Source organism: Rhipicephalus sanguineus, chromosome 6 (genome assembly GCF_013339695.2).
Source record: "Rhipicephalus sanguineus isolate Rsan-2018 chromosome 6, BIME_Rsan_1.4, whole genome shotgun sequence".
In the NCBI taxonomy this organism is placed as follows: Eukaryota; Metazoa; Arthropoda; class Arachnida; order Ixodida; family Ixodidae; genus Rhipicephalus; species Rhipicephalus sanguineus.
In genome coordinates this window covers 68,405,006-68,477,094 of record NC_051181.1, presented here as the reverse complement: position 1 = coordinate 68,477,094, position 72,089 = coordinate 68,405,006, and the positions used below count along the sequence as shown (strand labels likewise).

Genomic DNA, 72,089 nt, shown 5'->3' with positions numbered 1-72,089 from the left:
ATATTTATTATGTGTTATTTCACCTTCCGAGCACCTCATATGCTCGTTCGGTGCAAGTTACAAACAAGTGAAATGCACATGGTTCCTCAAATTCAGGGGAAACAGCTCATTTGTATTCAGGAACATAAAGTAGCTGGTGTCTAACGAAAAATATAGACAACTCTTCTTTCTTTTATACACTACCTTATTACGCGACATTCATATTTAATTGTGGAATATATATTAGCTACCTACCGATTTGAATACTTATGAAATGTTTTCTGCAAGCTTGTTCCAACCTGCACAGTAAGTCGGTTTCATAATATAACTTCTGCATGTTGTTCAGCGCATTTGTTGCCTCTGCCATTCTTATTTTATAAAGTACTTTGCTACTTTACACCATGGACCATTAATAACTGGTCCATACTTAGTGCTATTCAACTGCCCTGTTGTTGCGTAACCGGCCGAATCCGCCATGCAAACGGCTTGGCGACATTAAGAAGGAAGAAGACGAGGCTTTTACTAGTCCGAGGTCAACCTATTGGCGCTGCCGCAATGGAATCAGGTAGATGTATCTTCTTTTTTGAAGTCAAGGAATCTAGTAGTTGTGCAAGCTTCCTTACTTTGCGTTTGTGTTCGTTTTTGTCCTACCTTTCTCTTCTATCAATCTAATCGCCGTGTCATTAACTCTCACTACTAGACGTTCTACGCCCACATTGATATATGGTCTTTTGACTCGAACGCAAACTTGTCGACAAACATGAGGCAAGGTAGCACGAATACAAGTAGCACGAATAAGTAGTCACTCGGTAGGCCTGTTACACGTCGCGCTCAACGTTGCACGATCCATTACAACTCGAATGTAGCTGTTAAAAAAGGGAAGCAGCATGGCCAATTATTCGACAACCGAATCGCCCCATCGCTGCAATTTCATAGACACGTGATTATCTCAGATGGTTCAGGGAGAGCAGCGGTAAGGCCGTGGTGCTGGGGTCGCAGCCCATACCAGCAATATCCTTTTTATTGACTAATACGCTTCTTTCTGATAAAACCGCGTTGCTTTCCTTGGTAATTTCTTTCAATAAATTGGCCCACGGTAATATTTTCTTTTCGTGCTAAGTGCCTGATTGAGATTTTGTTGGTTTGTCAATGTGGTAGGCAACCGTAACATAACAGTAAGGGGGCAAATAAATGTCGATGCTGCAAACACCGTTCAGGCTATTTATGCTCAAAATTTATTTATGCAGTGTGGTAAGCGGCGATGAAGTCGTACATAGAAAGCGGCACTTTGGGTGTTCGTAAAGAAGCACTTTCTAAGCTATTTTAATGCGTCTTATTGGGAGCATGGGGAAAGCCAGGCGAAGGCATGCCTTTGAAGATTATGAATTTAAGTTTTGTGCAGATATTTTGCTTGAACAATACAGAAATGAAAACATTTTCTATTCGTGTAATGTATGCATCAACTACGTAGACTTCTCACAATAAAAATGGCGGATACTTCCGAAGATTTATTGCTTTCAAACAATTTTTAAGACTACGGGAACAGCGCCTGCTAATAGGTTGGTGGAAATCATTTCTAAATTCGGCAGATTCCATACGTTGTGGGAATCGGTTTGATGCGAAGCAGTCAGCGAGTATTTCTATGCCATATTTTACGGCTTTGAGCCAAGTGTTACGAGGTGCATCGACGTGTTTTTATAAGTGTAGTAGCTGTGTGGACATCGTGGGCTTACCAGGCAGGTCGACAACACTGGCGTTTAAAGGGTAACTTATGGTGCGACGTACCGTCAGCCCTTACGTTAGAGTACATACGTCAGTATTATCGAAACTAAGTGCACTTTATGGTGCAAGCATGAGAATATTATACGTAGCTTTCGTTCATATATTCCTCCTGGGTCGAGCAATGCTTCAATATAGCTTGCTGAATCACAGGAATACAAACGTAATGCGAATTAGACTGCTATAAAAGCGGAGCTAACACTGGAACCACAGAGGTTAATCTGATATGACTCCTGTATCTGAGGAGTACATATGTTGTGTATTGCTTTCTTGTAAAGTTAGATAGCCAGCACCACAACCATCTTTGACGTTGCACCGGCATAACGCCTGCATAGGCTGTTTTTCCAAACCAGTTCATAAGACCTGGCGTGGCTCTGTGGTAGAATACGTGATTGCAACTCAAAATCTTGAGTTCGATCCCTCGTGGGATTCTAATTTCATTATTTCCATTAGTCAGGTCAACACTGCCGGTGTCGGTTTTTCTTAACGCTCTCGCATTTAAATTATCAATGTCTCTTCTCGCAGTTCCTGGGTAGATATAAACTGTCAATCACCTGTGGCTCATACCCATACACCGCGGCCCGCGTTAAACGGGTATGTGTCACATGTGTCTGGAGGAAATGGTTTGATGACGTACGCAGCAAGATTTTCACGTTATTCATGTCATGACACTACAATCATATTCGTCAAATCCTGTTACCCTTCTATGCCAATTTTTGTCTACACCAAGTTAAGGAGGAGACTCAGGCGTAGGCGGCTAGATAGATAGATAGATAGATAGATAGATAGATAGATAGATAGATAGATAGATAGATAGATAGATAGATAGATAGATAGATAGATAGATAGATAGATAGATAGATAGATAGATAGATAGATAGATAGATAGATAGATAGATAGATAGATAGATAGATAGATAGATAGATAGATAGATAGATAGATAGATAGATAGATAGATAGATAGATAGATAGATAGATAGATAGATAGATAGATAGATAGATAGATAGATAGATAGATAGATAGATAGATAGATAGATAGATAGAAACGCTCAAATTGCCAAAGGTTTCCTGAGAAATGCTTTGCGTTTAATATAGTGCTTCTGCAGTAGTAGATTTGCCTGCTGTAAACTGCAAAGGCTGCAGAAAAGCTTAAGCCTCTTTGTTCAGAGGTAATACTAAAAGTTGTTCGCATATTACCCTTTCTTCTCTATATCTCTATGTATCGCTGCGAATTTCAAGCGACCACATGTATTTCAAGCTTCCTGCATCTCGGCTTGGCTATGTGCCATTCTAGCGTTTCATTGAATCAAAGAGACTATTTTTGAACCTTTTTTTCATTGTTACACCTAATACGCTGTCTTATACTGATTTCAAAAAACTTAAACTTGACGGCATGGACACGGGCGCTGAATGGGCATAATGTAGCGTTTTGTGCAACATGAAAGATTGAGTAGCTTCTGAAGCAGCCTACATCTATGTCATACTAATGGCAGGGGCAATGAGCCGTGTAACAATGAGCTTGGGGGGGGGGGGGACAATAAGCCGTATTTTCACTGTCGGCACGCTAACCGGAATAAAACCAGAGATCAATGAATCTGACTGACCACCGTGTGCCATACTGGACGTATAAGTATCCATGACCACGTGATTAAGCTGTGTATGCGAGGGCGAACCAAGACGAATATTGGCGTGAAATGTACTATGTACTGCCGCTCCGAATCCTTGTCTTCATGTGTTAGTAGTGGTGACGTTCTGTATAGCTCCACCATTGATGGCTGCATTCTGCGTGGCCAAGCGCATCGCTACCCGCCTGCCTTACGCTAGACGCGATCTGCAAATGAATTTCATGCAAAAAGGGAGTGCGAATGCGCGAGGCAAGCGCGAGCTTCCGTCCCTGCGGAAAACCCCGCCACGGTGGTTCCATTCTTGGCCGCGCTGCCTTCATTTCGATGGAAGCGAAGTGCGAGAAAATCCGCGTACTTAGATTGAGGTGCACGTTAACGAACTCCAGCTGGTCGAAATTAATTCGGAGTCCACTACGGCTTGCCTCATAATCATGTCATGATTTTTGCATGTAACACCCCAGCAAATGTTCTCTTCAGGGTTTCGTGCGCTCAGTAGAATTTCTGCACATCTATTCTCGTGGTACTAATTCTCAAAAGCACACTTTATTGCTTCCTCACACAGAGACGTCCGAGGAGTCATCGTTCTACGAATACAGCACAACGGCCAAGGGTTCAGACTCAGCGGGCTCATACTTGTCAACATCCGGCTTCAATGACACGTGTAAGTCGCTTGCGCAGCCTGGATACTTTGAATATTTTCAACTCGTAACCCTTCGCGGGCAGACTACGAAGTCACCAGTTAAATCCCTGAACATCCTGGTCGCTTCCTGAGATGCATATACGTATAAGTTGTGCTGTAAACGAGTGAAAAAGCGAATCCCAACCAACTGGCCCAACTTGCCGTTTTGCTGCAGCGTCTGGTGGTCTGTAGCACGCCTATAGCACAAATAATTGATCTCATCAAGTTGTTTTGACACAAACACTCGAGACCAATGCAACCCGCTCAAGAAATCGCTTGTATTCAAGGCTTGACAAGGATAGCAACACCATCACCCTTATTTGTCCGGTCCTCACGAAAGTCACTGTAACTCGGGGGAAAAATTAAATATTCACCTATTTCATTTCGTAACCACGTTTCAGTAGTTACAGTAATGTGCGGGTCTTATTCGAATAGTGCAGCCTCAGTATAACCTTCTTATTTACAATAAATCGTGCCTCTAAGTTAAGATTCGCAAGTTCTTGCACTTGCGTTCAGTAGGATTGCTGGTATAGGGAACCGAAGCTCAAGTTTTGGCAAAGATCCTCGCTTGGCTGAGCTCTGTGTTACTATAGGGGCAGAAGCTGCCCGCGATGGCGGTTTGTCGCCGGATTTGCTAGCGGCGGCGGCGAGGACACGTGCGTGCATGCGCTCCTCATTTGGCCCAGAGCACTGCTAGCCAGCAATACTTACATTCTGACGCACCATAGATGCAATCCGACAGCTCGTTTTTCGCAACAGAACCTTTTCATTCAAATCATGATCCCAGACATACGGCACGTTATTCATGTATAGTTAATCTAATGCTAATGAAACCTTATATTTTTTGTCGCGGTTCAGTTTCGCACTAGCGCGCAATTTTTTTTGGACGTCGCGAATTCTCTGAGAAAAATTTTCACCTACAGAAGGATCAGTGGCCTTCAGTTTGAAACTATTTTTCAGTATTGCATATATACTTCTTGAATATAACAGTTTAATAATGACAGGTCTCATCGAGTCATGTCGTCGCTTGCCTAGTCTATGTACACGCTCGATTTGAACGTTGTCAAGTTGAAGGATATCCTGAAAAATGTCTTTATTTACCGCAGTTTCAAGTGCGGGGATTGCTTCATCTTCATGTTTTGGAATTCCGTAAAGAATCAAGTTAGAGCGTCTGCTATAGTTTTTCATTTGGGCTATTTTAGATTCAAGTGCTTTGATTGCGTTTTGCATACAGTTGATCAATACATGCGAATTTTTCCATTATGGCACACCCCTTCTCCCCCATATCCTGTGTTTTCTTGTGCTGTACACTTTTGAGAAGACTTAACTTTTTCAGTACATGAACTAAACACTGGCATGCCTAAATATAAAGCTATCAAAAAATCTCATATGACACGTATGACACATATTCAACAATCTCATATGACTATACCAGAACACATATGATTCATATGTGTTCATACGAAATTATTGGATACGAAGGGGCATATATGCATTATGCGAATTTTTGATAAGCAGGCAGCGGCGAGTAATGGCGGTGATCACTGCGGGTGTGAATTTTAATAACGACAGACATTCAGGGGAAGATGGAGGCTCAGATTTTACACCGGCCACAAAAAAGAAATACGAAACGTACATGCGCTAACTTCAAATTAACGTTCAATGTCAGATGCTCAGAATATATGCAGTAAAGTAAAAGAACAACGAGCGCGCACGAGCTGTCCATCTGCTTATTCTGCTTCGTCAGCTTCGTCTTGGTGACGTTCGCGTGAGTAAAGAATGGAAATTCCAGGAGTGATTAGAACTTTCCATGAATATCAAGGCGAAAGCCTACTTGCACCCTCTGTTCAGGTGCTGTTGAATTTTTTGCTGATATGCCGAACTTCATGATGAATGGCAGCTTCTAATAAAAGTACGTGTATTTGGCATTTCACAACCGGGGAATGCATAAAAGCAATGCACTGTGCTTCATGCAACTTGACACATCATAAGGCATTGTTTGTGACTGTGGATACCGAGCACTCGCCCGCTTAGAGTTGCTGGGGATGGTGTTTGCGCTTGTGCTTTGAATCAAGTGGACAATACTATGTCGTTGGAAGAGTACGCGGAAGAAAAGAGTTGTGGTGATTGATGTGTGTATTGGGATATTTGGATCTCATGGAGTGTGAAGAAAAGATGGAATTAAACGTTTCAGTCGGCGTGCTTCCGAGTTCATTGCAACTTAAATAAGAGAAGGTGGTTTAAGAGCTTACATACACGCAATAATGTACGTGATCGCAGTACAACATCGATACCGCACGTCCCTGCCAGATGGTAAATAAACGATGAAACATTACAAACGTCAATATACCATACCATACATTCCAGCAGAATGTAAATAATCGTCAATGGGAAGTTCTTCGGTAGCCTAGCAGAAAGTTTAGCAAATTTTCAATGCACATTCTCACAGAAATACCGCCACAAAGCTTGACAGGACACCAGCGCTAATTGGGACACAAACTTCTTCAGCCCATCAGCAGATCATTCATCATAATGTTAAGCGCATCAGAAGAAACTTCAAAAGCAGGTACACAGAAGACACCACAGGGCTTCGCTTGCACATGATTAGCGGTTGCTATGCATCCCCCGAATTCGCTCGTCCCCTCAGGAATACGCCAAGGAACGCTGCTTACGCTTCAGTGCTTTTTTCTGGTTCTCAGTAAAGCCATGCCTAACATACTACCGCAAACCTCATGGTTGATCTTGCGATGAGCAGAGCGTTAAAAGACACAGCAATTGTTTATTATAATGACAATGTTACACCCGCCCGAAGGTGTTCGTCATAAAACTAAATACTCAAGAAGTAACCTCCTTAGAGCTAAAATCAGAGTTTGTGTGTTTGTCCTTATGCGCTGGCATGATAGCCCAACTGTGTCACTGACGTCAGAATAATTTTCATGTGCATTCGAATGCACTCTTTACGTTTAACTTTTTTCCCATACAGCGATAAAGTAAGTATTTCCTACTGGTAAGAGGTCGTACAAGTCTTTTTTTTCGCAGACTTCCTGCGTTAGCGTAATATCGGGTTACCGTAGTCGTAAACGTGAGGGGACGGATAGGTGGTGCCATCTGGCGTTGCTGAGATGAACCAGGCGAGCGCAGAAACTGTTATTGCAGACACCTAGTTGATTCTTACTTACCTGTTGGTGCAGATTCTCGGCAGTGCCGTAAATCCGAATGGGTTGCCTTTTCAAGGACACTCGCTGGAAACAAAGAAACGTCTCTATTATCGTGGTTTTAGGAAGAGTCACAAGATGTCCGTGCCATCGTCCGGTAACTCTGCATTCCTTAAACAAATCTGCGTATACCGGAACTGCATACACGCTAAAATTCGCTAATATCTGATACATCGCATTTCATGATGGAGACATGTCCCGTCAGTAGCCAAGCAGAAAGATGATTTTCTAGACTAACATTTGACACGATATATTGCATGGCTTGCTCGCGCTGCCAGGAACTGGACGATTTTGAAACGGAAAAAGACACACACGGGGTGAAGAATAAACAGTTGTTAATATGCGCTTCACCCTGTGTGTGTCTTTTTCCGTTTCAAAATCGTCCAGTTCCTGGCAGCGCGAACGAGCCATGTATTCGCACAAACTAGCCCCCATAGCGGCTTTACGATATATTGATTGGTATGTCTTCAATTGTTGAGATGATGCTAATTAAATTCAAGGTGTCTGACTTTCAGTAAGCTAGCTTGCTGACTGTTGTCGCAAATATTGGTGCACAACACGCTTATGTAAGAAGTGGTTAAACGCGAAGTTGTCTTTCATATATTTAATCAAACTGGGTGAGCTCACTAACCCTTCTTCAATTCAATGTAATGTGGTTCTTCTCTCTCATTCAAGCTTATGGTCAGCTTCCGTAATTAAAGCTTCATGTCCTAGCACAACCTTTTCATTTAGAGAAATTCCTACTTGTTTTTTTTTTTTCAGCTCGTGAATTTGTGCATTTCGTCATTAAATCATAGCCGTATTTCTGATTACGGAACACTAATATGCACGTGTTTAGTGCATCACACCGATATGTGGAAATAAATGCAATCATTTGCAGAGAACTAAAAGCACGAAATAATAACATTGTTCAAATGTAACCTTGCTTATTCTAGAGCGTGAAAAAAAAACAAATAGAAGAAGAATAAAAAACACAGTACACATAAAACATAAATGAAAAGGATCAGAAAACATTTTTCAAAGAACATCTGTTTTTTTATCAAAATAACTGCGTAAAGCTTTAAAGGACATGTGATCTAATTGTATCCCTTCACTAATTAATCTGTTTATAAATCTTGGTAGAATATTTTCGAGTGCTTGTGTTCCATATGTTGTTCGCATTGTTGGTATTTTCCAGGATTCCTTTTTACGTGTTGCATATATAGTGGTGTTATCTTGTAATCTCGAAAAGGTGCTTAAGAAAACCGGATCTAGTTTTTAACTCTTGTTTATACGCTATATACAGACAGTAACCATATGAAGTTGTGACTGGCAGCACCCAATGTTTTAAGAAATGTTCACGTGTGTGAAAGTGACTTTGGACATTTTCAGTTATGCTTAGGAAGTTTATTTGTACGACATTTATAATGTGTAGATTTCCTTGAATCGTGCACCAAACTAAGTGACAGTAAATAAGCCTGGATTGAAACAAACTGTTACAAATTAGCTTCATAACGCTTTGTGGCAGTATACGGTGATTGCGGTAAACAATGCCGATTACTTGAGACAGCTTTGTTGCTAAGCAATGGACATGTGTGTCCCAGCATAATGTTTCCTGAAAGACGACACCCAATGTTTTAAAGCTAGGTACGATGGCGATTGGCGACGAGCTTAGTACTATATCTTTATTAACGAAATGTTTTAAATTTTACTGCCAAATATTATAGCTTTTGTTTTGCTTTTATTTAACTTAGAATTGTTTTGGCGTGCCCATTCGTCTAACTTCTGTAAGGTTAGGTTGCCTTAAATCATCAAGAGAAATCCCGATTAAAAAGATGCTAGTATCATCAGCCTAAAAACATATTTTGTCGCAAGGTTTATACTGATAAAGTCATTAATATAGAGATTTCAAAGGAACGGGCCCAAGATACTACCTTGTGGCACACCGAAAGACACGGCAAGGCGACTAGTAAGATCCTGATTTATGTCGACCCTCTGGATACCATGCTGTAGGTAGGATTTATTGAGGTATGCGAGTTTGCCGTGGTAGCCATAACGTAACAGTTTCAGAATTAAGAGGGCGTGGATTTATAAGGTCAGAAGCTTTAGTGAAGTCTACGACAATTCCTAAGACTAATTTACTTTCGTCAAGTGGCGTGATATTCATTCTTTCTGAGCTAATAATGCAAATTCAGTGCTAAGAACCTTGCGGAAATCCAAACTGGAACGGAGTTATAAAGTTATGTCTTTGGTTCAACTGCAGTAAATCGATTTAAAATTATTTTTTCAAGAATTTTGGAAAATACCGGAGGATACATATAGGGCGATAGTTACCCACTGTCATTTTTATTACCTTTTGTCAATAACACCATTGCACGAGCGGCTTGCATTTCACGAGGGGAGAAACTCTGGTTAAGACAAAGGCTGAAAATGTAAGAAATAGGCGGGGCTAATATATCAAATATGTGCTTAATAGGTTTAAGTGGGAAGCCAATATGCAACAGCAAAATACTCTCTTAAAAAAGTTACGCTACCTTATTCACATGTCTAGTACCTCATAATTTCTATACGTGATCCATTTCCTGCAGGTCAAAAGCGAAGATGTACATGGTAACGGCAGTATTGCTTGTGCTCATGACGTCACTCGCTGCTGTGCTGCTCATGGAAGGCAGAGTGATGGTATTACGCCTCCCATCTTTTAGATTCGTGTGTGCACGTCACCATTCAAGCGCATCTCGTGTTACCCAGTTGCTAGCGCAGAAAACTATTTTCTTGTGTCTTGCTGCGCAGGCGAAATGCTAGAGGCCCATGTACTCAGATTTAGGTGCATGTTAAAGAACACCAAACGACCAAAATTTCCGGAACCGTCCACTACGGCATCCCTCATCATATCATGATGCGTAAAACGCCAAAACTTATAATTATTGTAGCTTGCTGCGTACGATATAGCGTCACGTTGCCGTGACGGTGAATAACCGATATCGGCTAATGGGCGAGTCGTGAAAAACTTTATAGAATAACTTTTTATCGCGCCAAGCTTGAGGCGACGAAAAGAAGCAAAGCTGAAATCAGTAGACGCGTATGTGCACGCGCTTTGGCGCCGAGTATGATTGTCAGTCATCCAAGTCTGAACTCCATGGTCCATGCCGTATAGTATACGCATGTTTGTACACAATTCACCTTAGATAAGGGAGCAATAGGGAATGCTCGTACAGCATATAGAAACTATAAAACTTACCAGGCGGGAGTTTGCATAGGATCGGTGTAAACATATTTTCTCTACAATGTGCCCATTTGCACAGAGCGATAGTTCTTTAACAATCGTAAACCGAAGTAACACTAACTGGAACACAGCAAACAAAAAATATGGTTGATACATCCGTAAAAAATTACACCATCTCCAGCTAAAGGGGACCATGAGGCGATGCGAAGCCGGAGCACTTGCACGATCGCGTTCCGTTGGCGTTCGCTGGGCATGCTACCGACCACGGTGTTAGAAGTACAGGTGGAACGACGCAGCACCGGCGCCATGCGCTCGCTGCGTCGAACTTCGGTTCCTCCGCGCCGTCACGCCGCGAGATGGCAGGAGCAGTCAAGAGGCTCACAGCGGCGCGCGCCGGCCTCTCTTCCGACAAAGCCACGGTGACGAAGCAGTTGCCGCCACATTGCTTCCTCGTTTAATTCTTTTTGTTCGATGGCAGGTCATGCTATCCGAGTGAGAAAGCCGTGAAATGGGCAAAAAGTGTTTTGTGCCGCGGTGCAACTCTGTGTACAAGACCTGCACTGAAAAGTCGATTTTTCTGCACCCCGAGATGCGGAACGCCTCAATGTTTGGCGCCATGCGATTCCACGCAAGGACCGCGTGCTGCAGTCGACTGATTATGTGTGCGAGAAGCACTTCGAGCCGAGGTACATAACGAAGACGTGGGAAGCAGTGTACAAAGGGCGCGTTCTTGTGAGCACATCACGAGAGGCGGCTCGGGCTAATGACGCCGTGCCGACGAAGTATTGAGTTCGTTTTGAGCTCATCGTCTTGAGTTCATCCACGTCGTGAGTTGGCCCGTTTTTTTTTTAACACCTACGTGCGTGTGCAGTCTTTCTCTCTCCGTGTGAAAGCTATACGCTTGTTAACAATCAGAATATCTGGGGTTTTACGTGCTGAAACCACGTTATGATTATGAGGCACGCCGTAGCAGAGCTCCACAAATTTCGGCAATGTGGTGTTATTTAACATGCACTGACATCGTAGAGTACACAGGTCTCTAGCATGCCGCCTCCATCAAAATGCGACCGCCGCGGCTGGGATCGAACTAGGGAACTTCGGTCAGCAGCCGAGTACCGTAACCGGTGTACCATCGCGGTTGACTGGCTACGCTCGTAAAGACTCCGCACACCGCGATCGACGTGTTCCTTGAAGGACGAAGTAGTAATGCTGTCTTCGGGTGACTATGCGAGACATAAACAGTGAAATATATTCCTCAGTTGGCAACAGAGAAGAATCGGAAACATATATCCGCCATTCATAATGTCTCCCCTTCTCGCAGTGCCAAACCAGGATGCTTTTTCATATCCTTCGTCGGTGCCTCAAACTTAGCTGCTGGCATTCGCTAAAATTCAGTATTTTATGCACGACCAGCTAAAAAGTTGTATTCGTGAAACATTTTTTAATCCGCGATCAACGACCGCAAATTACTTCGAATGCTCGCGACAGCAAAGACAGTATGCCTTTTCTGTTGTAATACTACGGCTAATGCGGTATTTTTTCTAACTATATAAACTATACTTCTACAAATAGAACTAATTTTTGTCATATTTCAGCGTGACGTCACTGTCATATCTTTAATTGCCCGAATGAGGAAAGCATATGTTGAATTTGCCACCGCCAACCTTCGCGGTGGCAAATTCAACATATTCACCAGGTAGCGGCTGTATCGTCCAAATTTCGATTTATTCAAAGCTAGTATTTATTTATTTATTTATTTTTGCGCTCGTTATAGCGCGAACGCACCGTTTTTTATTCATTTCGAGGGGCGTTCGCGGCTCCGAAGCGACCACGCCTGATACCGCTCTTGAGCCACCAGTAGTGTAGCGCCATCTAGGGCCCTGTGAACAAGACGCCACAAACCGCGGACAGAAGTTCGCCGCTTCCGGAGGCGCCGTCGGTCCACCTATAATACTTCTAACACCGTGCTACCGACCTCGCGTCGTGGAACGCGAAGAGCAACACTACGCGCGTCGTGTCTTCCCACTAGCCTGGCCGTTAATTCTCACAGGGCGTGCGGGGAACGCGGTCGACAGGCACGCGAGAGAGAGGCAGCGTAGGAAAGGGGAGAGAGGGGGAGGGGACGCGCATGCGCTGGCCCTCATCGCGGCGCTGCGCAGGAGAGAACTTCGGCATGTCGAGCCCGCATTTCAGAGGAGCCAACCGAGGCAAGCGCTGGACTGAATGCGCGCAACGCTCTACCACTTGAAGAAGAGGAGACTAGAGGAGGAGAGTAGCATATGCGCCGTGAGAGCAGAAGCGAGAACGCAGGAGAAGCGCAAGCAGGTGCTGGTAGAGAAGTGGAGAGAGTAACGCGCAGCTGTTGGAGAGAGGGAAGGAGAGTTGCGCATGTGTAGTGTGAGTGCGGACTACTACGCCGCGTGCGGATTACCACGCCATGTGACATACCCCCCAGCTAGAGATACTTCGCATCTGAAAGGAATCGGTTATCTTACGAAAGTGAAACGTGGGTTCATAGAAGTAGACCTTGCCACAACTTTGATGGCAGAAGAACCAAGAGTGCAACGGGCGAAGCTTCTGCGCATACATTACCACGCCGGTTAATCATGCAGCAGATTTCTCTTTTCGTTTCTCACGCGCATCCAGTACGCCCCTTTTGATATAAAAGGCGGGCGTTTTCGTATGAGGCTCATGATCTTCAGATCGAAGGAAGGAGTAACTGCAAATATTATCGCAGCTGACTCGCCTGCAAAGCAAATTATGTCATCTCAAAATCGCCAGCTGATCAAGCCCTACGTGCAACGCACAACCTACACTTTTGCAATGTATGCACTATGGAATAGTGCATACATTGCAACTACGGAATATCTTGTACAGAGAAGGAATGCAGGAAGCAGTTGTATTTAATCAGGCAGATATATTTCGTAAAGTCCCGGGCGCCCGTGCAGGAACAGCGAATTTAGAAAACCTACATAGAGACAACAAGCCATTTGCTTAATTTCGCTGGGAGGGGGGGGGGGTGTCAATGCCCTTGCCCCCCGAGCTTTTTCAACTTTGCATGTCTACATATACCCGCATACATACAAACTCATGCGCAAACACACACGAACGGCGGTTGAACCCTCTTTCCCCCCAAAAATAAACTGGCGACGTACCAGCGTCATACGCGATGTTTCTGCTCTACACTCACTGAAAAGATCGAGTAAAAAATGGCGTCTTTTCGTCCCGCAACAATAACCGCCATTTATTTTGCCTTCCTTTCCTTGCATTATCGTCGCGCGCCCGGCACTTTCTGGTCACGAACGGCACTTTCTGGTCACGAACGGCATGTGCGCTATCAGCGTGACATAGCATTCTTGGTAGGAAAGTGGCCAGCGACGAGTTTTCAAGAAAGGAAACGCAAGCAAGTCAGATGACGATTATTGTTGTGGGACAAAAAGACGCCCTTTTTTACACGATCTTTTCTGTGAGTGTAGTCACACGATTCGCGCACGTGTGACGACCGACCTGCTGCGCTCTTTTGGGTACGGAAACGCGCCGTAACATGTGCGGAGATGTCTAATAATAGGGAGTTTTAGTATAGCGCAAAATAGTAAACGCAAGGATTTAGCGTTAGCATTAGCGTTGCATGCTCCAAACTGCGCATGTGCAGAACTTAAACGTAGCTCCAGCACTTAAGTACGTACCCCTATTTTCGGAATACAGCGTTCAAGGCTAACACACGCAAGGGTGCCCGTACGTAGGGCAAGATGGCGGCGCCTCTTGAAGTGAGAGCCGTCCACTGCGAATCTTTCGAGTCGTCGTCTGGCATTATTAAACTCATTCATTCACAAAAAATGCTCGTATTTGATTTAGATTTGTGTAATGATGCTTGGCCAGCCATACACTGCCATTAAGGTAGCTGGCCGTTTTCGAGATCACTGTCGACTAGCAGTGCAGAAGGCTTAACAAAGTTTGTTTACAAGGTTCGCTCATGTTTGCTGTATAGGCAGCCATTTTTTGTCAGAGGCGACCGCGGAGTGCAGTGGCGCAGTCGTGTTTGCGAGGGTTGGCGGAGCTTGCAGGTGTGATCAAGCGCGAGCGCGACGCAAATTTAACTCCAAGGAGCGTCTTGCACGATGTCAGCTACAGTTGAAGGCTACACCGTAACGCTGTGCCAAAAAGACCGCGAGCGGTGCGAAGAAAAGACGAGACTCTGCGTGCTGGATCCATTCACGCTTCATGCGAACGACTGTGTAAGCGATGTGGACTTTTGGCCGCGCACCGACATCTCCTATATTCACGAATTTCTCGTTTTGAGGACGACATTTATTACTGGGGAACAGCTGAAGTCGAGAAAGGCCCTCGAGGGCCACAACACTGTTACGAGTGGCTGGGTGCCGTGGGTGAAGAGAAAGTACATTACCCGTTACAGTTCCTAAATAGTAACGAGTACGTTACTAAGTTACCGAAAAAAGTAACGCGTTACCGGTAACGCCGTTACTTGTAACGCGTTACCGCCAACACTGCACTGCAGTCATGCGTAGCCGCACTTCGACGGGAGTGGTAACCATCTTGTAAATGTATGGGGCCCTCGAGGCACGAACGTAGAACCGCAGAAATGGCTCTGAATATTAATCACGCAAAATAGCATCGTGCGAGAAACCAGAAAAACATAAAAATGTTATTTCATGGATATTTGTAATCTTTGAAGAATTAAAAACTGTTGAGGTTCAATTTTGAGTCGTTTGTTTTGCTGAAGGTCACGAATAACAGGAAATTTCGGTTTCTCTTTTTGACAGATTTCCTTCGTGGCACATTTACAGAAAGTTTCTTTCGCGGTACAGAATTTTCATGTATTTTGTCTGTAAATTCACAACTATTTTTTTACAGTGAGCCACGCAGAGATGGCGACGCTGTCTTCATTAGCCTGTTTTCGAGATACGGCCAATACGGTCCACTAGATGGCGCCGTATTTGCTTGCATTAGCGTTAGCGGGAATGCCTTCCACTGTACTAAAAGACAACCACGTGACACTTTAGCGTTATCCTTGAGACGCACGCTAACGCTAACGTAAGCGTTTATCGCTATACTAAAGATCTCTAATAAGAGCCTCGCTTCTATGTGCCAAAGCCACGATGCGATTATGATGCACGCCGTAGTGGAGCGTTCCGAAATTTTCTACCGTGTTGTGTTCTTTACCGAGCCCTGACACCCCACAGTACGTGGGCCTCTGGCCTTTCTCCTCGATATATATGCAGAAGAGATTGGGTGGGTGCTAGTTGGAACATACTGGAGAAAAATTTTTTAGCGTTGGAAAGTTGAGGACAAGAAAAAACATGGACAACATAGACGAAGCGCATCTAACAACTGAATTTATTGAAACAAGAAGATCAAAAAAGGAAAGGCCGCCGCGGCCGGTATCGAACCCCCCCCATTTGGGAACGCAGCACCGTAACTGCTGTACCAATGCCGTAAACAGCGGCAGAAAGGTTAAGGGAGGTTCGAACCTACCAGCCTCTCCCCCACCTCCGACATTTTCTAGTTGGATTATTACTTACCCACGAATAATAATAATAATAATAATAATAATAATAATAATAATAATAATAATAATAATAATAATAATAATAATAATAATAATAATAATAATAATAATAATAATAATAACTGGCGTTTTACGTCCCAAAACCACGATATGATTATGAGGGACGCCGTAATGGATGGCTCCTAAAATTTTGACCATTTCCTGTTCTTAAAGGCATCCTGAAACGGTTTTTTGAAGTTTTGTCAGCGAGAACGATCACCGATAAGCGCAAACTCTGGCAATGTGGTTGCGTCTTCGGGGGTGAAGATACAGCCGCAGACACGTGGATCGGGGCGTTGAACACCCCGATTCCGCTCGCCAGATGCCTCACAAACATTGTACGATGTTGCAGATTTACAAGTCACCAATTGCTAGATATGTGGTACACAACATGGCTACTGCAATTCATTGCGTCCAAGAAAAGGCCACCTCGAGATGAACACTGTCGCTCAGGTCACGTAAACACAGAGCACATTGTAACATAGGCAGACGACGCTCGTTGCCCACAGGAGGTTCAGTGACCTGGACTGGACACATCCAATCAGATACAGCCGCCTGCGTGACGTCGCGCTTCCAGTACGACATGCACTGGAAATGGGCGGTTTGAAAACGCGTTTGGCTGAGCTGCTGTGATAGGTGTCGATTCGCAGCTTTAAAGCCTTGTAATAAATTACACAGTTTACGCACAGAGCTTAAATCCGTCTTTAAATTATCCTTAGGACTTCCTCTACCGGCGCAATGTGTTCGTACAAAATCGTCAAAACCGTTTCAAGGTCCCTTCAACGTGCACCCAAATCTACGCACACGGACCTCTAGCACTGCGCCTTCATCGAACTGATACCGACGTGGCCGGAATTCGATCCCGCGATTTTCGAATCGGCATTCGAGTACCATAACCACTAGACAACCGCGGCGGCTTCATGCAGACGAATACATATAGACATCACACACATGCACATTCATATGAAACGGTCGGACATCACGCCCTGCACCTCCTGGAAGAATACGTATAATTGATGCCCTCCTGCATGCACTATTGTTCGCATTGCATAGTGATTTACGATGGTGAAAATTATATTCTCGCTCACGCTTGCTTCACTCAGCAATATGTGATCTAGTATAATCTAGTTGTTAAAATTATCGCACATATTATTTCGTTACCTACCAGAGGAGCGAGTCAAGGAACACGCTGTCGCCACCACAGAGACCGAGGAAGAAATCTGGGCTCATACGTTACCTACTGCGAAGAAGGCACGTAACATTATTCTTCTTTGACAAATAACATTCTCCTATATACAGTACGATTGAAAAATTGTGCAGGCACCGCACTGACTAAAATTACGCATAAAATGTCTCTTGTGATGGTGATAGAATTCAGATTGCTGGGTGTCAAATAACGATTTGGCTCGTTAATGTGCGAACGCTTGCCCTGCAGAAGAAGTAGCACTCAACGGTACACTTGAGAGCGGCCACAGTGATGAGGAATGCCGCAGTTGCTGCCTTCACGAATATAAGTCCACTTGTCGAAACGTCGTCTCCATTTTCAAGGATGTTTGATCTCTTCCTTGCTTCCATCTTCCCTGAACTTCGTTCTTGTTCTGATGCCTACAAATGCGACTAGCGCTGAGCGACAGCACATTTGACAGGTTTAATCGGTGCAACCCGGTAACACTGTAAAAGAGAGGCAGCCACGCGGGTCAGTATTCAAGGCAGGCTTTCTGCAAAATTAGGCGCACTTGAATGATTTCTAAGCCCTTGAATATGTAACTTGTATTCAAGTGCATTAATGTGGTTACGCAGTTAACTTAATAAGTGCCGCCTTCATCGTGCTTGTAGAATATCATAGCTTTCTCTGATCATCTCTGTGTATGTTCAAGATAAACGTAATATATAACGTTACTAACTGCGCGCCAGAGTATTTTTTTTTATATTGTAAAGCTTTCTTTAAGTGCAACAGGGCGTTTTACAGGATCAAATCAACGCAAACCGCTTCGACCACCTTGCAGTCGGAAATCCTGAATAATTTTTGTAGAGGCGAAAAATTCAACGTTAAGAATAAAATTCCGCATCGTTCCTGTAATTAGCGCTTACCACTGCAGATCAAAACAGAAACGCTGCGTACCAATTGCTGATGTCTCCAATATTTACAAAGATTCCTTGCACAAACGGTCCCGCCAATTCATACGAGAGACTGCACTTACATTTTCGCATCAGTGAATTGAAGGAGCCTTCAATATGAGTAGCTGGCACTTGGGATATATTAAGGCATCGGCAACTTGCCTGCACAGCCGAATGCAAGGTGCTATGTGTGGAAGAATTCAACTCTGAGAAATTTTTTTAATCTAGGCAAAGTTTGAGAAACGCAATCCCTGCTTAGTCCTTCATTTCATTGCCAATGTATCACCATTTCTTACTGCTTTTAAAAAGCTCCATATTGCCCAGCAGCCGAGAGGTTGAGTTTTTATTCGATATTATGATTGCTCACCTTTTTTTCACCCCCAAAAAAAGCGCCCTAAGGCATTCTCACCATGCATGCAGGCAGCTGCGGGCCGAGCGATCACTTTTGGTGCCAAAAATAAGTCCACTCCACGCATCAAAGCTAAAAAGACGAGCCCACTGACGAAATCGCCAGCCTCCACGTCAGTGCAACAAACCGCATCATCCGAAGTGGCGGCGACAGGTGCGGGTCGAGCAGTCACTTTTGCTCCCGAAAAAAAGGTTACCTCGCGCATCAAAACAAGGAAGACCAGCCAACAGACGAAATCGCCAACCTCAATATCAGTGAGGCAAACGACATCCTCCGAAGAGATGGAGACAGAAGAAAGCACTGATCCGACGTCGTCGCGCACGCCCTCAACATCCCGCAAGCGACGAGCTAAGATGACGCACACTTCGCCGGAGCCTACTACGACGCGAACGTCCCATCCGAAAAGAACGACACCAGGAAAGGCTCAAGTTCCGTCCACTTTGGCACCCGCGACATGTGAGTAAATGACGAATCTATTATAATTTACGGCGCTTCGTCGAGTGAGAAACGTTGCCCAATTCTTTCCATCGAATGCGAGCTTTCAGAATAAATAATTGGTAGTTGGAGCAGGGGATGAAACAACGCGATTACAACAAGGGCAACAAAGGAACTAAGACCGCAGGACAAGCGTTCATTCATTGTCGTTGTTCTAATGGCGCTGTTTCATCCTCTGCTCTAATTAGGAACCTACTAGGTCTCGTCAAGTTGTTACTAAATAATTCCTAGATTATCTCCATGAATATGAGCATTCACCCGAAACAAACCGCGAATATTAAATCGCGCTTTCAATTGGGTGAATCAATCACAGGCATAAAATGAGCAACACTGATTACCAAGAGGATACTCCATCTTCTAGTCGTGTGCATAAAACTTCAGATCTGACTCGTGATATACTTGAAGATGCGTGTTGTATCGGCAGATTTGAACCTGCTACATTCAGCTGCAGATTTGAACCTGCTACGTTTGGCAGATTTGAACATGCTACGCTTGGGGGCTATTCTTGACTAAGAAACATATCTCATACGAAATTAGCCCCGGAGGGTGAGTAATTCAACGGTACACGAAATCGCGGTGATCTTGTTTCACTAAAAAATCACTTTCACTGGGCGAGATTGCTGCTGAGAGAAACTGGTGGTAGGCTCCTCTTTGATGAATAAAACTGTCCTTTATCAGCCTAAATAAATACACAATTCTTTTAAAAAACGTGTTGTCACACCTCTGAATTACTCCTAACGTTGGGCACTTTCGGGCTGCGCTTTCCCTGATGCATATCTGCCATATAAACGACAGCATATCAGTAGTGTTCAATTTGTGGAGAAATCGGTCTCCGCTCACCTCAAGCCTGCCCTCAATAAGGACTGGAAAAGCGTTTTCAAGGCACTGTGAACAGCGCGAAACTGAAGTTTGAATTTATGTGAGACTAACTCGAATAATCCTTAAAGAACATTAACTGCAGTGACGTCAATTTTGCGGTTAACAATGTCACTCGGTAAAGTTTATTGTCGAGTATTGTAATCAAGCTAGCTTGGCAATACCGAAAAGCTAATGGGTAAGGTATACGAAAAGTAAACGCAGATTGTTGTGACTGTACAGGTTTTAAGGCGCTCTCAATAATGACAGCACGCATGAGCATATTCAACCGGAGACTGCATGTACTAGCACGACTCACTTAATCGCAAATTCATTGCATATATCTTCAACAAATCAAATGCTAATTCCCACCGCTGACTCGGCGTCCATTTTAGTGCACAGAAATGAATGTAATAGCAGAATACGTTTCACTGTCAAAGGCGACAGGCAAGATATAAGCAATTCTGATATAAGAAATTATAACGTAAAAAAAGGAAGCAGTATCAAATGAATTAAAGCTGGGAAAAACGAAAATTTATGAGGTGAAAAACAGGCAGAATAATGTTATTAGCGAATGCTATGGCTTAGTGAAGGCAGCAAAAGGCTTCTGCTCTGAACTGCGCAGTTCACCGATAAGCGCTGCAACCATGAGTGAAATCAAAGTCCGGCAGGATGCTGAAGTTCCGTATGTAACTACTGATGAGGCAATAGAAGCGCATTGAAAGTGATGTCGCACAAGGAATCAGGCCCGGACAGGATGGTATAACAGTTCAGCTTGATGAATGATGGAGGACATTTTGAGTAGCAACTTTCTCTACTCTATGCACAATCTCTGAGAGCTCCAACTATACCAGAGAGCTGGTAAAATGCCGGCATTTAAATATTATGCAATAAGGCCCACTTTAAAGGACTGAACTGTTATAGGCTCACTAATAAGCTTACTTTCAGCACTGGACTAATAACCATGAAGCTAATTTTGAATATGGTGACAGAAATACTTCACTTCAGTCAAGCATTTCTCTCAGTGGAAGTGGTGTCCTACGGTGAATCACAGTGACTATGGATCACATTGTCATTAATAATTATTTAATTGATAAACGTTGAAAATGTAAGCAACCCCTTGTAGTTCCTCTATGCACTAAAATATCATTTGACTTAGTGGAGATATCAGCAGTCACAGGGAAGCACTTTATCGTAAACAAGTATTGGAAACATTTGCGGATACAGTAGGCAACATCTATACGAACACCTTTTCAGTACTGTCATGCTTCTCCACACAAGAAAAAACGAAAAATGGCGATCAAGAAACATGCCAGAAAAGGCGACAATCACTCCAATGATGTTCACTGCATGCTTAGATTTTTCAAACGACTAGCCTGGTAAGAACTATGAGTAAAGATTTACAGAGAATACGGCAGCAAGTTACAGTTTCCAGGTGACATTTTGACCGTTATGTGTTAACTCAGTTTAACAACCTATCGGCGTGCTAAGCGCTCCAACCAACTTTATTGCGAAGGCGACGCAGAGGTTTCTCAACACTAAAAAATAACGTTATTCCAAAAACAGCAACTATAGGCGACAGGCACTAAAGTATCGTAGCTTCCAATAGGGTAACACTTGAAATATCGCGCCTTGCGCACAATTAAGCATATCTTGTTTCTACGAATTGTTTTACTGCGGGTACCTTTGATCACGATTGACATACCTTGATATTCTACGCATGTGTTGTTCACTTCTTGCAGTGAAGCCTTCACCGCGAGCAAAACCTCCACTGATCGTCTGCGTAATGGGAGGCCAGCTTCGCAGCACTGTGCCTCCACCAGATGGCCTGTGCACCTTCGTAATTTTCGAACACGTTCGAGTTGCGAAGAAATCGGATGACTTCGTCGCGTCTTCCAACCGTAAGTTATGTCTTGAATTGGCGAGAATCGGTAAGGTTTGCCACATATCTTTAGCGTTCAGAAGGCGGTGTGAAAATATCATTTACAAACACACACACACACACACACACACACACACCACACACACACACACACCACAACCACACAACACAACACACCACCACACACACACACCACCCCATACTTTGGTTATAATACCCGACACATCCGGCGACTAGAGAATGGGATGGGGTAGGCAGGGAAAAAAAGAATAAATATCTAAAAACAGGGCTTGAATTGCAGGGTACCGTATTTACTAGAAAATAGGGCGAGGATATATATTGTGTTCGACGGAGATATAAAAATATTGTTCGAATATAGGTCGACCCATATCTTTAGAGAAACAGGAAAACTCTACCACGACATACATTTATTTCCAATAAGCAGGCACAAAACCCATTACTTGTCAATTTTCTGCGAGCGAAAGCGTCTGTATTTCTTCAACATTTGTATTTTCTCAGAGGTCTGTATTTGCTCAACATTTGGTGGCGACGGAATCACATACAGTGATCATGGTTCTGTGGGCGACGCCATTCTCATTTCTACGGTTTGATCAGTCGACGAAAGATCTTGACAGACTGTGCAGTCACGGTGACTGAGTCGTAACTGCAGTTGGCAGCATTCACAGTGGTCTCCAAGAACTTCTACTAGAGGTCTTAGTGTCATTATACATTTTTATCTTTGCAGTGTGCCTACTGCAAACGTACATATGTAAAGTACAAGTGTAGCTGGTGCTGTTTGAAGAACGGCAGGCGTGACAGTGGAAGTCCAATAGCTCAGTATTTTCGCTCGCTTTGCTCCCGAATATAGATCGAATTTCCTTGGTCACGAATACAGGTCGCTAGCTAATAATACGGGACATTTCTGAAACAAAGGTCGACCTATATTCGAATAAATACGTTACTCAACTGCTGCAAGGAATTCGGCTCTTTAGTGTTCATTGTAGAACTTTGTGCAAAGGGGCTGAGCTTGCCTTGTAGAGAGCATGTCCACTATCCGTAATAATGCAGGCTATACCTGTAGCCCAATATGCTACGCTACTCAAAAATGGGAAAACTAGGAAAATGGATTTCGCCTTTGAGTCGTCTTAGGCTGTCACGGATCTCCGGACAACAGTCGGCTAGAATGAACGGACGAGGCGAGAGCGTTACACAAACCTATTTTAATTACACACAAGAAAAACACATTGTTAACTCAAACCACTGCAAACATTAAAAAGGAACACACAAAGAATAAACTAGCGCTAAACACAGTTATCGCTCAAAGAACAATTGAGTGAGAGAGTCAAACAACTAAAATTACGAGGCGTTCATCGCTTACGCCACTCACGGCGTTCTGTCCCGTTGGAAGAGTCGAGGCGTTGCGGGGGGGCGCAAGCGTTGAAGTAGGCGTCCCAGTCGATGTCCCAGGCTTTAACCGTGGCCGAATGCGGACTGGCGTTGTAGACGAGGGTGGGCAGCACCGGGTTCAGTGACCTGGGCGTCGCAGGTCCTGGAGATGGCCAGCGTCTCCCGGGAGGAGAATCTGGCTCGGTCGGAGCCTACGGAGCGGTGCCGTAGGCCGGTGCGCTCGGTGCACAAGCCGATGGCGCGTCCTGGGCGTTGCTGGTAGCCCCAGGTCCGTGGACGTGTCCTCGAACAGGCAGTGGCTACGGTGCGATGCCGTGGCACGAGGAAGAGCCGGAGCGCCCGGAACACAGGCCGGCGACGCTCGTCCCCCGCTTTCCAAGCTCACGCGCTGCCGTTCGAACACTCCAGGCCCCCTCTGGCCACGTCACCTTCTTTTTTATACGTCCCGCTTCGTTTTCCTTTTCTTCTAGTCGTGCGGTTATACGTCACGATACCCTTGGCATCTTCCTCTTCCTTTCCCGCGTCTTTGCTGTCACCTCTTACATGTGACATAGGCATATGCATAAGGGACCGCGTGACATGTATGTCATGATGGCTTCGGGATGATATCTATCGGAGGGAAGAGATGTCCATGTTCGCCGCCATTCTTGCTTTGAATTTCGTCTGTCCTGCCCGCAAACTTTCATGAGAGGAACGTAGCGAAATACTTGCAAGCTTATTCCAATCACTCGCTACGCTGACACAGTAAACTTTTTGTAAAAATGCCAACTATTGACGACTTAAGAGGTGAGCACAGGCGTCATTATGTTCTGTAAAGCGCGAGTCAGAGAAAATGGCAGGAGTCATTTATGCTTCGGCATGTGCATACAGGCTAACCTAAATAACACTGGTCTAAAGACAACCCCACTTTTCGAGGTTCATACACGCCTAGTGCGTCCATACTGGGTATCTATAGAAAACTTACACGAGTGCTTCCACCTTCAGCCTTTCTACTGGTAGTCTTGAAAGCCGTGTTTGCATGTTGTCCTCAAAGTAGATTTGTTTTCTTTGTGTGTTGCCATTTGTTAGTGTTTTTAAAATACTTAACGTTCATCGGCTTACTCAAAGTTTTTTCCTTGCCCAAACATACGCTCTGAGGCTGTTCTACAGAAAAATACTGAGCAGTAATATGCATGCGTGTCCTAGCACAGTCTAAAGCCCTGCCATTACAACCTAGAAGGCCTTAATATATTGATTAATCTACTATTGGCGTTGTGCACCTTCCGTCGTTTTCGGACCAGTTTTTTTAATATATCTTCCATATCAATGTTGTCACGTTGTTGTGTCAGAGAACACCTAAGCAGCGAAGCCGTCATAAAAAGATTGATCTCTTTGTTGGCTGAACTTTTGAGCAGAGCAATAAGTAACATTCACGCTATATTTACAGCGGGGAGAACAGTGGCCAGTCGCTGAAAACAAAACCCGCGGGTGAAAAACTCGTCGCCCCTCCCTTGTGCTCAAGCTTATGCTGCGCATAAATCTGGATATTATACTGAGAATCTTGGATAACCTCTCACACTACAGAGATGCCAGCGAGAGAACGACAAGGTGTACCAAAAAACGTGTACGGTCTAATACGCAAACGCAGGCAAACTTCCTATTCGGCGATGTATAGGGTAGGGCGGAGCAAAATGACAACCTGCCCTGACGACCATAACCTATTACAGCAAACTCTTCGCAACATTGAATGCTGGTGCGCAGCATGGGACATGGAATTAAACGTTGATAAAACCGTGCTCATGAATATAACGCGAAAAACAAATCCTAGTGTGTTTACCTACAATATTCATGGCTCCCCCATTCAATCAGTAACGCAGTGTAAGTATTTAGGGATCACCCTTTCAAGTGATATGACGTGGCGAGCACACATTTCGTCAGTGTGCACATCAGCTTTTCGGAAACTGTGCTTTTTGAAAAGGAAGCTTGCAAAGGCAACTGTGAATGTTAAACTTCAAGCGTATAATGCTATTATCAGACCTAAGCTGATGTATGCGTCCGTTGTATGGGATCCGTACACGAAAAAAGATATACAAGCTTAGAAGCGCTGCAAAAGAAAGCCATCAGATTTACATTCAATAAATACAAAAGACTAGATTCACCAACGCAACTCATGAAAGCTCATAACATCCACACCTTGGCTGTCCGCAGAAAGATCAGTCGACTAAAATTCCTGCGCAATATTTTTAACGGAAAACTTGGTATGTCTGCACCTTCACATTTAAAGACCACTACAGCGAGAACTACGCGCAACACTCACAAATACACCCTACAACACATTTTTGCCAAAACGGAGGCATTCAAACAGAGTTTTTTTCCCCGCACAGTTTCGGATTGGAACAGTCTACCTAAGTTCGTTTGCGAGGCAGACAATTTTGACGAAGTCCGTGAGCAACATTTTTCGTAATGAATATTGAATCAGTGAAACTTATATTGCTGTTATGCTGCGTTATAAACTGTTACATTGCTGTTATATTGCTCTTATACTTGCTGTTAAACCATTATGCTGCGAGTGTTATAAATTGTTCGTGATTTTTTTTTCCTTTTCATTCCTTTTCTTATAAATCGTCCAAGCGACAGCGACATATTGCTTGTGCTGCCAGTGTTGTTATCAATTATTTTGTATTGTTCTTCTTTCTCTGTAATTCCACTCCTGCCTGGGCCATGTGGCCTGCAGTATTGTGAAATAATAAATTAATAAATAAATGCGACAAAAATTTGAAAATAGCGAATATTTTATCTTATTTCACTCGTTACCACAAAGCATTAATGCAGGAAGTTTCTTTTGGGCATAAGGTATGTGCTACATAAGTGTGGCGATGTTGCGACAACAAAGTTTTTTTAAAGAGAAATAAAAAATGCACCAGATGTCTCATTTCGCCCCAACCTACGAGGCAAAACGAGACGCTGCGTGAGGCAAAACGAGACAGTGTGAAAAAATTTTATCCTTTGAGTTCTTGCAGTAGAAGCACTTCAATTTCACTCCATGGGCACCCACGCAGTCTTTATGAGCCCAGTCTTTGCACTCCACGCGTTGAATCCAAACAAAACCCGACGTTGTGTTGCTCCGAAACTCCTGAAAAGCATTCAGTGCATTTTTCATATCGTTTCCCTCCCAGGAAACTCTAGATGATATTATCTTGTACGTCCGTACCATCCTAAACGAAAAATATTATATATAATGAGCGTAAATAAATGGTTCACTTAATAAGACACTCTCTAACGCAAATCAATGCCTTTTTGTCGCGTTTTGCCCCTCTCACATGCCCGAATTCAAAAACATTTGCCCTTTGGCCCACGGCACCAAATGAACTAAACTTTTGGTGGAATGTAGCTAGTAGTGTAAATAACAATATAAGCACTACGTTGCTGTAGTGACGCCGGAGTAGCTTCATGCACGGATCCGAAAATTTGGCCGAGCAGAATTTCTCCACTTTTTGGCGGGTCACGAACACACTGACATCAGCCGCACAATTTTTCCTGCGCGAATGCTGTGAGCAATCATGAACATTTACACAAAAACGTCGAAAACTCACAGCACCTATCACTGAAATAAAAAAACAAAGAAAAATTATATTTTTTATTACTGTAGAGGGCGGCAAAGTCAAAATGTCGCGTTTTGCCCCGTGTCTCATTTTGCCCCGCCTATCCTACTTCTTTGCAATTTTCATATCGCAGAGGAGGCCTTCGACAACTTTTTGAAGATGGCGGCAGGCAACAAAGTGGAACAGTTCCTGCTTTCCCTGACATCTGACTTGGAGTACGACGAGAGCCTCGAGGTAGGCGACCGTGCCGAAGCCATCATGCGGAGGTACCACGACCAGAACGTGCGGGGCTACGGGTTCGCGCACCACCGAGTGGTCAGCACGGGCATCGACAGCGGCAAGCTGTGGAAGCATCACAGCATGCTCTCCGTAAGCTGTCGACCATTTTGCCATGGTTATTTTGCTAGTGCAACTGCCAGTAAAACTGTCAAAGGTGCGACCAACCCACTCTGGTATCGTCCTTTGGAACGTGGACTTTCGCGCCTGCCTTTAAAGTGCGCCAGTATGCTCACGAGCGCACTCAAGCGAATAGCATTAATTGTTCCGTGCAAGTGGCGCTTTGTTCATTATGAGCATTAAACTTATTTTGCGCGTATTACGCACTGGTGTCAAGGAGGGAAACAAGCTGTCAGTCTATCATAATGCATTACTGCATGCACTGAACAAGCGCAATCTTACTTTGAAATGAATTCATTTATTTTTGTAAGCACCCTCTTTTACCAATTCTCCTTATTGGAACATTTCGTGTACACTTTGGCGCCTAACATGCATTTTTTAAATGTGTTCGGTAAAGCTGCGAACAAGCATTCATTGGCAATGCGTGACAGGGAGTTTCGTTACCCTGTATATTGTTGCATTTAGCTGTAGATCTGCCTTCACCCAAGTACATCCTCTTGCTCATGGATATAGTGAACTTGGTCGCTGAAGGCGAAATTGGTAACTCATGTATGTAATAATATAGAAACATGTAAGAACTACAAACTTCTCATCACGGGAAGCGTGATGTTCGAAATTAGTTGACCGAAGTGATATATGTTCTTCGGCTACATTTTGCACGAGGCTCTGTCTGGATTTATAAATCCCTTCTGGTGCGTTCAACAAAACGAGTTATGTCACGTTCTCCGTCAGGGTCTTTTTTTTAACTTTTGGCGCATTTTTAATGTAATTTGAACACGCAACACACTTTTACAACAGCCCGGAGGCAGCAAGCGGCCCACAAAAGCAAGGTCACGACACTTCAAGGAGAAAAACCCCACCGCCGACATGACAACGATACGTTCGTCGTCAACCTGTCCTCCATACAACTCTCCCCTACCGAGCATAGCGTGCTGGCCAAGGGACACAACTTCAACGTGAACACGGCGCATCCGTGACTACCAAAGATCATTGCGGCTACGGAGGAAGGCATAAGTCGACTTGACAACGGCATTCGAGAAAATGTCCGTCTCAAGGCCATCGGTGTACTATCAAAAATAAGAAAGCGCCGGGAGCACAACATGTCGAGGGAGGAGAATGATGCGATCCGTTCACTCCGGAATGATAAGAACATTGTCATCCTCCCAGCCGACAAGGGCAACGCAATGGTCATGCTCGATAGGGAGGCGTACAACGACAAAGTGCGTGATCTCCTTCACAGCCTGGCCTATGAAACGCTGGCGATAGACCCCACACCAAGAGTCCAAAGGGAACTGAACAAGCTCCTGGCGGATATCTTTAAGAGGCACCCGGAGGTAAGGACCACCTACCTCCAGCTTATCTGCCGGAACGGCTCTGCACCAGGATTTTACGGGCTTCCCAAGATCCACAAGCCCACTGTCCCGCTCCGTCCTATCGTGGATTTTACATCTTCTCCACTCCGTGCGCTGTCCAAGTATCTCCACCGGACTCTGGCGCCGCTCGTGGGAAAAACACCAACCCACATACGCAACGCCAGCCACTTCGTGGAGCGCATGAAAGATGTGACAGTGAGCAGTGATGAGTGCATCGTTTCGTTCGTCTCTGTTCACCAGTGTGCCCATAGCGCTAGCAGTGTCCTGCGCACGAGCAGCTTTGGAGGAAGATAAACTCTTGAGCGAAAGAAGCTGCCTAAGCATCGACGAACTGTGTCGTCTACTGGAGTATTGCCTCAAGGGGACATACTTCAGCGTCGACGGGATCTTCTACAGACAAGCCAGCGGGACCGCGATGGGGGCGGCGATCTCCGTAACAGCTGCGAACCTCGCAATGGAGCACATTGTAGAAACCGCACTAGGCTCCTTTATTGACAAGCCGAAAGTGTTTGTGAGGTACGTGGATGACTGCTTCTGCGTCATAAAGAAGTCAGCCGTAGACAGCTTCCTCCAACATCTGAATTCCGTCGACCAGGCGATACAGTTCACGGTGGAGCGAGAGCGAGACGGGACGCTTCCGTTTCTCGATGTGGCAGTCGGGCGGCAGGGCGAGCGCATGACCTTCTCGGTATACAGAAAGCCAACGCACACCGGCAGGTATTTGCATTTCACGTCCTGTCATCCGACTGCCCACAAAGCTTCGGTAGTTTCGGCGCTCCTTTCACGTGCGAGAACAATCTGCACGTCGGAAGCGGAGAGAAAAAGAGAAGAGGAGAGGGTCGTCGCCGAGCTGCTAAAGAACGGATACAGCAAAGCTTTCATTCGCCGAGTGTCGCGCCGTGTGCCGAAAGGCACGCTACGCGACCCCCCTCCCCCCTCCCCGGCCACCCCACCGGCCATAACGGAATCCAAGAAGCAAGTCCAGCGCATTGTCATACCATATGTGCCGGGCATCAGTGAAGAGCTCGCCAGGATTCTTAGAAAAGAGGGGGTCACGCCAGCGTCGACGCTCACCCGCCTGCTACCGCAGCCGAAGTATCGACCCCCGAGGGAACAACATCAGGGCGTAGTTTACAGGGTGCCGTGTTCGCAATGGCCAGCTAGCTACATAGGCGAGAGCAAGTGCTTCCGAGAAAGAATGCGCCAACATAAGAACGACGTCAGGAAGATGGAAATGCAACGCAGTGCTCTTGCAGAGCACTGTGAAAAGCACGACCATAAGATCGACTTCGACGGCGCTTCTGTTCTGGAAACAGAAAGGAATCTGGGAAGGAGGCTCTTGCACGAGTCGTGGCACATACAAAACACGCCGGCAAATGTGAACCGGTCCCTGGGAACAATGCCCTCGGTTTACGTTCACGGCCTTCGAAACGTGAGGGAAAGGGAAATCCGGAGCCGCGGTGGAACAAGTCGGGGAGAAGCTTCCATGACCAAACTAGTCAACCCCTGAGGAAGGGACCGAATCGGTCCCGAAACGTCGGGCTTAGAGCACTGCACGGGCCCGGCCCGACCCGCGGGCCGGGCCGGGCCGGGTAAGGGTTTCTTGGATCGGGCTCGAGCCCTTGGTCTTCGGGCTCGGGTCGGGCTCGGGCCCGAGCCAGGCCCGTATTAGGCCCGGGTCTCATACGTATAGGTATAATTGCGTGTGTGGCTTTGTTTTTGTTTTGTGGGGTTTAACTTCCCGAAGCGACCCAGGCTACATGAGACGCCGTCGTTGAGGGCTCCGGGTAATTTAAACCACCTGGAGTGCATTGGCGTGCATAGAAATTGCACAGTACAAGACGTCTACAATTTTGCTCCATCGGTATGCTACATGGGATTTCAAGAAACGCCTAATTAAATTTTCGCCATTATAGTGAGTGAAAGACGTTCTTGGGTACCGTGTAAGGAAAACAACGGTAAACTGCCTAGATTACTGTGTATAAGATGTGCGCGTTTGTATCTAGGGAAACATTTCGAGTATGCAGCTACGCTCGCATGCCCGTAGACTGGCCGACGCGACTTGTGAGTCATTAATATCTCAGGAGCTGTTTTTCGTGCATTTTAAGTGCAAGATGCGGAGCGACTCTTATCCCAGGGCAAACGCCGTTGTTGATTCTCCCATTACTAGTGGTGATGCGCCAGACCATAGAGACACTCGTTTCCCCGAGTGGCGGTGACGGTGGCGGTGACTCGGGAAGAAGGGCGGGACAAAGAACCTTGTTGTTTTGAACACGAAAACGTAGTGTAGGTTGAGTGCAGTTGCCTGCCGAGGAGTCAACACGACAGCTTTTTTTATGTAACGCTGCCCAGCCTGACGTATTCCTCCCAGAAGCAGATAGAGCACATTTTTTTCCCCATTGCATTGTGCAATAGATGAGGTTTGCAGGAGACTTGCTACTTTTACTCAACAGCCCTAGCTCGTATGCAGTTGATGTAGACTCAATTTAAAAATGTCTGCCATGCTTCTTTCTCCACTTTATGCAGGTATTATATTTTGTAGTTGTTCTTTAAAATGCAAAAATGAGATTGCGTGGTTAGCACTGAGTGCGTACATGAAAGAGCCAGCTATGACTCTAATTATATTTTATATTGCCCTGCAATCATTTTGCAAGAGTGTTACGCGCGTAATTCACCGAAAGTATACACAGTACCGGTGAAAGTTGTGACACTGAAAGAAGTTCCTAAAACAATCTAGAAAATATCTTGTGTGCGGCAGGTATCTTCACAATAACCGAAGGCTGGACAGTGCCTCCTTTATGCTCAAGGCATAACTAGCTGAAACGGGCCGGGCCGGGCCGGGCCCAAACCTTCCGGGCCCGGGCCGGGTACGGGCCACATTTAGGAACACCGGGCCGGGCTCGGGAAAGCCGGAGCATGGCGTTTTCGGGCCGGGCCGGGCCCGGGCCGGGAAATTCGGCCCGTGCAGTGCTCTAGTCGGGCTCTCTTAAACTTGGCTGGAGCCATATCAACCTCCTAAATATTCCACCTAGCCAGACAGATTTCTGTCGAAATGTTTACATTTAAGTCGTCAAGAAGCCTGGCATGCTTCACAAAATATGTTCTGCGGGTCTATGTGCACATCACACACTTGACATTCAGTGATATCCCCCTTACCGATTTGCTGTTCATGTTAATGTCCTGCATGAATGGGAAGTTTTCATGTTAAATTGCGAGATAATTGGAGCGATTGTGAAGTAAACTACACTCGCATTTCTTTCCTATGTGCAATCAAAAATACAATTATACTGTGCTTAAAACTCCATGTCACCAGGGTCTGTGGTGTTATGGAGGACACGGTCAACTTTGCAGACTGGAAGCACCCGTCAAAGTTTGCAGGGCGTAGGATAATTCATGGCTTTTGCGAGGAGATGGTGCATGATGTGGTACTCCTATGCTATTGCATCTAATGCCTTTGACAAGGAATATCGTTAAACGAATCTGTTAAAATGTCGTTAGTTTATCGTATAACTACCCACATTCGGTGAATTTTTTTTTCAAGAGAATCACTTAACAGAACTCATGGGCATTCACCTTGAGACCGTATGCGTAGTCTCGGCACGCGGTGTGGGCTAAACAGATTGTTAACGACGCGTGTTTTTCTTTTCTATACAATAAAAAAAAGAATACGGTCACACATATTTTAGAGCAGCTGTTCATTACCTATACAAGAATGCGCTCCTGTTCAGAGCAACTTTTCATTACCTTGCACCCTCCCCGTGTGGTCATACAAAGAAATGTATAGGCGTACTCGTCATTTTCAAATAGCACTTATTTTCTGTGCGTGGCAGAACGCCTAAAACGCGACATTAACATCACTTAATAAATTTATTGGCAATTATAGTACATTTGCCTTTTGACGGGCGTATCAGAAGCGCTGCCACAAATATTTCCATTGTTTATCCTTTTCGCAGAACCTGAGGCAGTGGTCGAAATATCCGCTTGTCCTGTTCATAGGGCTCGAAATCTACCACCACCGAAGCTACTCCGACGTCTACGTCACAGGACTCGTCGCTGAAGCAGCCGTGTAAACATATTCTTCTAATCGAGTGAAGTTCATTTCTCGCAGTGGATGTCCCCGACGCATCATTTCATGCAACGTGGTATACAGCGTAATGCGCACATCTTTTTATTCCGAAATGAGTTAACTTTCTCATATTTCATTTTACCGCGAACCTGTTATACGCTAGTTTCCAGCGGATCACTGCGTGCGCAGACTGAGCGCGTCGACCAAGAACGACGGAGGTTGCCGTCGCGCCACTGGCCGATGCGTCGACGCACTTGTCGCGGCTGCTGCCTGTTGGTAAACGGTGGTCTACTGGTAGTGGAATAAAAAACTTCTGCCGCACAACATGAAAATCCGACATGGAGAATCTCACACATCCGCGAAATTTTAGCTTTGCGAAAAAATTATGCGAAGTATGCATTTTGCCAAGCGCCACTTAAAGAGTCGTTCCATTTTTCCACGAACAACATTTGCTGTAGTAGCCTTTATGTAGTTTTTTTTCTAGTGACTTTGGAAGGACGACAAAGTGGCTCTAATATCTTTGGGCGCACATTGTAATCTTTCTTTAAAAAACACTGAAGAGACACCAAGATTTTTTTCTTGATTTCCACGGTGATTTTACACGCATAGCTATTGTATATGTGGGTCATATATTAGAGCTTTCCGCTTGTCAATAATATATAAGAGCGATGTACCGCTGTTTAAAAAATATTTAAAGAGAAGGCTGTTGCTGACACGAATGTCTACTACAGAAAGAAGAGAATAATGTTTATGTACAACAGTAACCTGTTACAAATCAAAGTGGAACACTGTTTCTCGGTCATCGATGAATTCCGTCGCGCTACGTATTATCAGGGCGAGCATTTTATTACAGACAGCTTCCTTACAGCAAAGCTACAATAGAAATTTCTGCAAGAATATCCGTAAGGTAGATGGCGGCTTGCCGCGGTGCTGTGGGAATGGAATGCCAATAGTAGAACAGCCAGCAACGCATGTCGAGTTTTTGTCCCAAGGAGGCCGTATGAAACGAGCACTTCAATGAGGACGAGTAGCTACAACCACACGTCACTAATTAGCTGTTAACTGAAAGCAATATAGCACAGCCAGGCTGTCCAAATGAACCATCAGACGGCGGCTTCCACGCAGTACGCAGCAGCATGTGTCGCTTAATTATATCGCGGGCAAAGATACCAAACACTGCTGTAGAGATGCTTGTCAAAAACGCGAGAAATTTCTTCCAGATAAAACGTTTCGAAAATATTTAGTAAGCTTGAAGCGATCTTAATGGAACGCTATTTTTCTCGTGTCAATAAATAAAATAAAAGCGATTTTTCTCGTGTCAATAAATCAGTCTTGCACGACACCAAAATAACCACGCTTGCCGCTGAAAAACGCAGAAAACGCCCAGGAAGAAAATGTAGGTGGCGACGCCACCTTGAAGTTCCCGCACCAATTGCCGTGACGTCATAGATTTTGACGGCGTCTACGAGGGCTTATGTAGTTCCTAATCGGTGAAAATTTAGGAAATTTTCCACTGAGGGAGTCGCAGACTTAACGTACCGAGTTTCCGGAAATGTCGTTGAGCCAGTGTGGCCAAAACGCGAAAATTTTACGTTGAAATCCGTGACGCCACGCGTGGAGATTTAGGCGCGAAATTTAAAAACGAAACTTCGACCTTCATTTCCTCCTGCATTAAATGGCTGTGATGGTGAAATTAAAGACATTAGGGTTTTCACAGTATGATTTATCAATATGAACAGATTCATTGTTTCACTTTAGTGTCCCTTTAAAGCAGGCATATATATCTAACGCTTCTGAATTGTCGTTGGGCTCCTTTAGTTACCTTCGTTTTTTTGGTGTAGGAGTTGCTTAGGTTCAAATTCATTGATTTAGTCTGTAACTTATTTATTATTGTATCATCCATAGGCAGAGGGCCTTACAGAGGCGGCGTAGGCAATAAAAATATGAAATTAAATGGTAGCAACCAGCAACAAAGAACCCGCATAGGAGAAATGCTAGCGCTTGTACTGTATGGTTCCGTGTCGTCTTTAGTGTCTATTCACTAGAATAATGAATGCATCAACTGTTTTCCTTCTACTGAGCTCTGATGGTAGAGCGCCCGCCCCGCAAAAGCCTCGGTGCCGCCTTCAAGTTCTGGAGTAGGACGAACTTTTCTACAACTAGCACAGATGGCTTTCTTTCTGTGATAACCGTAGAGGTTCGCTTTACGGGTTCCTACCAAAAACGGGTTAATTAGATTTTTTTTCCCTCTCATGTAACCTCTTGTATTGCACAAGTTGGAACGCAAGTTTAAGAGACTAGCTACTCTGGAAATCTTTGACGGCGTAGGATCGTCAGGTGACTTATTCGGCCTTCATGTTTATTGGGTAACAACGAGCGATATGTTGTACAGATCCATGGATTTCCTGATCCTCCGAACACACGTAACCACGCCACCCGGCTTGGCATCGCAGCGTTGTCAAGTGGAACTCATCAGCACCTGGACGAAGGACACCCTCAATGACAAGGTGCTCTTGACTGTGGTACGTGAATACTTCTACACATAGTTATTAGATGCGTAGCAGCTCTTTGACTAGCCTGTGTAACGCTGTCCGTCCGTCCGCACAAACGCGAGGCAACGCGCTTCCCTCGGCGCAGGTATTGGAGCGGTGCCAAGTATAGGTCACGCCGCAGCTGGGCGTTGACGTCACGCACCCCTCGCACGCTTCCCTCGCAGGTGTGCGCGTACGTAACTCTCTCCCTCACCCGCCGGAGCACCGCAGCTGCCGGCTCTAACGCCCGCTCGCCTCCCGTGTCCGCGTTTCAAACAAACATTTACACCAGTAAACGCTACACCGAGTTTCGCTTCAAACGAATCTTCCAGCGCTCACCGCAGCACTCGCGTTAGCGCCGTTCAACCCGTGACGCCACCCGTGCGCCACTCTGCCGCTTCGCATCCCATCAGCGTTCCCTTCGGGGAAATGGTCCAATTTTTATCGCTTACAATTTAGAAAACGCTCTTTTGCAAGAAGTGTGACCGGCAGCTGCACTTTCTCGGATATTGTGAAATTGTTGTTTCACTCAAAGGTGCTCCAGTTTTGCAACGTTTTTATTCCTGGCAATTAACTATGAATGATTCATAGCCAGCATGTTTGTAATGAAACATGACAAGACTAAATACATATATTGAAGCTGCGCATTCCTACAAGCCAGCAGTCAAGTTGCGGTAAGCGTGAGTTGTGTTTTTCGATCGATGATATCATATCGTCCGTTTCCTTTTGCCTCACCTCGGTGGCATGTAACTGTTTTGTATACGTGCCAGAATAAAGTATTATTATTATTTTCTTGTCAGAAGCATGTCTGTGGCAATAACGTTGTATGCAATGAGTCAAGTGAATATTCCATTGCGACCCGGTCAGTTGAACTTACTTAATGCAACAAACGCAGCTTGTACGACATAAAATATTAAAAAACTGGAAATAATTTTTTATCGTTACGTTTCGAGTTCTTCCTACCTTAAATTTTTTCGTGAATTATTCTATATGGGCTAGTTGAATTTCTTGAACTACAGAAAAGGCTGAAAACAGCAGTGGTTTCATTAATTATTATTAGTGAACTTTATTTCGCAAAGCCAGAGCAATGGTGGTCGCGTTAAGAGAACACCAGAACGTTTTCTTTGCATACGTCGGAGGACCGTTGTATGCACGCGTGAGCTCCACATACTAATCTTTGCACTGGATATCCAATCGTGCTATATTACAGCGACTTGCGCGTCTACTAACTGGTGTTTTAACCAAGAACGGAAATACAGAACTTCAGATTTGACTCTCAGTTCGCTCTTTATTTGACGGAACGCATATGTATGACGGCAAAATGACCTTAATAGTCAAAACAAAAGCCAACACTGTGTGTTTACCTGGCCCGAAAAGTGGCAAGAGCAGTACCACCGGCAGGTAATTCTCAGCATTCGTTTATTACGCTGTTTCCAATACAAGATGCAGTACCAGCTATCCCAGTGTAGAAATCGGCTATCCTTCGTACCACTTTCAACATATCTCGTTCGAACATTCTTATTCCAATTCTAGATGAATATTTAAATAAAGATGTGTCCGAATATTCAATACAGTACCAGTTATTCCTAGAGATCCTAAACCTAAAACAACGTTACATCCATGCACTCTCGCAATAAAGGATGACGCATTTTCTTGATATATATATATATATATATATATATATATATATATATATATATATATATATATATATATATATATATATATATATATATATATATATACACCGGGTGTTACACATTAAGCTATATGGTTTTCTTGGTATTCAGCACTGGGAGGTACGTAAAAACAACCTTTGCAGATAGGTGTTTTATCCAGCGGGACACAAAGTGAGCCAGTAATTATTGCTATCAGCCGTCCAATTTACTAACATTGAATAATGACCTTCTTAATGAGTTCAGCAAGCGGGCATGTTTGCATTGAAAAATTAGAGGCAGTCGCGTTTCTACACAGCTCCACTCTGAAGAATTCTTCTAGCATGTCCGTGCCCCAAGATATCCCGCTACAAAGTTTAATTGCGGGTTCCATGATTACGCATGCGAGACAGTGAGCACTGGCGCAAAGCTCCTCCCCAATGTGCCGTGGCAGTTGCGTGCGGCGTTTAATCAGACAACGGGTAGAAGCCATGCGCAAAGGTGATAACGGTTACCCTTTGCTACCGGCTGGTGATAGCAAGCACTGACTGCTCGTCACATCAAGGAGGAACATTGCGGCGATCCTCACCGTATTGCATGCGTAATCATTCAAACTGCAAATAAACTTTGCAGCTGCATATCTCGCGGTACAGACATGCTAGAAGAATCCTGGCAAGGGAAGCTGTGTAGAAACGCGACTGCCTACAACTTTTCAATAAAAACATGCAACTTTTCCTGCACTCAATAAAGTTCATTATTCAATCTTAGTTAACTGGGCGTCTGACAACGGTAATAATTGTCTCACTGTGTGTCCCCCTAGATATATAACTTATGTGCAGTGGTGGTTTTCATGTCCTTCCCAGTGGTGTATATATATATATATATATATATATATATATATATATATATATATATATATATATATATATATATATATATATATATATATATATATATATATATATATATATATGTATATATATATCAGGGCTGGGCAAAGATACTTTGAAATTGTATCGCGATACGATACAAGATACTCAGGCAAGAAGTATTGGAGATACAGATACAAGATACTGCCGCAATAATTGTATCCGATACGATACTTGGCAATTGTATCTTAAGATACTTCGATAAATTCTCTAATTTGTTATTATAGATCCATATAATGTAGCAGCGAACGCCTATGCACGAAAATGTCTTCTTGAAAATTTGCTAACTGTGACCTATTTTGTTTCACTTTAATGAAATGTCTGTCAATATCTAAAAGTTTTGCCCTTCTTGCTCAAAGTACATTAGTTTCCTTCCAAAACAATTTATTGCGATTTGCTTTAGCTTCTTCACAGGACAACTCTTTATACAGTTCGCTGACAGCGATTCTTGCTTGTCACTTTTGCAATTAATGGGAGTCGCTGCTCAGCTTGCCGACCAGCTAGCGGGTTGCCATATAATCACAATAACTTCTGTAAGAAGCCTTCGCACAATGGCGCAAATACCGGTGTGGACTTTTACCTTGTCCGTAAAAGACAGTTTGCACAATACCGTATATCCGGACAGGTGTACAGCAGCAACAGCGCTGGTATCGACTTTTTTTTGGGGGGGGAGGGGGGGGGGACGCATAGTGTATGATAGGGGTTTGAGACCTTTCGCTAGCGGCCCCACCCGTACACATGACCATCTTCGTCCCATTTGTTTTTATTTTCTAGATAAGTATGTTCGTGAGCTACACAGACATGACTGGTCTCAAGCTTTTCTTTCGTGAGGAACATGTGGTCACCATGTGCTGAAACATAACCGTGGAACAAAAACTCTATATTTCAGAATCCGCGTCCAGATATCAGTCATTCTGTACATCGGTATCGATGTTTCTCGAATTCTGACTCCAAGTCCCCTTCAGAAATGACCTATATATGAGACATGAGAAAGGCTTCCTTTCGAATGGCAACGTCATTTTGTTCAAACTGTCTCCCACCATCTTCACTGTCCCGGCGCTTCGAACTAAATTTCGTGACTGTGGCCCGCTGGATATAAGCTGAGTTTGAGACCCCTGGGGTATACGTAGATGACGTAAAAGAGCAATGAATTTTCATATTCTACTTATCTGCTGGCGTAAATGATTCTTTGTTGATATCTCACTAACGTGTAATCTTTTAGCAATTTTTCTTCAACGAGAAAACATGTGCAACACAGAGACGTCTCAGACGTATTGTATAGGTTGCACAAAGCGTCGGAGGACACCGCCGTTATTCGCGCTATTGCCGCTTATAGATCCCATTAGGTGGCGATTAGTAATACGAAAAATATTTAAGAAGGCCAAAACAGGAAAACTAATATAAGTATAATAGAGAGGTGGTTCTGTATCAAACATTCACATTGAATGAGTACAGAAACACAATACAGACGGCGCCCTTAATAGCAATGAGCATGAAGTATCGTCAACTTACCTATTAAGACAATAGAAAATTCAGTGCCTATGAAAAATTGCCTGAAACGGCTCGTTGGGACGCTCATGAGTAAAACGGAGCATTCAGTAAAACAACGTTTCTCGAATCCCCTTCCTAACATCTTTAAGATAGCTCCTAATGATTTCTATTATTATAATGCAAATTCAGTTTCGCTATTTTCCTAAGCGATAAGTAGAATGCTTTGTACTGTAACTCAAGGGACTCCTACATAATTATATATTTGTTTTCAAAATCGCCTTGGCAACGTATAAATGGGTAAACAGTAGTAGAAATATAAAGCAGACAGTTAGAAGAATAAAGCAGAGATCATATTTTGGGAATGCGTTACAAAAGACATACTGCACTTACCAGACCAGAAAAACAGTACAGAGACGTGGGTAATGTATTGGATGCAAAATGACAGCAATAAAGCACGTGTGCTAATCATCAAGTTATGATTTCATAAATTCTTTGAATAATTGTAGCAGGAAGTGAAAAATACGGTACGCCAAGATATTTTCTGTTAGGTAAACGCTTGATCTATTAGACCTAGCATCAGTACTAGTGGTGCTATGGTTGTTTGCATATCTTATTTACATATAAGTTAATTCATTGCATGTACGTCAAGCTTTACATCCATGAGATCCTTCAAATCGCTGATATGTAAATCACGAGACACAAAGCGACCCCATTCTTGCACGCATCACATTTCGTTACGGAGGAAGACGCAAGAGAATCTTCAATAACGACACTGTAGCAACATCAGAATTTGCGCGACAGACGCTGCACGCAGTGGAGTACGCGGCGCAGGACAGTGGCTAAGAGCAAGTGTCACGGCACTGGCGCAACTAAAAAGAAAAGAAGTCGAAAAACAAAAGAAGTCTACAAAACAAAAGATACGTGGGCTGGGCGTAGACGTCCGCGTGCTTGTCTTCCTCATCTTCTGCCCTCACTGGAGGACTCTGACGGAAAAATAAAATTGCCTCACAGCCCTTAGACTTGTAAGATGGCTTAGTGGCACCATTGCCAGCTTGAGAAGCGGAGCTTGGCCAGTGATTATTGTTTCGCACGGTTGTGTTGTGATAGAAGTATCTTGTATCTTAAGATACACGATACATTATCGAATGTATTGGAAATACAGATACAGATACTCATCTTTCGAGACGTATCGCGATACAGATACAAGATACCCATAGAGTATCTAAGATAGTATCTAAGATACATGTATCTTCGATACTGCCCAGCACTGATATATATATATATATATATATATATATATATATATATATATATATATATATATATATATATATATATATATATAATTGTCCGTAGGAGAATGTTTATTAAATGCGAGACATTTTTTAGCGCACCAAAGTGTAGGAGGACGTGAATACATGAAGAACACGATTCGCAAGTCGTGACATGAATAACGTGACTTCCACGTCGCGTATGTCATGAAATGCTTTCCACGAGTCACGTGCGGCACATTTTCTCATACCGCGACCAATGGAATGTTGGTACGCGCAACAGGTGATTCTCAGTGTATACAAACCCGGACTTTGGAATTCTTAAGCCGACAGTGTGAATGAGCCCATGTGACAGAAAATGAGATGCTGAGGTCGGTGGTGTTGTCGATGAGTCAAATATGGCGAGGGAAGCAAAGAAGAAATATCACGGTGCGTGCCGTAATCCAACCCAGGCATTCTGCATGGCAGTCAAGTATTCTACCACAAAGCCACACAGTCACGTCAGGACAACGCCAATTGGAGTGGCAGTGTCGGCTATCCGCTTTTATATCAATGTAACAAATATTATGTATCTATGACTCACCGAGCTGTAGACAAGCGTAGTGCGAATATGTCTACCACTGCTAGGTATGATATGCACGTCATGGCCCCGAACCTTGCCCTTCGTGGCGACGAAACTGACACCTCTGCTCTAACGTCAGTGCCGTCGTTACGTTGGACCATGACTTAACCCTTACACGCAAGTGTAACTGGCGTGCCTGGCAAGCACACGATATGCGCACAACCACAAAATTTACACGGATATAAAATTTTCCAGTATATTGTGTTACACGAAGCTCAAAGCTTCGTGTAACGCTTAGCTGAAAGCAGAAAATCCGGCATAGGCTGCTGTACTGCCGGAATGCTTCGCGTGAGATTCCCACTATGTATGGGATCTGCCAGACTTTTTTCCAACGCTTCGGCTGGGGTTCGGCCTTCTTCAAAGAATACCAATTGGAATTCAGTCTGTCATCAGGTGTCATCAGCTTGTCAACAGCCTGCCATCATGTGCACGCAGCGTATCACAATGATCCTTTGCCCAGCACAGTGCTGCAGCGGCGACACCATTTTATAGCCGAGCAAATATAGCGACTTATAGACAAGCATAGCGACAGGAGCATGGGAGAGGCTTTTGTCCTGCAGTGGGCGCAGTCAGACTGGTGATGATGAAACATAACGACAGTGGGCAACTGAAAGATTTCTTTGCTTAAGTTAATGCGCCAAAGTCGCAAGCTGTTTAAGGCTAAACGTGCTTGTTTACAGTTATACTTGAACTTGCTATGTTTATGTGTAATTTTTTTCGAGCATTTGGGCATGCTTCGGGTATGCCTGCATCAATATGGTTTCCTTGAACGTAGTCATCGCAAATGTTTTCATTTGTGCCATTCGTTTTTTTTTTTCTTTGGGCATCAACAGCTTTTCTTCGCAGTTATAGCATTTGAAGGAAACAGCTGTTGGACTAAGGGAAATGTTTAAACAAAGAACACCAGTTGAACACCAATGAATATTCACTTTGTGTAAGCTTCTGCAATATTCAGGCTCTGGGCGATCTTCACTCGCACGTTGCGTGTCGGTTAGCACCTCTTTATATTTAGTGTTATTCTAACTGAAGCCCATTTTTGGCTTGCACTTTAGAACGCTGTCGGTAAATTCTAGCTTTTGTTTGTTGATATCGATATAAGTTTGTACTGTAGGCCCAATTACTGAGTTTTTGTGAAATAATTCCAATAGAACATAGTTCTCTTTTGATATCTAGATATAATTTCAGTAAAAAATACAGGATCTCAGTAACAGGATTGCTTACTTGGAACTATTTGTTAGTAAACGAAACAAATGCCCGTTTACAGCACTTTCTCATTTGTTTGGCGACATTAACACAAGCTCTAATAAAATTGAATAGAATTCTACAACCATCAGGCTAACCCTCGAATAGGCAGCTCCATTTTGTTGCTTTCTGTACTTTTTATTTTTGTGAAACATTTTACGGCAACATATTTTTAACTAAAATAAAAGTTCACCAATTTACATCTTCACCTTCAATTCTAAAAACACCAACAACTATTCCGTATGCTAACGATAAAGATCTGGTTTTCGGGAATCATAGCTTATTACCGCATCAAAATTCTATGTAACCACAATCGCACGGGGACGTTGTATACATTAAATTCTTGTTGAACACGTGCAAGCGCTAAGCACTGTTTTCCGAAAGATGGAGGAGAAAATTTTTGCGCACAAACAAACAGTGTAACTCAAGTGAACACGCACTAAATATGTATTATTGCTTCTAATTACGAATGCGAAAATAATCATCGCAGTGTCGTTGTGCTTTCGTAGCCGAATTTGTTGCAGTCTCTTAGGGAGCCCCTTTCAGGGCTGCCCACTCGCAGCTGTATTAAAATGAACGTTCGTTAAAACAGTGTTTCGCGAAAGAAAATAACTCGTGCGGTGCAGGAAGAAGCTGCCAGCGTCGTGAATTCGTCGAGACTGGAGCGTGATTTGAAGGTGCCTCTGCTGTTGTCGGACTCAATGGCCGTGGTGGAGTACGAGGTCGACAAGGACCCACAGGCACGGCAGCCTCGCCTCCTGAGTCTCAAATGCAGCAAGCGTACCCTCCAGCCATTCCACACGGTATGGCATCGCGAGTGCTTTGAAAGGCATTGCTGTACTGCTGAAGTAATGGCGAATTGTGTTTTTGGTATTTAAGTAATGATATTAGGGGTCAATTTTTAGAGTCTTAATATTAAGAGCGGAGCTCTTTAAGCTTTTTGTGGCGCCGGGTAGTGCAAACAGAAACTATCATCGTGAATCGGCACGCGCTATCTTCGTCCTCTTCTTCCTCTCAGTACACTTCTTCATCTTCTTTGCTCCAAAAACACATGCAACGATTTCTTCGGCGCGGGATGGAATAACTCTGATGGGTGAGAGAAATAGTAGAAAGACAGAGAAAGAAAAAGAAACAGAGAGAGAGAGAGAGATAGCAAGAGAAATTATTGGCGAAAGAAATTCCCGGCGTCGCGGGATTCGAACCCGCGAACCCACAATCTGAAGGCGAGCGTTCTAACCACTCGGCTATGCTGGCACGGTAGCATGGCACTGCATAGCTTTGTGTAGTACAGTATAGCTAGGTGGCAGAAAAGCGAAGTGAAGGTGAGGGAAAGGAGGAGGCGACAGAGTAAAGCATAGCATAGAAAGAGAAGGAGAGGTACACATAAAGAAAGGGGAGAAAGACAGAAAGAGAGAGAATCAAAGAAATATAATATATGAGCTTTGACGTCCCAAAACCACGATATGATTATGAGGGACGCCGTAATGAAGGGCACCGGAAATTTCGACCACCTGCGGTTCTTTAACGTGCACCTAACTCTGAGTACACGGGCCTCAAACATTTTAGCCTCCGTCGAAAATGCAGCCGCCGCGGCCGGGATGCGATCCCGCGACCTTCGCGTCGGCAGTCGAGCGCCATAACCACTACACCACCGTGGCGGGGCGAGAATCAAAGAAAGAAGCATACCGTAGGAAGAAAGAGAGAAATAGAGAGAAAGTACGAGACAGAAAAAAATATAAAGAGAGAGAAAGAGATAGAAAGACAAAGGAAGCAAGAAATAGGGAAAGAAGGGAAGAAAGAGATGTAGAAAGAGCGAGAAAGACAGAGAAATACATACAGAGAAAAAGAAAGAAATTAAAATAAACAGAGACAACAAGGACATAGAAAAACGAAGAGATGAGAGAAAATGAAAGAAGTAAAGGAAAAAAGACAGAGCAAAAATAAAGAGAAACAAAGAAGGCCTCCCAGCTTCGCGTTTCCCAGGCTTGGCACCTCTTGTGAGAAACTGCTTTAATTTTTTTATCAAAGCGACTTGCGTAATAAACGTTGTTGTACACCAGTTTAGCACCAAAAGCGATAGGAATGCATTGAAATTTCCTTAAATTGCTATAAATACAATAAATCAGCTTTAGATTTCCCAAATAGCGAACACTAACGAGTGTAGGTATTACTGGAGGCTTCAAACAAACACATGAGGTTTCACCTAAACTAGTAAGCTTTTGAAGACTATAATCTAGACGAAGCATACATGAAAGTGACGATTAATTATAAAGCGTTAACCAATTGCGTGAAACTTGCCGTACTTTCTCATATATCACCAGTGTTCGATATTATTGGCTCCTGTCGGCTAATATTGGTTATGAGCTCTCAAAACAATGTTGCTCAATAACGCAAGTCCAGTGCTGTGTATCTGCCTCGCTCCAATATTCACAGGAATATTTGCTCCCGTTCCTTGTCCCTTCGAATGGTAACGCATTAAGAAATGAGTGCTAAAAATCAGCGCTTTGTGTACGACTTCTTGCGGCCGCTGTGTATTTCCTGCGTTAAAAAGCAACATTAAATGAAATTTTCATTAAAAATACGTTGTTCCACGTAGAGAAAGGGTGGGCTTCGTGCTGATATAGACAGAACTATACATAAAAAAGTCAGTTTCGCGGCAATGGTGAAGCAGTGAAGGAGATAGCAACAAATTGTAATGCTGCTCAGGCAGAAAGGACGCACGAAAAGAATACACACAAGACGAACGCGAACTACCAACTATCGCAACTCGACACTTGCAGCACGCTGCTCAAACATGAAGAAAGACGCACGTAAAGAACCAAAAAATATACCCAGGACGAGCGCGAACTAACAAATGTCACAATTGTTACAGATTGTAAGATTGTAAGTGTCCACTATGCACAACGAACTAGCCCCTACTTTGGCTCTTCTAGCTAGCAGCTCATTCCTTTCGCAAAAGCGGCTGCTGCAGCGAGCGAGGTGACCTTCGTGCGCTGTGTAACTTTAAAGCAAAATTGTGGTGAAAGCACGAGACGTATATACAAAGCGCCCCCTCACGAGATAAGCGGGCGCGCTATGGCGACCACGTCCCTTAGGGCAAAGTACAGCTTGTACAGTTAGGAGGCGCGTGCGCATCGCAACTCTGGCGAATAACGAGCGGGGCGACCGGGGCGACGAGCTTTAAAGCGCGCCCATAGCGCCATCTCGCTGGTGATCAAGAGAACACGCTGAAGCGCCTTTGAGCTCTGCGTACCACAAGAGGTAAATGGCGTATGTAAATAGTACCCCGTTGGTATACTGAAGGACGTATGCTCCGTGGCCTAGTCGTTCAACGCTGCGCGCTGCAGAGCAAGAGATTGCAGGTTCGAATCCCCGTTCGCGCATTCTGGAAATATTTATCCCGAATTATTTTCTCTGTCGAATATATATATATATATATATATATATATATATATATATATATATATATTGTGAGCGCTGACTGTGTCGGTCATCATCTTCACTTGTGCATACACATCATCGTGATCATCATCATTGTGTTGGATCGCCGGTGTTCGGTTTTTGGTTCGCGCGCCTTTGCTGTAAATACAACAATCGTTCCGTCGTACCTGACGTCGTCTCACAAGTGGTGGAGGTGCTGTGATTCTCACGTCCGCTTGCTCTACCGGTCACCCCTGGAGCTCCGGTCTGGTCGACTGTGCTTGCGAACATCCATGGCACAAAACGACGCACCTCCTACCGTCCCTGCCGCGCCCGCTCAGCCTGCTGGGCCACGGTACACCGTGAGTACATCCCAGCGAGACCCTCCAGTATTTTCCGGCCTTCGCGGTGAGGACGTAGAAGAATGGCTGGACAACTACGACAGAACCAGTGCTTCGGGATCTGCCTATTGGCAGATCCCGATGCACGAGTCTGATAAAGAGAAGACCGCATTTGCTACACCTGATGGCCTCTTCGAATTTAATGTGATGCCTTTTGGGCTCTGCAATGCCCCAGCCACATTTGAGCGAATGATCGACACGGTACTGCGGGGCTTAAAATGGAAGACCTGTCTTTGTTACCTGGACGACATCGTCATCTTTTCGTCCAGCTTCTCACAACACCTAGAACGTCTAGACGAGGTACTAACGTGTCTAGCCAAAGCCTGTCTCCAGCTAAATACCAAGAAGTGTCGGTTTGCGATCCGCAGCATCAATGTGTTGGGTCACGACGTCAGCAAGCTTGATGTTGAACCTGATCCTGACAAGGTGGCCGCTGTCTTGCACTTTCCTAAACCCAACACGCTAAAGGACCTTCGCAGCTTCCTCGGCTTAGCGTCGTACTTCTGCCGGTTTGTCCGTGATTTCGCCACTATCGCAGCACCTCTTCACAAACTTCTGACCACAAGTGCATCCTTCGTTTGGACGGATGACTGTGAAGCTGCTTTCCAGACCCTCAAGCGATGCCTCACGTCCGGGCCAGTTCTTCGCCATTTCGATCCCACAGCACCTACTATCTTACACACTGACGCAAGTGGGCATGGAATCGGCGCTGTCCTGCTGCAGCTTGACCAGACTTCGCAAGAGCAATTAGTGGCTTACGCGAGTCGCACTCTCTCTCCAGCTGAACGGAATTACACAATCACTGAACAAGAATGTCTGGCCATCGTGTGGTCTGTGCAAAAGTTTCGCCCTTATTTGTACGGCCGCCGTTTTACGATCGTGACAGACCATCATGCACTCTGTTGGTTGTCCTCTCTGAAGAACCTGTCAGGACGCCTCGGCCGTTGGGTGCTCCGACTCCAGGAGTATGACTACATTGTCACATACAGGTCGGGTAAGAAACACCAAGATGCCGACGCTTTGTCGCGTTGTCCGCTGTCGCAAAATAACCATGAAGCACCTACCTCCTGTGTGGCACCTCTCAGCGAAGCGACCACGCCGATGACCAGCCTTAGTCCGATCAAGTCCACTGCGCCGGCTGACTTGCTTCAGTCCGCAGACATCGCCGCGCTCCAACGTGCAGACACATACTGCCGTACAATATCGATCGGCTCACTGGCTCATCCCGTGCTCCCAACAGCCGCTTACGACGACAGCTCGCGCGTTTCAAACTTCACGATGGAGCGCTCCTTCGGTACATTTACCATCCTCTCGGTAACCGATGGGTCCCAGTCATCCCTCGCTCACTTCGACTCCAAGTTTTAGAAGCCTTTCACGACGACCCGACGGCTGGCCACTTAGGTTCACAAAACCTACGATCGCATCAAGGCTCGCTGCTTCTGGCCTGGCCTTTCCACTAGTGTTTCCAAGTACGTCGAGTCCTGTTCGTCATGCCAGCACCGAAAACGTTCGACATCTCTTCCCGCCGGCCCTTTACAACCTCTACCGTGCCCGTCCGCTCCCTTCGAGTTCGTGGGCATAGATTTATACGGACCTCTTCCGCTTACACCCGCCGGTCATCGCTGGATCGTTACTGCCGTAGATCACTTAACTCGCTACGCTGAGGCGGCAGCTCTTCCTTCTGGTGCTGCCTCCGAAGTCGCCGACTTTGTCCTGCGTGCCATTATCTTACGCCACGGCGCCCCTCGAGTTCTCCTTAGTGACCGTGGCAAGACGCTTCTTTCTCATGTCCTCGCTGAAGTCCTACAGGCCTCTGACACCATCCATAAGACCACCTCGGCATATCACCCGCAGACAAATGGTCTCATCGAGCGTTTTCACCGAACTTTGTCCGACATGATCTCTATGTATGTTCAGCCCGATCACAAGAACTGGGACACAATACTGCCTTTCGTCACGTTTGCCTACAATACGGCCATACAGCGCACTACAAGCTACAGCCCATTTTTCCTCGTGTATGGCCGTGCACAGTCTTTTGTTCTGGACATCACCTTCTTCTCCGCGCCCTCTGTCCCATCAGCGTCCCTTCCAGAAGAGTTCGCTGCCCGCGTCGCCCGCGCCAACACCTCTGCCATTCAGGCCAAGAGGAAAGTTCGCTGTGATGAGACACGTAGAGTTGTGTCTTTCCACCCAGGCGACGAAGTGCTCCTCTGGACACCTGTTTGCACACCGGGGCTCTGTGAAAAATTCGTTCACAGATACCTGGGCCCTTACACCGTGCGTGAACGAACGTCTGCGGTGAATTACCGCGTCGCTCCTGTTAGTTCGGCTTCGGACCGCCGTCGTCGTGGTACCGAGATCACCCATGTGTCTCGCCTGAAGCCCTATACCCTTACAAAAAATCTTATTGAAAAATAATTGAAAAGCTAGTGGTCAATGTTGACGCATTGTATTGAAAAGTATTTGAATGGTATTTGAAAAGGTATTGAAAAGTCATTGAGCTCACCATTTACACCCATTGAAAATTGGCCGGTGATATTTTATAAAAAAGTTATTGACACAAAAGTGATTGAACAGTAGTGAACCTGTTATTGAATAGTTTATGAGCTGCAATTCAAGCGGCATTGAAATTTGATGATCTAGTTATTGAAAGTAAATGTACAGTATGTCGTAATAGTTGAATTCTTGTAGACATGCAAGTGTGATATATATCCTCCCCCTGAAAGAACAATGCCTACTGAAGCACATGCCACAGTAGGCATGGTTCAAAAAGTCTTGCATAGAACGTCTTGAAGAATGCCTGCTGAGGCACGTGTTTACAATATAAATTGCAGTTCCTCGGGCTTCATAAACACTTTTCGTAACTCTAATAACAGCTGCTAAGTGCCCTTTATGCGTTTTATATGAGCACACAGCTATCTATAGATAGGCACTGCTGGTGTATGCTTGCATAAAAAGCAATAAGGAGCCAGCATAGTTAGTGTTATTGTGGCAGACTGTGCCAACTCGCATTGTGCATGGGAAACAGCAAGCTGTACGTACACGAAAAGCAAAGAATGACTTAAGTCAGGTACTTTTATTTTCACTGCAGTGGCACTACAGTGAGGAAGGCATAACTGCTCCAGTAGACATATACAACCTCGTGTATGCAGCATAAACATCTCTAAAAAATATAACTGAAATAGTGTGATACGAACAAAATTGGAACACAGAAGCCACTCCAAAAAACATAGTTCCTAATATTCACTTAGAAATAAGACGTACTGTGCACATTTTGACTTGCTCAAAACTTTGTCCCCTCCCAAGAAAAAAAAAGCAGAACACGTACACTTACAGCATAATAAGGCAGCTTGCCTATAAAACCCAAACACTGAAACCACTACAAATTAAAGCAGTTAATCATCACCTGAAAATGCGCTGTGCATATTTTAAATTGTAGAAATCCTACCCTCTCTCAAAAAAATACTACAGAAGGGACATGAGCATTTATGACATAAGGCAGCCAGCATATAAACCAATATCTCAACACTTAAAATTAGAACACTGCAGCCACTACAAAACTACAGATATTAAAGTTCACCAGGAAAAAACATTGCACATGTTTTAAATTGTTCAAACATACCCTCTCAACACAAAAAGAAATGCAGAACAAGAGAAGTAGCATAAACACTTACAGCATAATAAAAAATTACAGTATTCTGAATTACAGTAGATGAGGCACAAATGCACGGAGGCAGATCGCGCTTTCAATAACTGCAATAGCAAAAGCTTTTTATCGCCTGTTATAATGCTTCAATTCTTAAAAACCCGCTTAAACCTGGAAACAAGGTAATCTGGGCGAGAAATAAAATACCAGGACACGGGCACATAAGTCAACTGAATGACACATACACAGACACTGGGAGAAGTCAACTCTTTTATAAGTTCTGTGACCTTTCGTTTTCTTTCAAGAGCCCAAGGAAAAGAAGAAAACGCAAATATGCGGACAATCTATCTTTATTTATGCAAAAACTGCAAGTACCCCACCATCAGAGATGAAAGCCATAATTTGTTTGGTGTAGCCCTTGTTTCAAAATAAAAAGGGTGACTCCCACCTGCAAAAAAAAAAAACAGGAGAAAGGGAAATTGTTGTATAAGTTCGTACCTAGCAGAGGACGGTGTGAACAGGCGAAAACTCGATAACATCGTACGGCTACAAAGGGGCGAACACGATACAATTAACCAGGCTGAAGCGACGCGCGGGAGAACGACCACTTTGAAGGCGCGCGTCCAAACAGTCAAGGCAAAGTAACATCTTGGCACTAGAAAGACGGCCCACTTATGTCCCTAAAACAAGAGTTTGAACACTCGCTCACCATTCGAAACTATTCCAAAATAGCGCAAATAGCGCAAAGTAGCTCTGCAGAGTCAGAATCGTAGTACAGGCGCTCGAACGTAAACGTATAATGTATACCTTGAAACAAGCTCCGTTAAGCGCGGCCAATAAAAGTCAGTACTTTCGAAAGTGAACGTAAATCGTAATCTACATTTATATTAGGACAGTTTAATCCTGCATGCCGCAAAAATTACGCAGTCAAGTACTTCTGAAACATGTCGCGCATGTAGCCCGTGATCCAACAAAACACGCATTTTTCATGGCTTTCGAATATAATTGTGCACAGGTAAAGAAAATTAACTTACCTTCAACAAGGACAGAGGCCTGTAGTTTAAAGAATCCGCAAATCCAGGCAATGGTAAGCGCACATCAAGATGATCGCTTCCGTCCCTCCATCTAAGCAGAAATGAAGGTGCGACTGTCTTGCACCCAAACTGAGACGTCCATTTCTCCGCAGGAAATGTTCCGGGACTAGGCTTAACTCCAGTACGCGTATAACGGCCACTAAGAGGCACTCCAGAGGAACGTAGTACTTGCATGCAGGTACACGAGTGCTGAACATGCCGCGAAGTAGCTTCTTCACAGCTGCGTTCATAATTTCCGTGAATCACGGCACTCACAGAGCACGAACCATAGCGAGAGGAGACTAGCGCGGCGAGCGCGACCGCCACGTTCGAATTCCGCGTACTCGACTGACGTCACACAACGACGCGGATGGATACACCGGATAGAGCACCAGCGCTACGAAGCCCGTCACGAAGTTAGGCGGTAATTGTTATTATTAAAAAAGTTACGTAAAGCTTGCTGGTTAACGACCTTCGCACTCTGCATGTTTGTTGACGCAGTGCAACACAACAAATTTATTATTCTCTCGGCGTTATTTTCTTAGTCGTAATAAGACATGGCACGCAAGCTCGAGTTCAAGCTTTCAAGTTTCAACGTGTTTTGCATGGAGCAAAGGCGGGCGTTTGCGACAGCAGGGATAGTAATAAAATAAAATGAAAAGGAATGATAGTCGCTGGTACATCACGTTTCTCTGGTAGATCTTTGCGGTGAGGTTTGAGATAATGGTTTAGTCGAAACCGCGTACAGGCAGGCGCTGTATTACGCGCCGAGGCCCCCACCATCCATAGGTAGATACTTTTACGTCATGCCCGCGATAGCGTTAAAGAGCTCGTTTCGCAGAAATTCCGGTGTCGGCGGCGGCTTCTTTGGTTGCGAGCGAAAAAGCAGCGTTGGCCGTGAGCGAAAATTCGAGGTAGATGCAAATAAAGATATCAGCCATGGGGCACCGTGCTTTGGCTTTTCTTGCGGCACGGTTTGGGTCTCTACCGAGAAGCGAAGGCAGGCTAGCGATCGGCGAGGCGATACTCACCCGTATACATTGGACACACAAAATATTGTTGTAATAAATGTGCTGTTGAAGAGGGCGCAAACCTTTACCTTTATAATACGTATTTCGTGTGTGTGCGCGCGTGCGTGCGTGCGGATATCGCTATCGCGTTCAAGTTTAACGGTTTATCAATTTTTGTTACTGGCTTGCCTCCACGGCGGTACATAAATGGTGCCTATCCTTAAACACTGCTTATGACCGTTAAATCCTCAAACGAATCTGCCTTTGGGGCCGCCGCGGTGGTACAGTGGTTACGGTGCTCGGCTGCTGACCCGAAGATCGCGGATTCAACCCTGGCCGCGGCGGTCGCATTTTTAATAGAGGCGAAAGTGCTAAAGGTCCATTCACTTCAATTTAGGTGCACGTTAAAAAGCCCCAGGCGTGTCATATTTCCGGATATGAGCTCTCCACAACGGAGTGACTTATAATCATATTGGGGTTTTGGCGCATAAAACCGCAGTAATTCATTAATTAAGCTTTCTTTGTGTATTCAGCTGCAGTACAGTTTCTGCGCACTGTATACCGTGTCCTAGGAGTTTACAGTTACCTGCATTGCTTCGGGTACTAAAGCAAGAAGTCAGCAATGCTTTGTTGCCGCATGAAGTTATGTAGTGGGTCATTCGGTTAGAGCTAATTAAAACGGACAGGCTTCAGAAATCACGTTGCCGAAGGTAGCTAGTAATATAATCCCACGTAGGGACCCCCAGGCCAAACTTGAGGGCCCGATCGAGGGCACTCTGGATGGCCAAGGTTTGGTCATTGAGTTCGGGACTTCTCAAGCCTCATGCGCTTCTGAATATCAGTTACCATTGCTACATCTCTGCATTACTGTACAAGGTTGCGTAAAATGTGGAGTCGTATTTAAAAATAAAATTGTATTTTTCGTAATTTATTACATTACTTGCAGCAGCAAGTTCTGCATATGCTTAAAAAAATTTTGCTTTACATTAGCTGACACATAGAGAGCGTCCGTGATGCAAGTAGTGCTGTAGTGTTGATTGTGTGAAAGAGTATTTGTTGCTTGCCGGAAATTAAATGTCATGTATGCCGGCTACCAAAAAAAAGGCAAATAAACATACTATATGCGCATGTGTGTCTGGGTTCCTTAATAAGATGGCAGGAGGCTCGTGATATTATCTGTAATGAGCTTCACGCCCACCTTCATACGTGCGCGGCCGGTCCTAAACTCAACCACCGTACAACATAAAATCAACAAAACATCAATATATTTTTCAACATGTAGTTTTGATTGGAAAGAATCATGTGACAATTTCGTTGTCTAGTCATTGAGAGGATTCAACGACATTTGACATTTAGTTGAAAAGTCATTGATTCAACAATTCGTCAATAATTTGTCAACAGTTACTCAATAGTCATTTTTATAAGGATTTATCATTCCACGGGTAACAAGTGGGTGCCAGTCCTTCCCCGCTGCCTTCGTCTTCAAGTTTTAGAAGCATTTCACGATGATATTGCTGCTGGCTACCTACGCTTCCACAAGAGCTACGGCCGCATCAAGACCCGCTGTTTCTGGCTAGGCTTATCCACAACACTAGCCAAATACGTGGGCTCGTGCGCGTTGTGTCAGCACCGTAAGCGGTCCACATTCCCTACCGCTGGTTTCCTTAAGCCTCTTCCCTGTCCGACCGCACTTTTATAACTTGTCGGAATTGACTAGTATGGTCCCTTGCCGTTGACGCGGTCCGGTCCCCGTTGGATCGTCACTGCAGTCGATCATTTGACAATATACGCCGAGACTGCGCCTCTTCGTTCTGGTACCGCTACAGAAATCGCCGACTTTTTCTTGCAGTCCATCCTATTGCGCCACGGAGCTCCTCGCGTTCTTTTGAGTCACCGTGGCAAAGCCTTCATTTCCCAGGTTCTCGACGAAATCCTGCGGGCGAGTAATACGAACCATAAAACCACTTCTACATACCACCCGCAGACGAACGGGCTTACTGAGTGCTTCCACCGAACGATCCCTGACATGATTTCCATCTACTTACGTCCTGACCACAAAAAGTGGGACAACATTTTGCCATTCGTCACCTTCACCTACAATACTGCGACACAACGATCTACTGGCTACAGTCCTTTCTTCCTCGTGTATGGACGATCTGCCTCCTCCCTCTTCAACACAGCATTTTTTTTGCCCCTGCTCCGCGCAGTGCTTCCCTGCCAGAAGTGTTTGCAGCTCGAGTCGCGCATTGCCGGGAAAATGCTCGTCGAAACACGGAAGCTACTCAGGAGGAACGAAAACGTCGCTGCGATAGCAAACGACGCGACGTGGCCTTCCATCCCGGAGATGAGGTCTTACTGTAGACCCCGGTTCGAACCTCTGGGCTTCGCGAGGAATTTCTTCACCGGTACATTAGCCCCTACACCGTTCTCCGACAAACTTCTCCAGTGAACTATCTTGTCACCTCGCTTCAGGCCGTCACTGACCACCGTCGTCGTAGCACAGAAATTGTTCACGTCTCCCGCATGAAGCCTTTTATTGCTCGTTCTGCCGATCTTTGAGTTGCGGCCAGACTGGCCGCTTCGAAGAGGGGGGGGGGGGGGGAATTAGTATAAGCATATTTAACGTACTTCATCGTTCTCACTTGTACATAGCCATCATCATCGCTATTCTTCTTCTGGGTGTTGTGTGCCGAGGCAAACACAGCGGAATAAACGGTTCTTCTGGATATCTGGTCGGGTCGTCTTGCGTCTTTCAATATATATAGATAATACGAAACAAGACGGCGACGGCGACGCCGATGGCAAAACCCGCCGAGATTGTCCATATAATTGCTATCGCAACGAAAGCATTCTTTAAACAAGCCCGTGGAACATGAGCAGGGGCGCGGTCTCGTGCGTTCTTTGAAGTGTATGCGGTAGCTAGATACGAGACGCAATTTGTAGTTTTTAATGTGTCATAAATAACTAGTTAATAACCTAATACACAAGGCTCTGCAAGTATGCGGACATAACTTTTGGTTTCTCGTGCAAGTAAAGTTCGCCGCTTTGAATAATTCAGCTCAAGCCGTGCGACTGTGCTGTGTGGTACTTTAGAAAGTTTTAGACATCCGAGACATAATAATCCAGCGTACCTTGCAGATCGCGCTTCTCGCGATTTAAAAAGTCAAGATTTCTCCACAAGAACGAGGCAATCAATGCGACAACAACAAATTGGAATGGTATAGGTGGTCAGGCTTGCAGGTTTAGCAGCAGTAATAATTGTACTAAACATGAGCTTACTTTGTAAGCTAACGAGCATGATATTAGTGCGCAGAGGCAACATAACCGCGAACCTCGGGCAGTGACCCCATTACATTCAATGTCAAAACGCTGGCGTATGCAAACGCGGCTGCTGCAGCGTGCGAAGCGACCTTCGTGCTGTCATCGCTTCAACGCAAGCTGAGCGATGAGAACAGCACGTGTGAAGGTATGAGCCATCTGCCAACCACTATCAAGATGGGGGCGCATGACCACGCCTTGCCGATCAAAGTGTGCAGTCCCTGCTGGAGTCCCCCCCCCCCTCAGCGCCCGCCCTCCTGGAGCTTCCCATGAGCCTTTATCACAACGGAAGTCAGTCAGCCGACCTGTTTCCTGTCCGCTTCAGCCGCGGTCGTGGGCTGCCTTCGCACGTTTTCACTGGCACAGAAAACGTACGACGCGCGAGGCACTGCTATCGCCCTTGAACTTTACACGGAATGCGCCTGCAGTGTTCATATAATTGATATCGCATTAAAATGCAATGGCGGTTTCTATAAAGAATTGGGGTTTCCTCATTCAGCAGCAACCAACAAAAAAAAATCACAGCATATCCACGGAGTGAATGATGATGAGTGGGCGAAGCTGCGGAGGTTCATCGGTAAACCGTGAATCTTCCGTGAATTCCGCCCAGTATATCATCACCGACGTGAGATCGGGCGCGTTTATACTAAAGGTTCGATGAGTTATGACGACTTGCAGCTCACTTTAATTTTACATGTACGCTGTGAATTTTCATTGTTTAGAAAACCATTGCTTTAGAAAACACCTTGCGTCTTTCGTTAAGCAGCTGGCGTCTTTTTCGTTTTGCTTTAGAAACATCTGGCGTTCTTTCGTTTTGTTTTTACAAAACATCTGGCGTCTTTCGTTGGTTTATTTCATCAATCAACGGCGTTTTGAACAAAATTTTTATTGTTTAATCACGCACAGGAGAAATCTCACCAGGCACTACCTTGGAGGTAAACAATGGCTGCTAATGGGAATGAGAGACAGAAGAAGTCGGCTTTTAGCTAACACTTACACTTCTACAGAGACAGAAGAATTCGGCTTTTAGTTAACGCGCACGCTGCGAATTTTTTATTGTTCAACAACGCACAGGAGAAATCTCCCACCGGCACCACCTTGGAGGTCAAAGGGTAAGACTTGTTACTCACTACTACGAGCACGACGAGGGACGAACGGGTGCCGCCTTAAGGAGCTTCGCCCCTAAAACTGTATTTGGAGTCTTGATACGAGGATGCTATATCAGGTACAGGGTTGATAGGGGGTCTCAGGGTCGACATGGAGGAGCAATGAGGAACTTCATCTCAGATGCACCGGGGTTTCCTTGAGGTGGTGCTTATGTGCTTTGGTAGTTATTTGTCTTCTACTCGGAAGCATAGCAGTAGTACCTGCTGTAATTTCCCGTTGACAGAAGACGTGGCTGTCAGTACCCAAGATTAAATTATTTTGCATAGGTGACTTATTTTTGTTCTTCTAAATGGGTTCCTCAAGAAATATAAAATGTTATTAATATGCGCAATGTTTTAAACCCATTTAAAGGTGTGCGAATCAAACTCCACATACCTGAAAGGAGGACGGACAAAGCCGACATTCTGCCACTACGATGACGATCCTGAGAAGGGCCGCTGGAGAACGTACAAGACAGCCATTGACATGGTGAACGAAGTGAGTGTTCGTAACACAACCATATAATTTTCACACCTTGCGTCACTTTGACCTTGCCCGAGTAAAACATGACAAAGTAAAGTATGTATAAATACTAAAATAACTTTCTAGTTTGAATTATATACGCACGTTCCGAACAAAAAAACAGGATAGCTTTTATAAAAGATTTTTCTTAAATATCGCGATGATAGCGGCCCGAATGTAATCTAAATAAAGACTATGAAAAGGTGCTGTTTCGCGGCCTTTAGTGCTGACTCTTTCTTTTAGTTGAACAACATTTCTCCCAGGAGGAAGTTATGTGTCTCCACATTTGAAACACGGTATAGGTCTTCCGGAAATCGCAACAGTGGCCCGAAATCAATGAGCCACTTTCATGGAAATTTCTGCTGCATAATGTTCAGCACTATAGAGGGCGTCCCAACTAGCACGCAGCATTATTTCAAAAAAGAGAAACGGCGTTACGCGGAGAAAGACTAGTTCATGTTGTTCCCAGTAGACTGGAGTCACCGCCACTAATTTTTTTCGTTAATTAGCTTTATTTATTAGTCATAATTATATTTACAACTCGACATGTACTCATCTAATTCTCAAAATGTCAGTGAGGCATATGTAGGCATCTTCAAATGACATCTAACGGCGCTATTTTCAGCAACATACTAATTACGTGTGCATTGCTTCCGGCTGATAAAGAAATTCTGCGAAATATGAATAATAACAAGTCACTACACTCCCACCCGCAAAAAAAGCAGCGCCCTCAAATAAGCTGACTGCAAGCAACCGCTTTGCCAGAAACAGCATTTCGCACTTTTGCAAGGTTACAGGTCGGGCGTTTCAGATTTCTTGGGCTTTCTTTATCAACAGGAAAAAATCAGCACGCAATTAGTACGCTGTTGAAAATATCGCAGTTAGTTGTCATTTGAACATGCCTAAATGTGCCTCATTGACATTCTGATAATTAGTTGAGTACGTGTCGAGAATTATGACTAATTAATTGAACCTCACTAACGAAAAAAATGGTAGTGGTTACTCCAGTGCACTAGGAACAATATAAAGCAGGTTTGCTTTACGTAACGCCGTTCCTCTTTTTTTTTAAATCGTGCTGCGTGAGAGTCGGCACGCCCTGTATATTGTCATGGGGCCGTGATGATATACACTCCGAAGGCTGATTCTTAGAGCTTGTATCTTCAGGTGTCATGTTTCTCGTCATTCGTGCTACGCTGTATGGGAAGCACAATTATATGTGCCCGTATCACATCTCGCAACTGCCGTTACAGTATTTATGTGTTCATAAAACCCTGTAGCCGCCTAGTGACTTTCTAAAAGAAAGAATAATTCAATACTACTCTTACAGACGCGACATAGTGTAACAAAGTGTCCGCCTTTAGAGGTCTTCGTTTTACCAGCTGTTCTGTTTTCTAAACGGGTAAATATGCATAGAAGGATTTTAACAGTAGGTTTATCATTAATTCAGTGATATGTTAGCGCGCAAGTTACAATAACAGAACTTTCTGTTAAACCATACAACACAAGTTACCTGTAATCAAAGCCTATAGATTCGTTTTATATGCCACCTGCGCTACTTTTTTTTTATTTTCGCTGCTCTTTTTATGCCTTTTAGGAAACCTACATAGAATGCACACGCATTCCGTGTAATTTCGGCAGGAATCTTACAGAAAACGTACTTACATTACTATTGAAGTACGCATACTAACCGCTAAATTAAGGATATTGCCATATATGATTAACTTGAAGTCGTAATGATGACGACACTCTTTAGACCACAACAGGTACACTTCTTACGTGAAAGATGCATACTACAAGAAAATGATTCATCTTTTGAATTATTTACGAGCAGAACGAGCTATACAAAGCACGACTTAAAGCATACACATGCCCCACAACCTTGTGACAGCAGTTGCAATGGTACTTATGACCGGAATTACATCGCTTGTAATGAGGTATCGCTATTTCTTTCCCTGAAACAACAGGGCTAAGGAAATGTGCGCATAGCGGACCAATGAGCTACGCCTTCGAAAGCTGTCGGAGTTAAGAGTTAATTGGGACTAGAAAGTGTAGTGTCACTGTCAAAAAATTACATTGTCTATTTATTGTCAAGTGATGTTGTTGTAACGTCTGAACTTAAAATCATTTTAATGATCGGCCTTTGTGGTTTTCGCCTTGTCACTGCCGTAAAATACGTGTTGCAATTTCGTTAAAATAGTATCACACTCTCTATTGATTGCTGCACACTAATGCATATCTGTACTGCATATATGTATAAATTTGTATATTGTCTGCTACACCAACGGCCCCTGTGGTGTTCGACTGCTGACCCGATGTCACGGGAGCGAATTGCGGCCGCGGTGGCCGTATTTCGATGAAGGCGAAATGCTAGAGCCCCGTGTGCTGAGATTTAGTTGCGCGTTAAAAGACCCCAAGTGTTCGAAATTTCCGGAGCCATCCACAACGGTATATCGTGGTTTGGGGCGTAAAACCCGAGCAATTAATAAGGTGCAAAGCTTAGACGCCTCATCAAACGCGACACTTGAACGGCGTCCCGCGTCGGCTGCGTCAACTCGAGCAACGCAAAAAAGTCATTATCACGTGATGACGTCACCATATGACGTCGTTATGACGCCACTATGGCGTCATATTATGCGATGTCACATGATGGCGACATGACATGACATTGTCTTTTGGTCAAAGGTGGGCCGATCACAGAGGCAGTGCTAAACCAGGTGAGGCGCATAAAGTTTGCAAAGCCTCCGATCCTGGAGGCAGTGCAGAACAACGTTAGGTACGAAAGCTTTCGGTAGGTGGCGGAGCACGATCAATAGATCTAGCGTTAGTGTATATGCTACCTTTAGATAGAGTACTGTATAATGTATTACCGTACTACTTAGAGTACTTTATATGCTACCTAAAGGTAGCATATACTGTATATGCTACCTAAAGGTAGCATATACAGTAACTCTAAGTAGATCCACTGAGAATAAAATGATGGCTTTCGCCTTCGAGTCGTCTTAGGCGACTGCTTAAGGAACCTTGTGAATTTTTATATTGGTATTACCAATGGTCATTGGTAATACTAATTGCAATCTCTCCATTGCCGGCGGCGCAGTGGCAAACACGACTTCTCGTGTATTGTAAATTTTTTATTAATCTTCAACCTCGACTTTCGCAGATTGTGTCTGTGAAGAACACTGCTCATTCGTTGGTGGCTGAGAACTTCGGCTGGGCGTTCTACGACGTCGACCTGGAGGACTACCGTGGCGACTGCGCAGTCTACTGGAGAATCAACCGTGGGGCCTCCGGAGACAGCAAAGCAGCGGCCTACTACAGGCTGAAGAACGCCGTGCAAGAGCTGAGCTCACTCAACCGCAAGATGCCGGACGATCTGAAAATACAGGAAGGCGAAGGTGTTTCTGAAAGCGGACCAAAAGAAGGGGCTGCCTCCAAACAGCAACATCCTCGTCACGAGGAATTTGAAATCGCTGCCTTGAAGTAAAGAACTCCTGCTCTCGGCTTTGATTACTCCAAGTTAGGAAAAGTTTTCCGCACTCGCTGGTGTCCTTTATCGGCGTAGTTTGTTATTGATGCGATTCCGCACTATGGCTCGCTTAGATTTCGCACAAATTGACAAGCTTCTTGAATCTTAACGTTAACTAAATATTTTAGCATGACTATCCTCGTTTAACTTGTCATTGTTGATTCTTTCGATCATATCAGGTATGCCATAATATTTGAGCGGGTTTCGGGAGCGCATTTCGTGCTTTCGCTCCTACATTTCCTTCAGCATTAGCCTTCTTCTCATCCCAACACCCCTAAGGCAGATGTCATACTATCAATTGTCCCTGTAGTTCATGCACCAGTGACTCACTGTGTTGCTGAGCAGGGGATTCAGCAATGAAAATGACGAGCGATCTCACAACACTCATAAAATAATAACAATTTTTCTTTAACGCCACATTAATAAAGCAATGTGCGAGTAGTGATTGCAGATATTGCTCACACAGAAATAAAATGGCAGCTTTCATCCAAGCCCTGCGATCAGACTGTCAGAGAACGGTGCAGAAATTTCCATAAACTTTATTATGCGTGCTGTTAAACAGTCTCTTCGCTACAACGTTTTTTTTTTTTTTTTTTGAGGACTTGCTGCACACGCCCAATGAAATAAACAAATAAATAACACGTTTTTTGAACCACCTAACCGAGAATTGTTTTTTCTCCTAAATATACTAGCGCTAGCAAAAAAGACATAGTTTCGCAGCAAGGGCCACGAAATCAGTGCAATGGCAACATATTGCAATGCCATACGAACAATAGCCAGCAGCTCAATCATTTAGCAAAACCGCCGCTCCAGCGAGTTTGTAAAATGTTTCCTGCTTCCCATCCGTCTTTGCATTGCCGGTGATGTAAACTTGATGTTAGGCATAACCATAGGATAAAATAGTTTTTTTGTTAGAGCCTTTGCTGAGCTGTAACCTCTACCACAATGCTGTGCTCGAAAGCTCCACACAGGCACCTCGCACCAAAAAGAACCTACTGCGCGTAGGAATAGTCGGTAAAATTTTTAATCGACGAACGATTAACCTTTCGCCACCTTAATCATTAACAGGTTAGTCCTTATTGATGATTTTTTTCGTCAATTAATCTACACTTTTTGCAGGCGCTTTCAAAAAGACTGAAAGAGTAAGGCTCGTATGCATTTTTCTTTAATTCCGCCTTCCAAGGAAATCAATATAGTCCGGACTCTATTTCTTTTTATGCAAGGTGGAAAAAATATGAGAAACAGGAGTGCACAACGGTTCGATAAATCACATTTAAATTGCTAAATACACAATAAAATTTTGCTCTTATGAATTGTCAAGCAAAAGCCACCTACAATATAAAGCCAAACAAGAGAAATCTTCAAGGGATGATGAAGTCTTGAAGTGATTAAAAAAAGAAACTAATGCTATATGAAGTGAGGCTCGCCAATGGATACTCTCAGATTCAACGGCGCTCCTGTTGCAGAGACGGCCGAAGCAGCGAAGGAAACTAGCGTGCTTCAAGTGTCGAGCTGTGACACTTGATAGTTCGCGCTCATCTTCTGTTTGTTCGTTTAGCAGCGTCCCTTGAGCTCGAGTGGCTTTTGTACGCTCCGTAACATGAGCGCGGACATCACGGTGAAAGCGTGAAACATCCCTCTTCCCCTCAGCACAAGAAAACCGCGCGAGCAGACAGCGGAAGGGCAAGGTTCTCCCTGCGCAAGTATAAGAAGAAGCGAGCGAGCTCGCCGACGACTTTTAAATGCGCCTGTCGCGCTCCTAACGCCATCTCGCTGGTAATGAAGAAACGCTTATAAGCGCAGCCGTCTCTGAGTCCGTCCAGCGGTAAACGGTGTGTATATAACGCTCGCCGTTACCTACTTCGAGGATCTGCGTTTCGTGGCGTAGTGGCTAGCGCCACTCGCTGCGGAGGAAGAGGTCCCTGGTTCGATTCCGCGCTTCGGAAGCATTTTTCTGAATTATTTTTCTTTGGGGCTTTTGTATATATATACATACTTATACATATACGGTGCATGACGGCGGCGACGGCGACGTCAAAATCCAGCCGAGACTGTCCATATATTTGCTATCGCAATAATAGTCGAACAAGAAGGTTGCCACAGAGCAGTGGAACAAAGAATTCCGTTAAAGGGCCCCTCACTAGGTCTGAGCATTTCGAGCTCACAAGTGCAATGCATACACCGGGCGCTTACGATCACGTCTGCTAAGACTTGCAAACCTACGCGCCACGGAAAGAGGTGAAATTTCGAACTGAACGCCGCTTGCCCTTCACCTCGAGCGCGAGCGCCCCGAGATGCGATGGATGACGTACAACGAGGAAGGGCCCTACGTAGTTATCTGCGCCCTGATGTCGCTTCTCTACGTAGGCATCGGTGCTCTGACGTCGCTTACAGTAGCACGTGACACTGTCACAAGTATTCGAGGCGACATACGTAATTTGTGTAATCTGTTGCTTGAATTGATGAATGAAACTTTAAGAGAAATAATAAACCACACACACGAAATGTATGCGTGTTTTCATTTTTTTACTTCGAATCGTGATATGCGAGACTAATCTGCCTCCGTTTTGCATGCGTTTGGGCTCTCGCCGTCGCCGCATCGTGCAGGCGCTAGCCCTGACAGCGCTTGGCGCGTTTTGGCGCATCATGCCTGACAGCAGTTCCAGCGGTGCGACGCGGTGTATCGCGGTAAGGATTCAAGATCCGTGCCAGCCTCTCCAACCGTGCGCGCACTGAGGGATCCACCCCGCAGAAAGAGGCGGTACGCTACAGAGAACGCCGAACCAACGCACCACTCGCGTGCTCGGACTTGATCGGGACTGTCATGCGCACGTGACCTTGCGTGCGCATGACGATTTGATGCGTCTGCGTCGTGTGTCCTCCGGTTCGGGTACCGAAGAGGGCAGGCAAGGAATTTGGCTTGTGAAGGCAATACAGGGCGAGTGGCAAGGGTTTCAAGCTCGCCTCCTCGCAATATGGTTTCGCGCCGCTTCAGAATATTTGTTTTAAATGCGAAGCATTTCTTAGCGAACATCTGCGACTTTGAGCGTATCTATCCAGCCGCCTACGACATCGGGCTCTCCTGGCCGTTTCATTAATCGAATTTATGCCAAACTTGACTAAAGGGCGTTGGCGGGCTAGTTGGTTGTTCATGCTTAGTTTCTACAGCGCGACTGAACGCGGACGGAGAAGGAACACGCAAACACACACACAGCGCTGACTTTCAACTGGAATGTTTATTTGCGTCATGCGCATTGAACACGCCGTGTTCAATGCGCATGACGACGTGTCGCTGAGGAAACTTCGAAATGAGGCAGTAAAGTTGTGCAAAAGATATAATCTCGAAAGCCTAGCTCCCTCGTTAGGAAATAGCAAAAAGTTGCAGTTAGAAATATTTTTTACAGCTAAAACGCATAAAAGTGACTGTCCTCTCCGTGTGATTTTGTCCGAAAACGACACATGGCAGAAGTGTTTGGCATTGTTCTTACAGGAGCACTTGAAGATGCTTCCTGTTGACGATCCTTATTTGGTAGTTAAGTCGGAGCAAGTTGTTGAATTCTTTAAGGTTAGGCAGGACCAGAACCTAGCCGTCTTTTCGATCGACGTTAAAGATTTGTTTTATTCACTTCCCCAGGCGGAATTGATGACATGTGTTGCAGATAGCATTGACAGGTTGGGAAGTGTCAATTTCCAGAACGCTTCCGGCTTGTCCTGTGATCAGTTTTTAGAGCTCCTTCACTTTTATGTAAACTCAACCTACGCAACTTGGGACGAACACACTGTGAAACAAAAAAATGGCATATGTATTGGGTCTTCTGTCGCTCCCTGTTTGAGCGACCTATTTCTGGCTCACCGCAACAAGCTCCTTCGCGATCGTTTGACCAGTACGGACGTCGTTGGCGTCTTCAGATTCGTAGACGACTACCTAATTGTTTCACGCCTTGACTCTAACAACTTTGACGCAGGGGCCGCTAGAACCCTGAGCATTTTTACTGACGTGTTGTCCCCTCTTTTACTGACGCATGAAGTCCCGAAGGACAATTTCATAAGATTTTTAGACATAGGGTTGTATTGCCGTCCAAGAGGTGTTTGATGGAGCTATGAGCCTAGAGGTAACAAGCCGGTGTTGCTATTTGCATCGGCGCACTCCAAGTTAGTCAAACGTGCCGTGATTAAGTCGTGTTTCCACAATTGTTTGTCCAAGTCTTGTGAGCATAAGATTGAGGAAAGTTTGTGGGGCCAGGCTAAGCGTCTGTGCGACTCCGGTTACCCCATAAGACTGTTGTCAGCGGTGGCGGAGCGCCTGAACAAAAAGTACAGGTTTAATCCGAGTGAGCATCAGAGTGACACTCGAAGGAAAAAGCTCGCAGTAGTGCCCTACATCCACACCGTATCTCACAACCTGAAAAGGATCGCGAGAAGGTCCGGTGTGGACGTTGTTTTTCCACGCCCGTGCGACTGCAGGGAGTTTGCAGGCGAGTGAACGCCGAAAGGGAAAAAGAAAATGCTTCGTGTTCCACTAAACATAGCGAGAAGTTTGTTGCCTGCGTTAAAGACGTTATTTATTCCGTCCCGCTGTCATGTTCCCGTGTGTACATTGGCCATACCGGCCGTTGTGTGAATGAAAGGTTGCGCGAACATAAGTACAATGTCACGAAAGTTATTTCCGGACACCTTGCCATTCACTGCCAAAGATGTGGCTGTTTCCCCATTTTTGATAAAACTAGTATTCTCAACAGGGCAAGAGATCGATTGACTAGAGAAACTATTGAAGCGTATGAAATAGATAAAATGAATTATACATGTGTCAGCATGCCATCCTTGTTACTAACAGATAAGGAAAAGAGGTATCTGGATCCGTCACTCTAGGTTGGTGGCAACTCGTTGTGATTGCGGCAAAACATGCGCGTTTGGGTCCTGCTTTTGTTTCTTGTTTTGTGTGCACCTGCTCACGTGTGTCCATATAAGCGTCACGTGCATATGAAAAATAAACATTCCAGTTGAAAGTCAGCGCTGTGTGTGTGTGTGTTTGCGTGTTCCTTCTCCGTCCGCGTTCAGTCGCGCTGTAGAAACTATGCCAAACTTGGTATGGCATAACATGACCGCATTACGAACATAAATGACTGGTCATAACATGAAAATCATGACATGCATGTCATGAACAGAATGATTTACGTTCCACAGCCTTGGGGCTCTTGTGGCCGGTCCGGAAAATTTTTCAGCTGGCAATGAACTAATTTCATAAATTTTTGGCTGTACAACGCTCTTTATTGCGCAGGCAACTTCCACTGCCTAACTACAATTTCTTTTGTGACCTGATGAGGGGCCCTTTAACTTAAAAAATAGCGCTTGTTGAGTTCATAGAATGCGGTTCAAAGCCTGGGTTGAAACCAAGCAATGCCGAGAAAATTTAGCTTTATTTATACATTCATTTCCATGTAGCAATGACTGTCTTACATGACACAGGATCGGACGGACGGACGGACAGCTTTCTCGTCACGTGAGCACAGAAATGCTTACGCATTGCTTACGCATTTAAAAGCCCTCTCTAGGACAAGATGCACAGCCGACATCGAGGAATGTACAAGACACCTAAAGTTATACTTGGTAACAATATAGTGCCAAAGCTTATGTTTTGGCGGTCGCGGAATACGGTTGCTGTGGGGCCGTTACAGACGCTTACGAACGCTACGAAGAAGACGAAAGACGGCATTCCAACGCCACCCTGCACCCTGCATTACAACTACGCTTACCCATCATTTAGACAACTCCTAAAGCAGATTATACTTGCAACACTTCATTAATTCATTGATTGCTGCGATTATCAGTGCTCCTTTTGCTTAAACCAACTCTTTGCTTGATGAGTAATTCGTAGCAGCCCTTTAAACAGCACCATTCCAACAATTTATTTGATCGCTTACATAAAGGTGAAAATCAATACATAATTTCTTTTTTTTTTTGCAGAACTTTTATAGTGGAGATTACAAGTAATGCTATTCTCACAGGCAGCACAACTTCGAATTGTAACCAGATCTAGTGCGGAGGCTTTTCAGTACGACTCACAGTTGGTGGGCCTTTGCAGATTTGGCTTCATCGGCGCAGCGTTACGCTTCCGGTTTACTGTTCTCCCGTAGTAGAATGCCAAGTACTCTGAATCGTTAACCACTTTTTTCTGACCATACAACAGCGGCGCTGCTACTCCGGTGAACTCCTGGTGGCATCGGTACAATTCGGGCGGGTATACGCCACTGAAAGCGGGTATGTGCCAAGCAGCTCCTAGCATAGCATCGACACGCATAGAATAGTTTAGCAATTGGGTGGGAAAAGAAAGCGAGGAGGGGTGATGTGAGGGTCAGGGGGAGTTTACCTACCTATGGTCACCCCTACAACCAGCCAGCTCTGCGGGAGGGCACCGGTGCCCCAGATGATGCTGAAACACTCTAGGAGCCTCTCCTGCTCGGCGTCAGCCAAGTTACCCATCATCTGGGACGTGCTGCCGTCACCTCCAAAAGCACTGTGTCGCCTCGTGTGCTGGAGAGCAGCCTTGAGCTCGTGCATACGGACTGGTTCATTGCGGAGTGCTTGAATTTGCACAGCCACCCAGTGCGTGTGATGGCAAGAAGATGGAATTGGCCGGACGGCTGCCGATGGAGGTGGGGCTTGCATAACGGGGGATATGTCGGCAAACTGGTCCGCCAAGAGTTCTGCCAAGTCTACCGCACTGATGCCCATGTGGACCACCACAGACAATGGCGTTGTGCACAGGGCCCTAGTAGGAGTGACGTTAAAGCCGCCAAGCGCGTTGTCCATTGGGACAGCGGTTGATGAGCAGCACATGTCCTGCCAGCTCTGGTTCCGACGTCGCCTGGCATGGCGCCTGCAGACGGCGTCCACTCGGCGAAACGCTGTCCAGTGTTCAGTGATGTGGTGCGCAACGGTACACGCTCTGCACGCCGAAGAACATAGTACAGTCGCGAGCGATTTGAAGGTGATCACGCGAGCGTCGACCAAGACCTACAACAGCGCCACGTCCCAGAATCCTCTTTCGAGGAGAGGGAGCTATCAGGCAAGCTTCACTCACTCTTTTTGCTGTCTCCTTAAGCTGCGGTTACTCCCGTCTGAGGAAGACACATTTTCACTTTTTTAACACGAAAGTGTTTTATGCCGGGGTCCACCACGGCTCCACTGACGCATTTTCGTCACGGATATGACGTTCTAAAATATAAAGACTAACATATGGCAAAGAAAAAACTAGAAGAAAAAAGTTGCGTCACCGGGAGTCGAACTTACGACCCCTCGATCCCCAGCGCGGAGCGACTCCGCCACAGACAGCACATTCTTCTACATACTAACGGCGTGCTATTTATATACACCATTTGCCGGTGGCTGTACTCAGAGATCGCGGTACATCAGCTTGTTTTCGTTATCACTAGCGAGATGGTGCGAAGGGCTCGAACGGCGGAACGGCCCGCGTCGCCTCACGCATTGAGATGAGCGGGCGCCTCTACAGGGCGTGGTTGCTCCTGCGCGCGCGCTTATCTTGTACGTCTTGCGCTGTCACCGCAAGTTTGTGCTGAAGTTACAGAGAGCACGAAGGTCGCTTCGCTCACTGTAGCGGCCGCTTTTGCGAAAGGAGCGCGCTGCTCACCAACAAACAAGTTACAACTGTGACAGTTCGCGCTCATCCTGTGTATTCTTGTACGTTCGTTTCGTGCGTCCTCCTTTGTATTTGACCAGCGCGCTTTAACTGTCGAGCTGTGACAGTTGTTAGATCGCGCTCATCCTGTGTATGTTCGTTCCGTGCGTCCTTTCTGCTTGAGCAGCGCGTTGCAAGTTCCGAACTGCTTGCCGTTCTTCACGTGACGTTACAACTTGTTGCTATAGCATTCATTCCTTCGCCCTCGGGGCGAAACAATCCACAACAAACGCTCAACTACGTCTGTGAAGACACGTTTTACTTTCGTGTTATAGCGATTCCAATGACAGAGGGATCAACCATGTTTTTTTATGACAACGCGATATATTTTGTTCAACGTAACAAGCCGTTCAAACGAAGCAGTGCCAAGCACCAGCTTTACCAGACCTTTCCCAGCAAGTTTGCTATCGCCCGCGTAGATAAGAGCCAACGAAGAATACACTTGGTCGCAACGTATGGAAAGCTTACAATAGAGAGAAAGGGTGTAGAGTTCGCCGTAGGGGCGATTGTTGCAGCATGGAACAGCCAAAAGGGCGAGAAGAATGCGTAATCTTGATTTTCACTGTTCTGAAACGTGCCGCTAGGCCTCTGGGACGCTAGGCCAGTCGACGCTCGCGCGACAGCCTTCATATCGCGCTCGACCGTACGCGTGCAGCGTCTGCCCTTCGCTTTACACCCCCTTATCCCTCCCCCTTTATTTTTCTTTTACTTTGTTTGGTCAGCGTGCGCTGCGAACACGGAGCTAAGAGTTGCAGAGCCGTACAGTAGGTGGAGCAGTTTCTTCGGTAGATCATCGCACTCATCTTTCAGATGAACGCGGGCCTCGTATGCTGTTCGCAATAGTGCATTGTATTGCAACGTCAATCAACGCACACGTATAGCGTTCAATAAAAACAGAACGACAATACTAATTCCGCGCGATATATTACGACCACAAGGAATTGTAAACAGCCAGTGTGCAGTAAAAGAGCCTCACTCGGGCGCTCTTTTTGTATACAGTTCAAACGCGCGAATGGTATTTTTGTTTGGTTTGCGGTGCACCGCTCGTGCACATCTCCATGCCTTGTTTATTTCGAGAAAACTATGACTCACGCGAAGGGCGTAGTGATACCTGTGGCTAAAGAAATGAGCCGAAGAAAGCAGCACAGCGTTGCACAGGTCACACAGAAGCAAGTGTGTATATAATCAAGACAAGAAAACTGGCAGTTGTTGCCTGTACGAATACAACCGATGAGAGAAGCTCCTTAGAAATGGGACGCAAACGACTATGCGCCTGATCTCGCTGCTGGCTTTCATGAAAGCGATAGGGTGGAGAACGCGTGGGGAGAGCGTCTGCTGCGCTCAGTTGAGTGCGGCGCGCGCAGCGCAGGGAGAGGGAGACAGGTGGGAGACGGGTTTGAGCGGTTATGCGGCGGGGAGCTTCGACGGCGGTGACGGAACGCCACGCGCGCTCATTGCCTTTTTGCGCCGGCGCCGGGTGGCGAGAGCTTCTGATACTACCTTCGACAAAGCGACCGTAGTGCGATAGAATGAGGGTTGTCATTTCGCAATCCACGATAAAGGTGGTGAAAGCGAAGATGACCATTATAACCAATTGTGCGCAGACCTTATTAAGTTTAACCTCGAATTTCTGGTGCGCTAGAACCAAACCGCTCAAGGCCTAAACATTTCCTCTTAAATCACCGGCCACTGCAACCCAAAACGATGCCTAAGAGAAGGGAGCTTCAACGGTGACGGCGGGGTGCGGGCCTAAGGAGCTTCGCTCCTAAAAACACGCGAGGGGGCGACAGAAAGTAGGTGGACCGATGAGATAAAGAAGTTTGCTGGTATAACGTGGCAGCAGAAATCATATGACCGGGTTGAATGGCGTAACATGGGAGAGGCCTTTGCCCTGTAGTGGGCGTAGTCAGTCTGCTGCTGCTGATGATGATGATGAGGATGATGATGATATAAACGCAGTGGGAAATACCATGGAGATGCATTGCAGTTGAAGGTTACCTTAGAAGTTTGACAGTCACACCTCCTCTGCAACGAACACGTTTCTTGAACGCCTACCTCAAATCGGAAGCGCGTGCCACTATTGAACAGCACTTCGGCTTTGCGAAGCGGTGCGCCTATTGCAGCTGCCACCCGGGTGAGTTTTCAAGCGCGGACAACTTCAGCACTCTGTTCTTGTCGATTAGTGGCAGCACAGTGAGGTCCGCTGACCATTCGGCGTTGCATGACACAAAAAATGGCCGCATTTTCTTGGTCCGAAAGCGTCGCCAACGACTGCGGCTCAGCCTCTCCGTGACCTGTCCTTACAACGACGATTCGGCGATGGCGGCCAACAAAAATGGTGGACGCGCCCAGTGTTGCCGGGGCACCAAGCATTATGAATATCCCCTATTCATTCGTTCATTCATTCATTCATTCATTCATTCATTCATTCATTCATTCATTCATTCATTCATTCATTGCTACGATTATTAGTGCGTCTTTAGGTTAAATCTGTCCTTTGCTTGATGAGGTATTCGTAGCAGCCATTGAAACAGCACCATTCCAAAAATTTTCTTTTTTATCGCTTACATAAAGGTTAAAATGAATACATAATTTCTTTTTTTGCAGAACTTTTACAGTGCAGACTACAAGTAATGATATTCGCACAGGCATGCAGAACGCCGGTATGTAACGAGATCTAGCGCGGAGGGTTTTCAGGATGACTCTCGGTTGGTGGGCCCTTGCAGGTTTGGCTCCATCGACGTGTCGCTTCGACTCGGCGGTTTACTGTTCTCCCGTAGTAGAGTACAAAGTACTCTATAACGCTAACCACTTTTTCGAACCATACAACAGCAGCGCTGTTACTCCAGTGAACTCCTGGTGGCATTTTTACAATCTCAGGCGGGTATGCGCCACTGAAAGCGGGTATGTGCCAAGCAGCTCCTAGCTTAGCATATAGACATGCATAGAATAGTTTAGCAATGGGGTAAGAAAAGAAAGTGAGGACGGGTGATATGATGGTCAGGAGGAGTGGAGAGGGTGAATCATAGCGAATTCGTTTCTTTCGCGCTGTACCCAAGAAAGCCGCAATTGGCATTTTTTAGACGTCAATCCAGTGGTGGTGGTGTGCGGCGTGAGCACCCTTACTGCGCATGCGCAAACCCTCTCCACACACCCCCTCTCCCCATCTCCTCTCCCCTTTCTCTTCTCCACTTCCCCTACCCCCCTCCGCTCCCACTCCCCCTCTGAAACGCGGGCTCTACATGCCGAAACGCTGCTTCGCATCGCCTCATGGTCCCCTTGAGCGGGAGATGGTGCGATTTTTTATTCACTCCACAGCTTGAAACTAGGCAGCAGCCCCTGATTCGCTACTTCTCGCAGACAAGCGCACGTGTTCTTTGCACTTCTTTCCACTTTAACAAAGAAAGGGATAAGCACTATACATCAAACGCAACGAATAAGCAGTCTATTTGGGTATTTGACACTATTTGCCGTTTTTGCAGACCGTATTTTGCTGCGACGCTCCTTTTTTTTTCAAAAATTGTTACGTGAGCTTCCGGTCTGGCGTAACCGAGCTGACAGATTTCCGGCGCGCCCAGTGCGCTCAGTTTAGAAGTTTCGGTATCGCCTCGATCGGAGTCATGAATTTCGGTTATTATTATCTTAAATGACGTTATTTTTTGCGATTTTTTTTAAATTGACATGTCATAAATTGTCACGTCCTACAAATCTCTCACATAAACAGCGGCCATAATGTTATTATATAAATTTACGAATTTTCGTCCACGTGGGAAGCCTGGGCCGCGCCACTCAAATTGCTTGCTCTCAATAAAATTTTTAGTCCTCCTCCCAATTACTCAATCGAATGCAACTTTAGATGCAGCAAAGTTTGTCCACCTAAGCATAGAGTTCGTCTGCGAAAATGACAGGGGCCTCATTAACATAACATTTTTATTAAAAATCTGTATTGTCTAAAAAAACA

General features: G+C 45.1%; 1 protein-coding gene across 1 annotated transcript; it reads left to right on the top strand.

The window, feature by feature from the left end:
- The first annotated feature begins 18,688 nt into the window (after positions 1–18,688).
- On the top strand, positions 18,689–60,390 carry LOC119397322 (uncharacterized). The gene is made up of 8 exons (XM_037664754.2): positions 18,689–19,030; positions 21,667–21,825; positions 26,928–27,163; positions 32,517–32,629; positions 35,022–35,151; positions 42,997–43,173; positions 56,757–56,882; positions 60,067–60,390. The coding sequence occupies exons 1-8, from the start codon at positions 18,856–18,858 to the stop codon at positions 60,388–60,390; spliced, it is 1,440 nt and encodes a 479-aa protein (XP_037520682.2). The 5' UTR covers positions 18,689–18,855.
- The last annotated feature ends 11,699 nt before the right edge of the window (positions 60,391–72,089 follow it).

Coding starts and splice junctions, on each gene's coding strand:
- LOC119397322 (XM_037664754.2), top strand. CDS start 18,856: ATGGAGACAGAAGAAAGCACTGATCCGACGTCGTCGCGCACGCCCTCA. Junction 19,031..21,666: donor CACTTTGGCACCCGCGACAT/GTGAGTAAATGA, acceptor CACTTCTTGCAG/TGAAGCCTTCACCGCGAGCA. Junction 27,164..32,516: donor AGCATCACAGCATGCTCTCC/GTAAGCTGTCGA, acceptor TCCTTTTCGCAG/AACCTGAGGCAGTGGTCGAA.